The sequence below is a fragment of the Crocuta crocuta genome, unplaced genomic scaffold (assembly GCF_008692635.1).
Source record: "Crocuta crocuta isolate KB4526 unplaced genomic scaffold, BGI_CrCroc_1.0 scaffold28, whole genome shotgun sequence".
NCBI lineage: Eukaryota > Metazoa > Chordata > Mammalia > Carnivora > Hyaenidae > Crocuta > Crocuta crocuta.
In genome coordinates, this window is record NW_027533256.1 from 10770270 (window position 1) to 10841505 (window position 71236).

Sequence of the window (71236 nt, forward strand, 5' to 3'; positions counted from 1 at the left end):
AATTATTTGATTTTTTGTTCTGTCTGTTTTTGTTTCTCTCTTCCTCTTTTTCTGCTTTCTTTTAAATTATTTATATATTTTCACAATACCATTTTAAGTCCTCTCTCGGTTTTTCACTATACTTTCTTACATTATTTTTAGTGGTTGCTCTAGGGATGATAATCTACCTACTTAAAATTTCACAAACTACTCAGAATTAATATTGTACCATTTGATGTAAGATGTAGAAGCCATGTGCCTGAAAAAGTCCATTAATACCCATTGCCTTTTATGCTATTTTCATATTGTGCTTACATGCATTATAAATGTCACATGACAATGTTATATAACATTTGTTTTAAATAATCATATATTTCAAAAGAAGAGGGGGGAAAGTCTCTTATGTTTACCACTTACCATATCCGATACTCTCCAGTCCTTCCTGAGGATCTGAGTTTCCATGAGAGCATTTCTTATAGCGTAGATCTGCTGGCAGTAGATTCTCTTTATTTTACTTGAAAATTTCTTTATTTCATTTTCATACTTGAGGAATATTTTTGCTGGTTACAGAATTCTGTGTTGGTGATTGCTTTCTTTCAATGCCTTACAGTTTTTTGAAGTTTATTTTGAGAGTGAGAGCATGAGTAGGGTAGGGGCAGAGAGGGGACAGAGAGAATCCCAAGCATGCTTTGCATTGTCCGTACAGAGTCTCATATACGGCTTGAATTCACAAACCACGAGATCATGATCTGAGTCATAACCAAGAGTTAGTTGCTTAACTGACTGAGTCACCCAGGTGCCCCCTTTCAGTGCTTAAAATGTTGTCTCTGGGGCACCGGGATGGTTTGGTCAGTTAAGCGTCTGACTCTTGATTTCAGCTCAGGTCTTGATCTCACAGTTGTGAGTTCGAGTCCTGCCTTGGTCTCTGCACTGGACATGGAATCTACTTTTAAAAAATGTTGGTTTGTTGTCTTCCAGCCCCCATAATTTCTACAAAAAAATTTTTAAAGTTTTTTAATGTTTATTCATTTTTTGAGAGAGAGAGAGAGAGAGAGTTTGAGTGGGGGAGGGGCAGAGAAAGAGAGAGACACAGAATCTGAAGCAGGCTCCAGTCTCTGAGCTGTCAGCACAGAGCCTGACATGGGGCTCAAACCCATGAACCATGAGATCATGACCTAAGCTCAAGTTGGATGCTTAGCTGACTGAGTCACCCAGGCACCCCTGGCCCCCACAGTTTCTGATGAAAAGTCATCTTTAATTTAAATCATTGTTTTATTGTATGTCATCTGTTACTGCTTTCAGGGTATTCTCTGTAACTCCCCTTTTGAGGAGTTTGACTCCTCAAGTATGGGTTTCTTTGTATTTATTCTGGTTGGGTTTGACTGAGCTTCTTCGAGCTATAAATTGTTCTGTCACCAAACGGGAGATTTTTGGCTGTTATTTCTTCAAATATTCTGCCCCATTTTCTTTCACCTTCCGACTCTAATTACATGTATGTTAAACCTTTTGATATTGTCCCATAGATCTCTGCAGATCTGTTCATGTAAACAAATTCTCTTTTTGCTTCACTTGGGTCATTTCTATTGATCTGTCTTCAAGTTCACTGTCTCTTTGCTCTGTTATCTCTGTTCTGCTGTATTAGTTATTTTTTCCAGATTTTTTTTAGTTACATAAGTTCCATCTGATGATTCTTTTTCTTCCTCTTCCCCTCCTCCACCACCTCCTCCTCCTTCTCGTTTACAATGTGTGGTTCTCTGCTGAGATTTCCTAGCCTTTCATGAATTGGTAACAGATTTCCTTTAACCCACAGAGCACAGGTATAAAAGCTTCATTGAAATTATTATCTGTTAATTCCAACATCTGTGTCGTTATATGACGGTTTCCGTTGGTTGTCTTTTCCCTTGAAAGTAGATCACATTTTCCTAATTCTTTGTATGTTGAGTAATTTTGGATTGTGCTCTGGCTAATATGAATGTTCTTTTTTAGAGATTCTGAGTTCTCTTATATTATTCTAAAAAGGATTTTTTAAAGCAAGCAGTTAACTTGAGCTAAACATGAAAACTGTTTAAGAGCCCAAATCTTTGGGTGCCTGGGTGGCTCAGTCAGTTAACTGACCAACTCTTGTTTTGGCTCAGGTCATGATCTCACGGTTTGTGGGTTCAAGTCCTGCATCAGGCTCTGTACTGTGGAAGCACAGAGCCTACTTGGAAATCTCCCTCTCTCATGTGCCCCTACCCCACATGCACGTGTGCTTTCTCTCTCTCTCCCTCTCTCAAAATAAATAAACTTAAAAAATTTAAAAGCCCAAATCTCACTTTAGTTGTTTCATCCTCAGTTGAGCTGTTTGCAGTCTGCCCCATGCATGCTTGGCTTAGGGGTCAGCCAGCGGATTGCATAGAAGTGGGGCTTTCCCTCCCCGTAGCAACTCTGGGGTGGTTCTTGCTGCAGGGAAACTGGCAGGGCCAGGTGCACGGAACATCTTTCACTGCCAGCTCCAGCTGCCACACCTTTGGATCTATTGTGACATTCATTCGTGCCAAGGCCATTTTCGTCGTTCCTGCCTGATGCAAGATTTCTATAGTGCACCACTTTTGTTTGAGGACACTGCATTAGCTGGCGTGAGGCTTTCATGGAGGTGCCCTGCAATCTGGAGCCCATTTACCCAGTCCTTCCTTCCCTCTCCCTTTCCCCCTGCAGTGTCGGACCTGCATCACCCTTCCTTTTCCTTCCTTTACTCATGTGGCCTTGCCAGTTGTACAGGTTCATACACTGGCCCTCACAGGGACATGGAGCTGAGTGAGTGCCTTTACCACAACCATAGGTCTATGAAGTCCATCACCAAAGTCACTCAGTGTGGACAGTTCTCAGAGGGATGGAAGGGAGTTCAGGCCAGTAAGTGTCGGAGCCTCACTTTAGTACCCATCCCAATGGTCAAGTTTCTTTAAAGGGTCATGTGGTTTCAGTAGCACGTGCATGCCTTCTCCTGTGCTATATTGGCTCTGGTGGAAGCCTTTTACCTAGACATTGAGCTTGTGGCCCAGCAAATGAGTATACTTTCCAGAAACTCTGGAGACCCTGCTGATGATTCTGAAGCCAGGGGCTGGGGGTTATAGGTCGGGTCTGTGTGTAGGAGGAGGACACAGTGGGTCAGCCCCACACTCGGGGCTGTTCTGCTTCTTGGGTGTGGGGAAAAATACATTTTATTTTATATTTTATTTTTAAATTTTATTTTAATTTTTTCTTTAATTTTTTTAAGTTTATTTCTTTATTTTGAGAGAGAGAGAGGATCCCAAGCAGGCTCTGCACTCTCAATCTCCCCAACTGTGAGATCATGACCTGAGCCAAAATCAGGCACCAGACATTTAACTAACTGAGCCACCCAGGTGCCCCAAGAAAGGCATTTTAAAAGTCATTTTGAATCCTCTCTCATTGGAGAAAACATTCCCCAGCTTCCAAGACAGTGCCTAGAACCTGTCAGGTGCTTGTAGGAGGACAGTGAGGAAGCAGCAGGCTGGTACCTTGTGCCAGCCCTGGGCCACACAGGAAGGTGGGTGAGGTCCTGGTCCTCCAGGGGCTCTGGGTCCAAGCGAGAGACCGTGTGGGAGGATAACAACAGAGGTTCGGACAAAGGCCTGGGAGACAGATGAGCTCTAGGCGATCAAAGATGCCTCTGGGATGTGTTCTGAAGCAAAAGTAGGAGTTTCTGGGAAAAGAAGAGGGAAAACCACCCTCTATCCAGATGGGGTTTGAGGGGAAGGCTCTTACTTAGATGGAACCACAGTGATTACGGCTTTTCTGTGGGGAGAGGGGATGTGAGCTGTTTGGGGGTGATTGGAACATGATATGTGGAAGGAGACCTATTTTAAATGCACTCCTTTATTTTTATGACAACCAATTCTTAATTCATTCCACAAGGATTTGGGTACTTAATATATGCAAGAAATTGGACCAAGCATAAATAGAACAGAAAATAATCATTTCCATGTCTCCCAGTAAGAACAAGCATCTACCAGTCGTCCTGACTTGCTGAGTGGTGCGGAAGCACTGAGCTAGGCGTAGGCAGGAAGCTTCACAGTCCTGCTCTGTGTAGGAGGCATCCCGCGGCGTATCCACATTGATCAAAGTATAGGATTCACTAAAGACTGAGGAACAAACTGGAAAATACACCGAAGCTTAAGCTGAATGTGGCCCAACCTGGGCAGCCTTTGGTTTGAAGCCAGTCAGCCTGGGGCCTGAGGGTGGAAGTGCCAGGAATCCTGGCACCCTCGGAGGAGCTGGCAGGTCTGCCCCAGGGCCGCCCGGTGTACCTGCCCACCTGGGCAGGCTGGAATCTGACTGCCGAGCCCAGTCGCAGGCAGCTGGCCACCTACAAGTGAGACTGGCTCAGGTGGTCACTTAGATGGCCACACTATTGGGAATCCGGTCTGGGGACAAGTAGTAATATGGCAGCTTCTTGTTTTTGTTGCGCTCGGCAATCACGCTGACAATGGTGTCGAGGTTCTTGCGGAATCGGGCCATAGCCTCTTTTACAGGCTTCTCGATGAAGTGCTCTTCTGGGTACATGCCCAGGAATAGCTAAGGGCCCAGACACAGATGGACAGACAGGTTAATCTTGGACAAGGGGATGTAAACTGACAGGCCTTGCTTGTCTCACCCCCATAGACCATCCCTTGTTAAGTGAGCAAGGGAGCATGTGCCTATCTCCCCCTCACCACCCCCTGCCTCCTGCTGAAAGTACCCCAAGAATGTTCCTGGGCTGGGGTCTTCAAAGGAATGGGCAAAATAACTGCCGTGCTATGGGGTGGCCACAACGGTGTGTAATGGTGCAGTGAATGCAGACGCTGTCGGTGGCCTTAGCTGTGCTGGGCATGTGGCCATGCAGTCCTGCTCGGCCGTGTCCTCTGTAGCATCCCTGCCTTTGCATCTGGGCTCCAGGCAGCAGGGGCACAGGGCTGGCGTCTCCAGCCCAGGACAGCCATGGTCACGCCCCATTGGGATGCTGTGCTCATTTGTACACTCACACCATGGCTACAAACTAAAACTAGACATANGGAAGTTTGGGCTTAGTCTGTGGAGGGCAGATCAATCTCAACATTCTTTGACCCAGAAATTCCTCTACCAGGAACACATCCTCTGGCCCCACTGAATGCGTGTGCAAAGACACATATACAAAGAAAGATGTTAGTGAGGGACCAACATATTTGCAAAGTCCCCAGAGCAACCTAAATGTCCCCTAAAATGCCCACATGTTTGGGGATGATTGAACTGGTAGTCATTCTGTGCACTACTGACCAAATGCCATGGGGTTGTGGCTGAGATATGGATATACCCAGCTTTGACATTAGGTTAAATAAGGTGTGTATGTGCATGGGAATGTCTGGAAGGATACCCAGGAACTTCTTAGTCGCTACCTCCAGGGAGTCACCAGTAGAGCAGAGTGCCTGTGCTCTCCTGTCCCTTCCCCGTCCTGAGTTCCATCCAGTTGCAGACCCCAGAACCTCCTGGGCACCCCCAGCCCTGAAGTCAGGATTCCCAGAGAACAGGCATCCAGCCTCAGCCCTTAATCCCAAAGCCCAGAGATGGAGAAATGGGCTAAATCCGGGTGACCTGCCCCTAGAAAGGGCAGAATGGTGTCCAGTGCTCACCTCATTGTCTTGGAACTGGCTTAGGGCCCACACTGCGCCCAGATGCCAGCAGGAGCGGCCACGGTCTGGCAGTGTATCCACGATCTGCTCGATTGTCACCACACCCTTGGCTGTTGGCGGTGGGGCCCGCATGGTTGGGGGGGCATTGGGGATCCAGGAGCACCAGTCATACTGCAGGACACATGACACATGTGGGTGCCTCCTCAGCCAGCTGTCACCCATATGCGGCTGGACATGCCCCTACCTGCCCCACAGAGCAACTGCTGGTGCCTCCCACCCTCCTTCTCCCTCTCTGTGCTCCAGCAGGACCGGGCCACAGTTCTCCACTCTGTGGCTGGCACCCTTGGCTTAGTGGACAGAATACACTCAGGGAACATGTAGTTTCTGGCCCCGAGGCTGCTGGAGATCAGCCCCAGAAGACTAGGAAGAGGAGTGGCCCTCCCTGGGCCCATCAGGAGCGGTCAAGGTGACTCTGGCAATTTCCTGCCCAGAGGACTCATCCTGCCTTTGCCTACCTGGCCAAAGTTCACGGCTGCATGCTGGGCTGAGGCTGTGAAGATCACTACTGTCAGGTACTCCGAAAGTTTCTCTCTGGTCTTGATGGACTTGGGGAAGCCTAAGGCAGAGTCAGAGGCTGGCTGGGGATGGCCTGATAACCCACAGGCACCCTCTTCCCAACCCTAGCCCAGGCCTTGAGCACCCCCACACATGGGCTTGGGGGGGCCCAGGCATGGTCAAGACACTGAAAGGGTTGGCCCAGTGTTCCTGATGTTTCTGACCCTGATGTTTCAATAGCTGCAGAAAGCCCCTGAGATGTCCCCCAAAGACATTGGTGGGCAGGGCTCCCGTGGGGGCTCTGGGCCCAGCACCAGGTGCTAAGGTGGATGCCATGGGTCAGCATTGCCTGAGGAAAGTCAGAGGTGAGGAAAGAGCAGAAGAGACAGCCAGGAGGAGAGCTGGGGCGGTCTGTACCTGAGGTCTTCTTGCCCCGCATGCCATACACATAAACGTCCTTCACAAAGTCCTGCAGCTCCTGGTCCTCTGCCACCACCTGGTCACTCTTGTAGTAGATGCCTACCACCTCGGCCGTGAACCTGGCTCAGGAGGAGGGGCCCAGCTCGGAGTGGGTGACTTGGCCAGGGTTTGCAGAGCTGGGTTCCTGAGCTCAGGGTAAGGGCACCACTGGTGACCCTGTGACTTATTCCTTAATATCCAGGCTCAGGTCACTCGCCCCCACCCCCACCCACATACCTTCCTTCCTCTATCACTACCCTCACAATGGAGTCATCCACTGGCCCACTGAGTCAGTTGTCAATGCCTCCTGCAGGACCCCTGCTCATTCTGCACAGAGCGGGTCCCATAGCCCCAGCATGTACTCACGTCTTGATGGCCTCCCACACCAGGAGCCCGTCATCCCGGTAGAAGTAGTAGGGAATGTCCTCTGTGCTGTCCATACCCCGAGCTTTGATGGCCTCAGGGAAGCACAGGGAGGTATAGGTCAGGTCCTGCATGGCCTTCTGCACCATCTGCACGTGTCCACCACCCCCTGTGGCATTGGCCTTGAGTGGGAGGGGACAGAGCACCGTGAGCTGAGGTCAGTTGCCCCTTTCCCTTCTTGCCCAGACCTCACCATGAGAAACCATGAGAGGGTACTGGGAGACCAGGCACATGGAGGGGCAAGCCCACATCCTGTGGGTTTAGGAGGTGGGGTAGGAGGGATGTTTAGTTCTGAGAATGCCAAGGGCAGCCCAAAGAGGTGGCTCCAGAGAGGCATGTCTGCCTGATCTCATGTAAGGCCCTGCAGTGGAGGGGAGTGTGCCAGGGAGGGGGGGAGAGCAGCTGTGGGAGGGCGGGGCCTGCTCTGCCTCTGAGCACAGACTGCCCTGGGTGGAGAGAGGAGCAGATACCAGCTGCCAGGACCCACACAGCTCTTTCAAGGGCCTGTTGTGTGCTTAGGTGAGGGCTGGAGAGAGGCCCAAGGAGGGATCCCGGTCCTCATCCCAGGTGCTGAGATGTAGGCACTCATGGTGGCTGAGCAGTCGGGCCCCAGAAGCTTCAAGGAGGACTTGGGTACTGGGGTGCCACACAGGGGGCCACAGGTCACTTGACCTAAGCCGGATTGATCAGAGTGGCTCCCTGGACTATATGGATGGGGGAGGATGGTCACCACATGGGAACATGGGCCTGGAGCTCCCCGTAATGAGGTCCCATTCCCCCGCCCATGTCTGTCTACAGAGCCTGGCTGGGAGAAAGACCAACACAGTTTTTAAAGACTGGAAGAGTGCCAGCCAGTGTGCTTGTCCCCTGGGGCCATTATTTGAGTCCCTGGGTCCATTTTGGGAGGGGTTGGAAACTCCCTCACCTCACTTATGTGCAGGGTTTTAAGATAATACACTTCTTTTCCAGCTTCAGCTGCTGTGACTTGGGTTTTGTCATTTGCAACCCAAACGATGGCTGAGGCTTACTGGTGACCTGGCTGCCTCACTAACGGGAGATGGGAGAGGAGGAAGGGCAGTGGTGAAGGCTGCCGGGAGGGTCCAGGCTTGGTAAGGCCACAGGGGTCAGAATGGGCCAGGTGCCGCCCAGGAGAACATGAGCGATGGGAAGGAGGGGTGGGAGGCAGGGTCTACACCTACAAGCTAGAAGATGAAGGAGGAGCAGGAAGAGGAAAGAGGGCCAAACCGGCCAGGCAGGGGAAGAAGTGGTGAGACTCGGGCAGTACATTCCAGAGAGGAGGGGTCCCTGGTATGGAAGGCGCCAGAAGCTGGCCAGAGGACCTGGGGCGTCTTCCCTCTGAGTGCCTCCTCCAGCCTCCCACCCTTCCCAGCCATCCACCACCACTGTGGTGCCTAGGGGCCTGTCTCCTGAGAGGCATGGAGGTGTGGGCGTGGAGGTGTGGAGAAGTGGGGCCCTGCAGGGGGTGGGTAGGAGGTGCTCACCTTGTCGAAGAGGCCGTACTCGCAGATGAGCTGCTCGCGGGCCTTGGTGTTGATGGCAATGGTGAACCGCACGTGCGCCACCAGCAGCTGGGGGAGCGGAGAGCAAGGAGAAGGCCTCAGAGAAGGCCAGGCCAGGCCTCCTGACCAGGTCTGCACCTCCCAGTTGCCCCCAGAGACCCCTCCGGGTCCCACACCCCAGTCCACTGAGGAGGAGGGGTGATGCTAGGGCCGAGGGAGGAAGTGAGGGTCGCCATGCTGAACTTCACTGCTGAGTAGCTTTCGGAGGCCTGGGGATGCAGCTTCCATGTTTCAGCTCATAGTGACATGAGAATGATAAAATGGTAATAGTGAATACTCGGACAGAGCTTAACTATGTATGAGGCACTGTTTTAAGCTCCCTGAAGTTGTTAACTATTTTGATTCTGACAATAATCCCATGAGGCAGCTGTATTATTTGCTCTGCTTTACAGATGGGGAAACAGGCCCAGAGGGGCCTTTAGAGCCTACATCACCCCAGCAGTCAGTGCCAGCAGGATTCAGAAAGAGAGAAGGGCTGTACTACCACCTAGGAGCAGACAGGGGTTACACTGACCTCATTTGCCTCTTCAAACTCTGCTCCCAGGCCAGCCCCAGGCTCCATGTCCTCAGGAACCCGTGGGCTCAGAGCTGTAGCACTGCCTCCAGGGGCCGGTCTCCACTGGCGACTCCCAGCCACAGTCATGTGGGGGTGCCAGTGCCCACCTCCCTCCCTCTGTCCACCTCCATATCCCAATGCCCTCCTCCACCGCGTGAGGCCGTAGCTTGCTGTACCTTGAAAATGGGGTGCACAGCGGGCAGCTGGCGGTACATGGCAATGCCAAAAACTTCAGACACCAGATGCGTGCGCAGAAGGTGGGTGATGGTCTGGTGGACGTGGAAGTCACTGGAGCGCACCCAGATTTTGGCCAAAAGCCAGTCATATTTTGCATCCGAAGGCAGAAAAATCGGGTTTTTATCTCCTGGGACTTGGTTGAGCTGATACATTAGAGAAAGAAAGTACATGGCAACATTTTGTTCTATATAGCTATAGGAGAGCGCTTCTCAGGAAATCCCGGAAGAATCCAAGGGTCTTAAAACAGTGGTCTTTGAGTCCTGAGAGGCTCCTGGAAGAGGGCAGAGGCTCCTGGAAGAGGGCAGAGGCTCCGGGGTTTGCATTTCCCACCCCAGCGACATGACTAACTACCTATAGGATGCCGGACACCTGACTGAGCCTCTCCGAGCTCCGGCTCCTCCATCTTTGACACTACCTACCTCCCAGAGTTACGGCACGTGAATATTGTGGATGAAAACACCAGCAAGGAGCAAGTTGGCGTTTCTACTCTGGCCCCCATCCCTCAACTTCCTTGCCCGCTCGCTCCCTCCTGGTTTCTGCCCACTGCTCTGACTGCTGCTTTTCCGTGGCCCACACTTTCCTCTGTTCTTCCCTTAAATGCTGCTGTTCCCCAACTCTGGATAGTGCTCCTGACTTCCCTCCTTGCCCTCGATGAGCGCCTCCAGTTCCTGGGGCTCTCAGGCGCTCAGGATCCAGTGGCCTAGGTCACAGCCTCTTGAGCCCAGACCTGCAGCTAGTTGCCTCCTATAGGAGAGACCAGGCTTGCCTTCCCCTTTCCAGTTTCACCTCCTAGGTGAGGCCAAAGTGACTTTTTGCCTTTGTTTATGGTATATTTTACCATTTGATTTTTAAAACATTACATAATCAGGGCACTGGTTATGCTTAACTGGTTGTCTCCGTTAAGCATCCAGCTTTGGCTGAGGTCACAATCTTATGGTTCGTGGGTTCGAGCCCCGCATTGGGCTCACTGCTGTCAGTGCAGAGCCCACTTTGGACCCTCTGTCTCACTCTCTCTCTGCCCCTCCCCAGCTTTCACGCTCTATCTCAAAAATGAATAAACATTTTTTTAAAAGTTACATGATTAAATATGCTTATCTTTTCCTTTATAACTTCCAGGTTTCCTGTTTTTACTTTAAAGAGTCTCCTTAGCATCCATATTATACACTGTTCTCCTAAATTCTCTTACTTTTTTCCATTTTAAACTGCTTCATCTCAAATTTCTTTCTGTAAATAGTATGACATATGAGTCAAATTTAATCTTTGCCTTACGAGAAGACAGTTGTGATAGTACCATTGAAATTCTATCCCTTTTTACTGAGTTGAGAAACCACCATTGTCATACTTTAAATTCTTATGTATTGGGCTTCTTTCTGGCCTCTTTATATACACCGTCCCCCCACCCCCCATCTGTCTGTTATGCATAGCACCTGCCTTCAATAGTGACCTTATGGTATTTCCTACCATGGAGCAAGGAAAGCCTTCCTTGTTTTTTTCTTTTTCAAAGAACTTTTGGCTATCCTTGGACACTTTTTTTTCCATATGACTCTTTAGTTTCTTTTATTTGGTTTTTGTATTTCCCCCTCACCCTCTGCCAGAAAGAGAGAGAGAGAGAGAGAGAGAGAGAGAAGGAAGGAAGGAAGGAAGGAAGGAAGGAAAAAGAAAGCCCGATTGAAAATTTAATTTTCAGTGCATTAGATTTTAATATGATTAAATTTGGTAGGGCTGACATTTTTATGATATCCACTTTTCTTGTTCAATATGAAAGAAAGCACTTGTTAAGATTTCATTTTACACCCTTTAAAATGATATTATGGTTTTTCTTTATATGGTATTATATCATATTGTTAGCATGCAGAAACACAACATTGGTGCATTTTAGGAGTCTATCCAGATGCATTGCTAAATCCATGTATTCATTCTCAAAGCTTTTTGACAAATGAGTCTTAGGTTTTCTTGGTCCACCATCACATCATTACCAAAAGATAATTTTCTCTGCTTTTTTTCTCACATGTTGATTATTTTCTTCTTTCTTGCAGATGCCAGGACCCCCAGGACAGTGTTGAGTGACAGTGGTGGCATCAGTATTCTTACTTATGACTTTAACAGAAATGGCTTCAGGGTTGCCATTTTTGAATGAGATTTCCTGCCTCTGTCACAGGGAAATAGATTCCTTCCATCACATTTTAATAGTTACTAGTTGGGGCTGCTAAATGCTATTAAGTTTCCTGTTGGAGTCAGTTGATACAATCAGAAGCCTTATTGTGTCATGAATCACGTTGGACGTTTTCTTGCTATTGAAACTTCTGGGAATAAACCTTGCTTGGTTATGACCCATTCGTCACTCATGACACTGCTATATTCACTTCGCTAATGTCATGGTTGGATTTCCTTTAAAATCTGTCTTTGTAACTTGGACTGGTCTTCTGTTCAGCTTTTTTGGAGCCTGCCTGTGTCGGGTTTCAGCAGGAAGGTTATGTATGCCAGCTTCAAAGAATGAAGTCAGGCACCCTGGAAATGTGTGCTGTTTACAGGCTAGCTGGAGCTCAGCTGCTCACCACATGGGCCTTTCACCAGTCTAGACATTTGGTCAGCTTCCCAACTGCGTACACGGATATTGGCCTATTTTCTACAATTTCTTCTAATAATTTATCCTTTGCCAGGTTTTTACCCATCTCTTTCAGCTTTCTCATATGTGTTGCCATGCTATTACTCTTTTAAAAAAAAGCACTCTTGTGATTATGTATTCTTATTCCAAATCTTGTAATATTTTGCTCTCTTTTTCCCCTTTCATTAGCTTCATGACAGGGTTATTTATTTTCTTGGACCTTTCAAAGAACCAGATTTTGGATTCACTTGGTTTCATTTGCATGGCTCTTTATAGTTTGCAAAGGTTGCATTTTCAGTAGAGGGAAGAGACTCAGGAACCCTATGACCTCCCCAAGGCCCCACAGCTGCTATCAAGTGGCAGAGCTGGGAGTGAAGCCAGACCCCTGACTCCAGGCCTCTCTAAGAAGTCTCTAGAGCACAGGCTGCTCCCAGATGCCGCCAGTGGTCCATGGCTCCTCTCCTTGGATCTCTGAGCTCCGTTTGCTTCTCTTGCATTGCCCATCTCTCTACCTTTTGATTTTGCTTCAGTTTCTTAAGCACATTGCTTCTCTCTGTAGGCTGGGAATTCCTCTGGGGGACGGTGTGCCCAAGACCAGATGACAGGGGAGTGCGAACTCCGGAGCCGGGCAGACTGGCATGAATCCCGGCTGTGCAGACTGTGAGCACCTGGGTCTGTGTTCTCATCTGCAGACTGTGATCCACATCAGTGATCCCCGCTCTTGGAGGGTTGTGATGATGATTACGTGAATCAAGGCAGGTCCTGGTCTGAAACCCTGATGGCCAAGTGTTTCAGAATCCAGAAGTTTTTTAGATCTTGGCAGTGCATATACTTCATTATGTGACACCTCTCTCCCCTGCCCTGTAATATTTTACAATCAAGCACACATCAGTATTTCTGTAGTGATACACGTGCATGTCACATCGAATGAGGCAAAGCTTCTAAGCAGTCTCTCCTTTGGGTTCGGAGCAAGTTTTGCTGCCAATGAATCTGCTGCAGAGTTTTGAAAAACCTAGCAGTCTGAGAACTTTTTAGATCTCAGAATTGAGGGAAAAGGATTGTGGACCGTGCAGGCTAACCATCGGGACAGTCTTGTCACGTGGTGAGCGCCCAGCAAAACCAGCTGCTGTTATGCCCATGGCACTCACTGCCTGGTTCACCGCTGGCTCAAAGTAAAGTTTGCTGAACGCCTGTCCGCCTGTTCCCCACAGGGGCCCCTGGGCAGCAGCCCCTTTCACAGACCTACACCTGGTGTTCTTTCCTGCTGTCTGAAGACCAGTGGCCACAATGTGCTTGGTGCTCTGAGCAAGCAGAGTGCAGCCAGGAATGGGAGAGTTGAGGCTCTGCCCCTGCCTCCTCTCCCCAAACCACTTCTTTCTCCTTCTCCATCCTCCTTGGTAGAGACAACCCGTGGACACTAGAAGGCAGCACTGGGCTGGGTCCTGAACCCAGCCTCCATGATGCCCCCTTGTGGCCTCAGTCTCCAGCGCATCCTGCAGTCTCACGGCCTGGCCCCTTTGCGTGTTTGAACTTGGGGCCAAGGTCAGGATGCTGGGAGCGGGGAGGCGGGTACTATGTTATTCCAGGGCAGGTCCTCAGCAGAGCGGCTGGCTCTGTGGGAATCTGTCCAGTGTATCTCAGGGAGGGGAGCCCTTTGTGCTCCTCATGGACAGCCCTCCCCACGGCTGGCAGGAAGCCCCAAGTTCTTTTTTTTTTTTTTTAAATGTTTTATTTATTTCTGAGAGAGAGAAGAGAGAGAGAGTGTATGAGCAGGGAAGGGTCAGAGAGAGGGAGATACAGAATCTGAAGCAGGCTCCAAGCTCTGAGCTAGCTGTCAGCACAAAGCCCAACGCAGGGCTTGAACCCACGAACCGTGAGATCATGACCTGAGCCGAAGTCGGATGCTTAACCGACTGAGCCACCCAGGAGCCCCAGGAAGCCCCAAGTTCTTGCTTCTCTTGTCCACCCGGCAGAGCCTTCAGCTTTCAGCACCCTCCTAGGAGATGTGAAGCAGAGAGGCCTCCTCCTCCAGGAGGTTCTAGTGGGGATGCCAGAAATTCCTCCCCAAGCCCTGGCTGCCCAGGGCAGAGCCGTCTGGAAAGGAGCATGGTGGGCTGCCTACCTGGATAGCGATGGGGACAATCTTGTTGGCCAGATTCTTGTACAGCAAGCAGATGGGCGCTGCAAGGAACTGCAGAGTGCAGGGGTCAGTTTTGTTGGCATCGATGCCATCCAGCAGCTCAAAGTCCACGATGAAAATGTTCCCTTGCTGTGGGAGCAAGAGGAAGTATAACCACATCAGTCTCAGCCAGAGACGGAGCCAAGAATCAGGCCTACAGGAGGGAGAAGCGGCTTTCGAGTGGAGTTCAGAACGGATAGTTTTGGCCCCTGACTCAAGGCCAATTCACATCAAGAGTTTTTCAGAGGTCGCAGTGGTTTTCCACGATGTGAAGGAATGGCAGTGGCCGATTCTGCCTTTGTTGTACCTGGAAGCTGCTTGACCTCCCGTGAAAGATGATGAAAGACCACCAGAGCGGCAGGTTAATAAGAAAGCAGAGAGAGTGCAGATAAAATAGACAAGAGAACATAAATTCCAGAGTGACGCTGCCGGACTCCATTCACATGGTGTTCACAACTGGGCAAACGTGAGCTTCCGGAGGAGAGACGGGCAGGTCTGCAGGGGCAGGGTGTACAGGGGCAGAGGTGTGCAGGGGTGGGGTGTGCAGGGGCAGAGGTCTGCAGGGGTCTGCAGGGATAGGATCTGCAGGGCAGGGGTCTGCAGGGTCCAAGGAGGTCTTCAGGGTTTGGAGGAGGGTAGGCTCTTCAGGGTCAGGGGCAGGAGTGGGTCTGTGTTCCTGGGTAGTGTGTTCTGTCCGGGTCTGAGGCTGGTGGCATGCTGGGGTCACCTGGTGAAAATGCATTATGCTTGCTGATACTCCTCATTTTTACTCCTTTCTGTGGTTATTTAAAAATTTTTTAAAGTTCATTTTGAGAGAGAGAGTGCAAATGGGGAAGGAACAGAGAGAGAGAGAGAGAAGACCCCAGGCAGGCTCCTCACCATCAGTTCAGAGGCTGATGTGGGGCTCAAGCTCATGAACTATGAGATCATGACCAGAGCTTAAGTCGGATGCTTGACCAACTGAACCACCCAGGTGCCCCTCTTTTCTGTGGTTATTATACTTCAAAAAAAAAAAAAAACCCTGAATATGTCTGGGATTTGGGGAAGGGAGAAAACCACCCTTTGAAGAATACACTTGAGTTTTCTAGAGGGAGCCCAACCTGAGTGCTGTGAGGGTTCCTTTCACAAAGTTAGGGCCCTCTCAGTCAAGAGCTTGAAGAATTTGGGTAGAGGACGGGTGGCACGTCTTCTAAAGCCTTTCTTATTTTAAGTAATGGATACAGCTGGGAAGGGGGAAGGGCCTTCGATGTTGGAGGGTCGAGTCCACAAGGGCTCAGGTGATGCGTGTGTCCACAACCCTGCCAGCTGGGCCACCGAGCACGTGTTTCAGGAATCCCGCTGAGGGGGACCAAAGATCAGACAGGAGCTGAGGGGCTGGCCGCCATCTTCCTCCTTAAGGACCATGGCAGTCACCTGACACCAGTGATGAGCTCTGAGCAGTCTGTCTGCGATGCACGTGGGTCAGGGGTGGGGAGGATGGGTTGAGAACCCTCATAAGTACTGCACAGAAGGAGTGGCTGCCAATCACATCTTGAGAAGACTCAGGTTAGTTAAGGTGATGAATGCCAGGCTAACAGGAGGCCCCGGGAACCCAGGCCAAGGAACCACGAGGCCTGGGATTTGGGCCTGTGCCTGGGGCACTTCTCTGTTATTTTTCCCACCTCCTCTCTCTGGTCCTCAGTTTCCTCCTTCTGAAAAGTGAGGGGAACATCCTCTTAGTTTGATGTTCTGGGATTCTGTAGTAGACATTGATGTTTTGCCTGTCTGGCGTCCCTGTCCTCCCTTTTTGGTCCTCGTCTTCCATTTTCCTGGCCCTAACAACTGACTCAGGAAATGAGGATTTGTGCCACAGATATGTGTGTAAGAGATGGAATAGTGTGTGTGTAACAGAGGGCAGGGGTGTGTGAATGAGATGGATGGTGTATAAGATCCTAGTCAGTGGTGGCTATCAGAATATTGCTTCATGACCAAAACCACAACTACGCCTCAAGATCATCAGTCACAGGAAGGATGACCATTGTGACAAAGATATCNAAGCTGCTTCCTGCCAGAGGGCTACTAAATCCCTTCTAGATCTAGGATTCTGTGGCTTTCAAGGTTCTATGATTCTCTGATTTGAAGTGTGAAACCTACAGCCACTGACTCAATATAAATCTATTCAGAAGTTAAGTCTGCAAAGGAATACTGCTCCGTGTGTGTGCCTGTGTGAGTATGTGCTGGTGTGGGGGCATGTTGTCCTTGTCAGCTGTCCACGTGACCAGGTGGTGTCCTGGGGCCCCGGCAGGGTCAGGGTGAGGGGGTTGGGACCGCCTGCCATGGGGCAGGGGACTCTCCAAGGGATGTCAGCGGGCTGGTGGCCCTTGAGTCAGGTAGGCAGGACATGGGGCCAGCAGGTCTGTCCACAGATGGCACAGACCAGCCCCCTTTAGCTGGCCCCCAAGGCAGGCTGAGCAAATAAGACATGGTGACCAGAAACAGAAGGCCACCTAGACACGTGGGGGACAAGTGTCGGGAGGCCCCACTGTCCTGGATGTGGTGAAAGAGGCCAAGTGACTGGAGAGCAAGGGCCATTCCTGTCCCTTAAGTCCCTGCAGGTGAGCCTGGAGGAGGGCTGGGGAGAGGGTGAGGGCAGAACCAGAAGACACTAACATTTCTAATTTGAAAGTTAAAAATTCCATCCATTTTTCCCTTTTTTTTTTTTTCCTGTTCTGAACAAAGCTTGCTTCTATCTCCAGTTTCCTCGCCTTTGCAAGGTGGGTGACAATTTGATGACCATGTGTGTAAAGCATCTCTCACAAAGCCTGCCCACAAGTGACCTCCTGCTCAGAGGGAGTTCTTTCAATTAGTGATACTGATATTGAAAATGTGGATATGTTCCCTGCCCTGAGTGTGGAGAAATATCACCCTCAATTCCTCCTCCTACATTAGTCAAAACAGTTCCCATAAATGCCCAGGGAAAGGCAGAGATCACTTCCTCGAGGGCAGCTCATCTCATCATCGGCCTGCCAGATGAGCCTGGAGACAGTGGCCTGTGGGCTGGTGAGCACTGGCCAGCAGAAAGTGGATTCGGCTTGCCGGAGTGTGACCTGGTCACTTGAGTTGGCTTCAGCCAGCATCATCAGACAGCTGGGTCCTACCTCCATCTCCTGCTCCAAGGTGAGCTCCCGCTCCAGGCTGCACTCCACCATCTCTGTGGTCACAGGGAACTTCTTGGGCAGCTTTGTGCAGCGCTGGATCAACACCGGGTTGCAGCCATTCAGGAACTGGTAGCCAAACATGAGGTCTTCCTGCCAGTGCTTCATGACTCGCTCTGTGGGGGAGAAGATCATGGCCCTGCTTGAGCTCTGAGTGGGGGCAGCCCGGGCTGTGGCCCTCCCGACCTTGGTGGAGGGCCAGAGTCCCTGCTGGGTCCCTTCTCCCAGGTGTTTGCCAGACAGTTGGTCAACCTGGCACTCTGCTTGCTGTGCCCAACTGCTTGACCATTGGGGCAGGCCATGGCACTGCCTTGTCTTCCCTGAGCTGCCCTTGGTGGTGCAGAAGGATCCAGAGGAATCCCCTTCTCAAGAACAAAACCAAAAATAGACAAATAGGATCACATTAAGTTAAAAACCTGCACAGCAAAGAGAACGGTCAACAGAGTGAAAAAACAACCTGCAGAATACAAGACATTTGGAAACTGCACATCTGATAAAGAATAATCTCCAAAATAGATAACTCCTACAACTTCATACCAGCAAAACCCACTAATAACCTGATTAACAAATGGGCAAAGGACTTGAACAGACATTCTCCATAGAAGACATACAAATAAATGGCAGGTATATGAAGAAATGCTCAGTACCACTAAGCATCAGGGAAATGCAAATCAGAACAATGAGATATTGCTCACACCCGACAGGACGGCTATTATAAAAACAAAAGACAAAAGGTGTTGGTGAGGACATGGAGAACCCAGAACCCTTGTGCATGGGTTGGTGGGAATGCAAAATACTTGGCCGATGTGGCAAACAGTAGGGTGGCTTCACAAAAAAATTAAAAATAGAACTACCATAGGAGTCAACGAGCCTGCTTCTGAGTATTTGTCCCAAAGAATTAAAACGAGGATCTAGAAGCAATATCTGCACTCCCATGGTCACTGCAGCACACTTCATTAATAGCCAAGATATGAAAACAGCCTAAGTGTCCACTTACAGAGGAAAAGATAAAGGAAGTGTGCTGTATACATCTAATGGGATACCATTCAGCCTTAAAAAAAAAAAAGGATATTTTGCAATATGTGATGAACGTCGTGGATGAACGTGGAGGACTTTATGCTAAGTGAAATCAGGAAGACAAATACGGCACGATCCCATGTACATGTGCTATGTCACACAGCCAAGCTCATAAAATCAAGGAGTGGGATGGTGGCTACTGGGGGAGGGGAAATGGGGAGATGCTGATCAGTGAGCGTAACGTTTTAGTTAAGCAAGATGGATATGTTCTAGAGATCTGCTGTACAACATTGTGCCTATGGGGGGGGCGGAGAAGGGACTCACCTCCTTCTGCCCAGGATGGAGGGAGGAGGGGGAAGGAGGGGAGCAGAAGGGGGATCTTGGGGAAGAGTCTTCAAAGGCAGTTTTCACCTGGTGCTTACTTCAATACCCATTCCTCACCCATCATTCCCGTTTCCCTGTCTTTCTGTTGCCATGTTTTCCTTCTTGTGCCACGCCTGGCGAGTACGATGCTGTTGTTCCACCAAACACATCCTAGTCCAAGGGCGCCCAATGTCGCTTTTATGTAAATCCTTAAAACACAAGCTACATTCTGCCTTTACTCTGCTCAGAAGTGTCACAAATGGCCGATTCATGTAAGCACAAAGCTCTGATATTTCTGAGACTTGATGATGAAATGAGGGTGAGGGTGTTCAGCCTTGAATGTCCAAGGAGGAGAAACCTCTGGGCGTGAAGGTGAAGGCCAGGGAACAGCGGGGCCTGGGGCAGGGGTGCCCAGCCTGTCGAGCCAGCCGCTGGGCCAGAGTGGAGCGGGACAGCCCTTTCAGTTCCCAGGGAAGTCTTCCCAGCCCCACAAGCGACCCCAAAGGCACACTCACCTGAAATAGTGTTGCTGATCTTGACGAAGATTTTCTCGAAGTCAGCGAAGTCGCTCCAGGAAGACTGGAACATGTGCATGAAGCGGTTGATGAACAGGTTCTCCATCCTGCAGACCAGGAGACAACGTCCCTGCTCACGCTGCTCTGGCCCTGCCCCTTCTGCAAAGCCCTCATACTGTGGTCTCATGAGGCCTCCAGACACCTCCAGGGCCGCAAGGAACTGAGCCCGGGGTAGCTCTGAGGGGGCAGCTTGTGGAACCAGGACAGAGATGGTTACCTACACCTGCATCTCCCCTGTGAAAGAGACCGGCCGCTGCCCTTGAGAACAGTCTACAGCACCCCCAATCCCATCCACGCCTGCTTTCGTCCATGCCTTCATTCATTCATTCATCAAACTTCTGCTGCCCCCACTCGGTGAGAAGCTTCCAGGCACAGAGCGCTACTATCTCCTGTGCAGCTGCTCTACCTAGTCTCCTGAGGTCTTAGGGGATGAGCGAGTCCATTGAATGTATCCCTCATTTACTCTCTGCTGAACTCTGGCTCTGTGCCTTGTCCTCAGGGACACAGTTTTCCAAATGTTCATGACACAGGATAGCAAAATAAACCAGGACAGGATAGGAGCTTGATGAATTCAAAATGCAGGCTGCAGACACTCAAGAGTGAGATCTGAGTGGCCTGAGCAATCCTAGGGGCTGGCTGGAGGAGGCGACTGTGGGATGGGCCTGGGAAGGGTAGGGGAGAGTGAGAGAGGTGTCCCAGACTTCCCTACTAACTCAAGCAAGATGGAGGACAGAGGCTAGGGAATTGTGACCAGCGCTCATGGTACCCACTCTGCCTCATTTCTCTGGCACACCCACTGCTGAGGATACCAGGCAGTTATGTTTCCTCCCCACTGTCAAGGCTCACTGTCCACTCCTCCAGAGTCCGAGCCTCCTACCTGTGCCGCCTTTTGTACGTCCTCGCTTGGGGCCTTTGCCTGTGCTGTTCCCTACACCTGGAATGCCCAGTGCCCCTTTTGTCACCTCCTGAGCCTACGGGGTGAGTGTGTCTGGAGGGCTCGCCTGGAGTGCACCCCACTCCTCCTTTGATTTCAGGTAAGCCGCCCCTACCCCAGACCCCCGGGGCACCTGTGATGCTGTGTCTGCGGTGCTGACGGCAGATTTCCAGATTTCGTACAGTAAACACAATACCTGCCTCTACCTCAGTCACCTGGAGGGCAAGGGCGTGTCTGCATTGCTCCCTGCTGAGCCTTGACCTCTAGGAGCTCCAGTGGCTCAGGCAGCAGGGGTCCCTGAGCAGGGTGGTGCAAATACCTGGGGCAGGGAACCAAGCTGGCTGGTGCTCCTCCAGGGAACTCCCCTTTCTACCCACCCACCTCCCAAGCATGACCAGCAGAGCCCCGCCCGTCCCAGAAGCGGCAGCCCTAACCCTAACTCCTTGGACTCACTACTTGGGGGATGAGGGGGGCGGGGGAGGTGCTGGCTGAGGCCTGAGTGCTGTCACAGAACGGTTCAGGAGTTCCAAAGCCACCTCACAACTTTGCCAGCAGAATCAAAGGACTGCGGTTTGGGTGTTTTGTCCGGAGTGAACCTGGCTCATGGGGACAGAGGGCTGTCCCATTGCAGGTGAGGCAGCAGGGAGCACGCACGAGGGCAGAAAGTCTGAGTGACTGAATGCAGGAACTGGGCAGATGAGCAGGAAACTCCAGGGCCCCTCCCGGCCCTGCCAGACATGGAAAAGGCACCGGAGGCAGAACATGACACGCCTTTAGGACTCCCCTTCGGACCCTCCCTCAGTCTAGCAAATGCCACCCTGGGACCCCTAGGAGCCCACACTGCTCAGGAGTGAGCCGAGGGGCCACAAGCCTGGTAACCTCTGTGGGCCTTGACTTCTCCTCTGTGAGTTGGATGACCCAGCTGCCTGAGGCTACTGAGTGGCTGCAGTCCCTGGAAGGTGCTGGAGTGCAGCCTGGGCAGTGTGGCAGACACAGCAGGTGCTCGGCACCTCGGGCTGGAGAATGACACTGGAATCTTCTCTGGGCTGGTATCTTCCACCCTTCTATCCCAGCCCCTCCCCAGGAAGGAGGACCTGTTACATACATGCTTTGTTTTTTGTTTTTGTTCCTCACCCCCCACCCCACGTTTATTTTACACACTTGCTTTCGTGCCTCACCACTGCCAGGCAGCCCCCCAGCAAAGCTTCTTTCAGCCTTGTTACCCCTTCCTCCTCTATCTCCCCTGTCAGCTGAGCCTCCTGGGACAGGAGCCACTGTTAAACTAGAGGAGTAAATTTCCTTGTGACACCCACTGGCAGATGGAAAATAACTCATTTCTGAGGGAGGAGAGCCCTTCCCAGGCCTCTACAATCCTGGCAGCCCCAGCACCGCTCAGTACTAGATGGTGCCCAGGAAAGTGGTCTGCGGCCCTGGGAGATCTTGTGAGGAACCGGGGGTGAGTCATAGCCCCACATGGCTCATGGTCTCCTCAGCTGGGTCTCTTTGACTTCAAAACAGAAGGTTGGCACTGAAAACAGGGTGGGGTGTGGCACTGCTCGGAGGAAGCCACAGACTCAGAAAGAAGTGGAATTAGGAGGAAAATATTTGCATGTCATCTGCAGGCAAAATATTTCCACCTGCTCATACACAATGGGAATGCTGGGGCTTCAAAGTTCTGTTACTGCACAGAGGAACTGCCCAAAAGAGGGCTCTTGGCTCATTCAAGGTCACACAGCCAGGCGGAACTGTGCTTGCTCTGCGCCAAGACAGGTGAGAGCTTGTTTCCTCTGCTTCCCCTGCCCCTTTCCTTCTACGGCTCCTCCATTTTTCCACCTCACAGTTTTACTGTTTGGAGTTGGGAGCAAGGCTTACTGAGGAGGGCCGGCCACATTCCAGTCAGAGCAGGTGGCCTGGAGGAAACAAGTCACCAGAGTTACCCAGAAGTGGCACGGAAACGACTGCCCAGAGCTGGAAGTTCAGTGAGGAGGGTGTCTCTGATGACCTCAGCCACAAGTTTGTTTTCCGCAGGCCAGACTGGGTTTAACCACGGGCAGAGCGGCACGCTATGGCGTGGGCTATGGGGACACTGGCTAACTAGGCTCTGGGTCTGTGGTTTCTATCAGGAACTGTCCATGCACAGAGGACTGCCAGACACTGGTTGGGGTTCTGAGACCCCCTGACCCAAGTGCTAGGGTTTGGACACAAATCTGCATGAGGCTGGGAGTCCCTGACAGGTGGCAGCTGAGATGGTGGCGTCAGCACAGGATGTTAAGGGTCTGGCCTAAGATACCAGCCCCATCATTTCCCAGCCATGTGGCCCTGGGCAAGTCCCTAATCTTGGCTGTGGCTTGGTTTTCTCACCTATGAAATGGGCACATGGCTGCCCCCGCCTCACAGGGCTGACAATGTACAGAAAACACTGGTACATAAAAAGAGTTCCACAAACATTAGCAAGTAGTGCCATAATTATCACTCACTGTTAATATTAAAGGCTGCAGCCTTAGGCACTGGCATTCTGGGGGACCAGCAGACAAGTTCAAAATCCTGTCTGCAGCTCAGCACTTTACCCTCTTCCTTTTTTTTTTTTTTACACAAATAGTTTATTGTCAAGTTGGTTTCCATATAACACCCAGTGCTCATCCCCACAAGTGCCCTCCTGCATGCCCATCCCCCTGTACCCCCCACATCCATCAGTCCTCAGTTTGTTCTCAGCATTTACCCTCTTACTTCTGCTGGGTCTTCCTATCTAATCCACTCATCTTTCTTCCTTCACACCCAATTCATAGAAGAATTTTTACCTCCTTCCTGGTCTTTTCTTCCTGTCCTCTTTGTCCCCTGAAAGTGCTCTCATCCAGGGCAGTGGTAACTTCCTAGTGGAGGCCCTACAGCCCTAACCATCCCAGTCTCTTTAGTACATCTGACAACCAGCTCCTTTCTTCTTGACATTACAATGCTGAGACTCTTGGATCACCACGGTCCTGTCCCCCTCACCCCCCTACTCAGGTAAAGGCTAGATTCCTTGCCCACCTTCTGACCTTGATAGCCTCAGCCCCATATCCCCATGCAGGCCTCTACTCTGGTCCCCCTGTCTCACCAGAATTCTCACTGCCTAAAATGCCATCCCCTCTACTCTTCCAATCAGCATAGTAAACTCCTATGCATCCTTTAAAACCCAGGTTGGGCATCTCTCTTGGAAAGCATTTTTCTAATGCAGTACCCCCAGGGTTACTTCCTCCCCTGCCTCAAGCTTCCCCAGCACTCCTTTCCTAAGGAATAGCTACATGCTATTATGATGAACTATCCACAACTTGGTCCCCACTAGACTGTGAGCTTCTCGGAGCTGGACCAAAAGGCCACTTTTGATTCATCTCCAGCCCCACCCCCCAGGAGCTCAATAAGCATTTGTCAAAGAGGAGCAGCAGTGGCTCCTCCAGCCCTGCTCCCATGGGGGTAGAAGAAGCCCAGAAGAGCTAGCAAATGGGCAGTGACAGTGCCTGAGAAGGCAGCTCCCCGGCTGGGCTCCTTCCTTGGGCTCAGGAATGAGGAGAAAGTCCTCCTTAGCACCCAGAATGGAGACACTAGAGGGAATTCACCTATGGTGTGCCAGACACCACCATGGGGGCACTGCATACATGAGTTCATTTAAATCTCGTAATTCTAGCAGCTCAGCATCACCAGCCTCATATTATAGAGAGGAAAGCGAAATAACTCTCCCAAGATGACACAGCTAGAGTGTGAATCAACCCTGGCTGCCAGGCTCTAAATAAGCCCACCTTTTGCTTTAAAGGGTACCAGGTGATGGGTTGATACTTGTTACTGTAATTTTAATAGATGAATAGATTTTTTTCCCCCAGGAAAGCAAAGTACAACCACTTGCTACTCTGAGTTTGGTTGAGGGACCAGCATGAGTGCTTGCTGGGAATGCAGACTCTCTCCCCACTCGGACTCCCTGATCAGAACCTGTGTTTACCGATGTCCCACGCAGATCTGCATGCATGAGAATGCATGAGAGAGGGTATTTGGACTCCTGTTCCCTTACTGGGAAGCCTGGCTGTTTGTCCTTACCACCTTAAGCAAGGATGGCTGGGTTCAGCTGCCCAGTGTCCAGGAGGAGCCCAGCTACTGTAAAATGAGCCTTGCAAAAACAGCCACATTAAGTTAAAACTGCACCTTCCTTTACTGAGTTTGTTTCGTGGCAGGAATTGACATTTTCTTTTTCTAGTCCTGGGGCAGGCTTGAGGTAGACGTGGGGGAGGGGCACAGGAAAAGAAAGGACAGGGACTATGGGTACCGAGAACAGTTCCCGGGTCCAGGCATACAGTAGGTACTCCATATATGTGAGTGGAGCTAAAGCGAAGAGCCAAGAAGGACACAGGGGAGTGAGGAAGCGAGAAGGGGTGCTCACTTCGGCAGCACATATACTAAAATTGGAGGAAACGAGAAGGGGAAATGGTCCTCCCTCCTAGGCCCTGTGGGACACCTGCTCTGGAGGGTGTCCCACCCAGAAAGACAAGCCAGTCTGAGCAGTTGGGAGAGCACGGGGCCCATAAACAGATTTCCTCACACCAGGATTTCTCATGGCCTTACAGTCCTGGAGAGCAGGGGTTCTCAGGGTGGCCCCCAGACCTGCAGCATCAGCACCCATGGGACCTTGTTAAAAATGCAGATTCTCAGGCCCTGCCTCAGAACCCCTGAATCAGAAACACTGGAGGTTGGGTCCAGAAATCCAGATTTTTAAAAAAAACCCACCGCCAAGAATCCTGTTGCAAGCTGTGGTTTGAGAACCACTGCTAAAGAGGTCACAAGGTTTTCCAAAGTAATCTGGCTGTAGAACAAGCCCTTTTTTAGGAAAACCATACTTTATGCCTTCTGTTATGTCTTCTTTTATGATCCTTTAAAAATATTTTTTTTAATTTATTTTTTAGAGAGTGTAAGCTGGGGGAGGGGCAGACAGAGAGGGACAGAGGATCCAAAGCAGGCTCTGCAGTGGCAGCAGAGAGCCCAGTATGGGGCTTGAACTCATGAACTGCGAGATCATGACCTGAGCCAAAGTCAGACACTTAACCGGCTGAGCCACCCAGGAACCCCTTTTATGATCCATTTTTAATAACAACAACAACAACAACAAATGCTACTTTAGCTAATATAATTAAAACTTCCCAGGTCTGTCTACCTTAAAAACATTTTTTTAATGTTTATTTATTATTGAGAGACAGAGAGAGACAGAGCATGAGCATGGGAGGGTCAGAGAGAGGGAGACACAGAATCTGAAGCAGGCTCCAGGCTCTGAGCTGTCAGCACAAAGCCTGACATGGGGCTCGAACTCACAAACCACGAGATCATGACCTGAGCCGAAGTCAGATGCTTAACAGACTGAGCCACCCAGGTGACCCAGGTCTGTTTACTTTTTAGGTGGGAGTTTCCCCACTACATTTCCCCAACGTATTTCTCCTCCAATGGAATACATGTCTGACTGTCTAACAAAATTTGATAGAGGTAAACAGGGTTGATACATAGACATACAGACACAAGTTAGAAGGAGGAAATTTCTTTTAAATTTTCCAAGATCAGGGGCTTTTGGGTAGCATTTATGAAGTTAATGGGAAGAACACTATTTTCTATGAGGGCTTTGGTCACATGGAGCCGACTTGTTTCTGAGCTGGTGACACTAAGAGGGTGTGGGGTCTTCTTCCTACACAGAACTCATGGCTTTGGTTTCTGGAGAAACAAACAGCTCCACTCCAGACCTCACCCTGCTTCCCCTCTTCCCTCCTGTGTGGAACTCTGCCCCATCCACCCTTACCCCCTCTCCCCTCTAGGCTCCTGGTCTTCTTCATCTCAGACACCTGATCCCTCTTTCTTTTCACATCAACTCCCTTCAAGGAGCTGCTATACATGTGATTTTTGACTGGTCTCCAAACAAGCAGCAGAGATTTGCTTAGGGGGCCGGGGAAAGGGGTCATGGGTTATGGCCATCAGACCACACTCCCCTACCCCTCCCCGGCACAGAGCCTCTGGCCCTTGGCCCTGAGCCTGGACGGCACCTCCAGAGGCTGCACAGGGCTTTCACCCTCAGCAGTGCCCCCAAGTTGAACTCATCTACCCCCTGCTTCTTCCCCACCTTCCTTTTTTTTTTTAAGTTTATTTATTTATTTTGAGAGAGAAAGAAAGCACAAGTAGGGGAGGGACAGAGAGAGAGAGAAGAGAGAGAAGAAGCCCAAGCAGGCTCTGCACAGCCTAACATGGGGCTCAACTTCACGAACTGTGAGATCATGACCTGAGCTGAAGTCGGTTGCTCAACCCACTGAGCCACCCAGGTGCCCCCACCCCCTCATCAGCTTCCCTTTGTAGGGGGTGTGGGGAAGGGAAAATGATCACTCCATTTTCCCAGCAAGCCAGATGCACAAGTCAGGGATGCCTTGTGTTTCACCCTCAGTCTCTCCCCATTTTGACCTGAATTCCAACTGGATCCTGGGTCCATCCGCACCACATCCTCCATTCTTCCCTACTCTCCCACTCCCTGTCTTCAGTCAGCCCCTCCCCCACCTCTGGGCTCTCTTGTCTGACCCTCAAAGGCTGCCGAGCCAAGCAGTGCTGCCCCCACCCCAGGAAGATGTGGTTACAGTGAAGTGCCCCTGGGACTTCGGGGAGAAGGACGGTCCTTCAAGGAGCTGCCTTCACCTGACGTCATCTGATAGGAAATACACGGTGGGTAAGGGTCAAGCCCCTTGGCACGCGGCTGGTCACCTCTTCCAGAACTCAGTCATATTTCTGCACTGTTCTACCTTACTAGGAAGGAAGCTCTCTTTCTCAATTTCCTTGAAAGACATTCCCTTATCAGCCTGCCGACCTCCTGCAATTGAGTTCCAGGCCGCAAACAGTGAGTAAACAACCAAGCTGCTCCTGCTTTGATGCCCCCAGGAAATGTCACAACTCACTTGGTTCTGTGAGCAGGCCAGCCGCAGCTGACCTTTGCCCATGGCAGCCTGCCACGGTGTCCCTGTCCCACCCCTCCTGGCCCCCGCCTATGTGTGCCTGGCCAGCAGCAAGGCCAGGTCAGATGCCCTTCTACTGTGAAGCCTTCCTGGACTCCATAATAAGGTAGCACCAGACAGAGCGATGGTCCATCTATGAGTCCTTGATGGTAGAGGGCAATCTGAGAGCAGGTGCTCAGCAGGTGTGTGATGATGAAGTGGGTCCTGGCTGGCCTGACCCCACTGCTAAATGTGGATGGGAATCAATGCTGTTTTTAGGGAGAAACTTCTCTGTGCAGGGTTGACACATGTGGCCCCATTATATTCTCACAATGACCCCAAGTAGGAGCCGTGGTCTCATTCTTCAGATGAGACCCTGAGGCTCAGAGAAGTTAGCTTCCCTAACATCACCTTCCACTGGCTTAGGGCCCTCTCCATGTGCCCCTCATCTCCCTGGGGTGGAGGGGTGCTTTGAGCAGCCTCCTTAAGTTCTAGTCCCCTTGGCTCAGGCTGTGCTCTCCTCAAATGCAGGGAGCACATCTCTTATCTCCTTCTTAGAACCTCGTGGTCCTTAGCCAGCAGGAGTGAGGCTTGGCTGATGTGCCCAGCTGAGCTGTACCAGGAGGGGCTGAGGGCCTGTCTCAAGATTTCTTAGCTATGTTCCTGCCAAGTCCATAGCTCAAGGGGCCAAGTTACATGGCAGATGTGGAGAAAGGTGGGTTGAGGTGTCATTGAGAAGTGGTGGTTTGTGTGGCCAGGACTGGGGAGCACAAGGAGGAGATCTCACTCAGGCCTAGGAGCTTCTTGGAGGAGGGTCACTTCATGCAGGTCCTAAAAATGATGAGTTGGATTTCTCAGGCCAAGAAAGGAAGGGTGGTATTTGAGGTGGAGGAAAAAGCTCATGCAAAGACCAGGGCATGAGGATACCCTGCCAACTAGCACTGGGTGCACACGGCTAACACATCCTGAGCACCTGTGGACAAGAGAGAGGGCAGGGGGGCTGGGTAGAGGTGCCTGGGCTCTCGCCTGTAGTTGGGGCAATCACTCAAGGATTTTAGAGGGCGGAGTGAAATAATTATTTTTGCCTTTATAGAAAGAGCCTCCAAAAAACTGTATGTGTGCTTGAGAATGAACTTCCAATTGTTGTGAGGGATGGGTCCTGGGGAAGCAGGTAGAAGGATGTTCCTGAATGTCCAAGGGGAGATGACAGAGCTGGGAGGGAAGGAGATGCACTCTGACACCCCAGACATGTGACCCCATGTGCAACTAAGTGGAGCATGAGGCCAAGGGAGGCACTGAGGCCAGTAGTTTCAACACTGACTGCCAGCTGGATCGCCCTGGGAGCTTTTAAAATATGGGCAGAAGTGGGCTACAGGTGCTGGTCTAACAGCCCGGGCAGGGCAGGCTGGGCCAAGGCAGCGTGGGATATAATAATAAACATATATCTAGGGTGCTGTTAGCCATGACGGGGACACGTGAGAGAAGAAAGGTGTGTGTGTGTGTGTGTGTGTGTGTGTGTGTGTGTGTGTGTGTGTCAGAGGGAAAGAGAGAGAGAGAGAGGCAGAGGCAGAGGCAGAAGCAGGCAGGCAGAGAGAGTGAGAGAGAGACAGAGACAGAAAGACAGAGACAGAGAAAGAAAGAGAGGATGAGAGAGAGAGAGAAGTGAGGGCCCATGAGGTGATAACAAAGGCCCCTGACAGGCCAGTGGGGTCAGACCCAATTCATTTCGACAGAGTTTACTGAGCACGTATTCTGTGGCAGCTGCTGTGCTAGGCTCTGGAGGTACAAAGATGACAGTCCATTCTGGGAACACTGAGCAGATATAAGAAAGGCACAGCCTGGCTTTCACTCCACCATCCATCCACCCACTCACCACCCATCCATCCACCATCCACTGTCCACATATTCCTCCATCATCCGCCCTTCCTCCCTCCCTCCTTCCCTCTTTCCATCCACCCCTCCACCCACCATTCATCCATCCGTCCATCCCTCTACTATCCATCCACCCACCATCCCTCTGCCATCCCTACCTTCACCATCACTAAGCAGAGGTGGCATGATTCCCCAAAGCAGGATCTTCTCTGACCTGGCTGTCTCTCCATAATTATCATTTTCTCTGTAAACTGCCCCTCTCAGAAGGGGTTTCTGCCCTGCTTGCACCATCCTGGTCAGGGCTCTCTCTACCAGAGCCACATGCCTTTGGGGATCCCTGGGTGGGAAATGAGATGTTTAATTGCCCCGATGTTTCTAGGGAGCCAGGTGTTGGGTTACTGCATTACTAATCCAGATGTTTGGTTTTGATTTTTCTCTCCAGGTGATCCCAGTTGTAGCAGGGGAAAAATCCCCAGCTTTGGATCCAAAGAGATCTGAATGCAAACTCAGGCTTGGGCGATTTCTTTCTGAATGACCTTAGGCAAATTTCTTGACCTGGTCCCAGGTGATTTACCTGGAAATATTCAAGAACAGTATCTACCTCCCAGGGTGGCTGTGAAAGTCAAAATAGATGATTCTAGTAGAAAATGCCCACACCTATGAGCGTGGCCCTTGGCAGAGGCTTGATAAGTATTGGGCCCCTACTACTTGCTCTCTCTCAGGCGGCCTGAAGGAAACCAATGCATACGGCCTTGCCAATGTGAGGAGATTCCCTATGGAGACTAATTGTGAGGCTGTGTGTGTGTGTGTATAGAGTTCTTCCAAAATGTCCAGAGGAGGAAGTCCTTGGCACAGGCCTGAGTATGTGGTCTCTTGTGCTTTCCTTTCAGAAGTCTGACCAGAAGGTGCCCTTCTCAAGGGGAGCAGCTAGGCTCCCACTGAGCAAATGTGGTCCCAGGATATGGCTACCTGAGGCCAGGGCCTTGCCCCGGGAGACACTCATCCTGGCTGTGGGGTTGGCCTGGCACCAAGAGGTGCTGAAGCTCCACAGGACGTTCTAAGATGCATCAGGTGGCAGAGCCATGGACGTAGAGTTTTCTAGATTTGTATGATTGTGGGAACTCCCCAGAGTGTCAAAGTACAGATTCAAAGGCTCCTCCCCTAGCCCTGGGATGGGGCTAGGGCTCCCTATTTTTAACAAGCACCCAAGAGGTTTCAGGGTTCAGCACGCTTTATAAGCCCTGCAGTAATTCAGTTGCAAAGAAGGAACACAGAACATGAATCTCTGCCATTCATTATCAGGGGCCGTTGGATAAGGTACGTGACTTCCTTGTTCCTCAGATTCTTCAACTGCAAAGTGGGGATAATTGTACCTCCCTCATGGGGTTGTTGTGATAGACAACCCAGGGATGGGTGTCAGCAATCAGCACAGGTGTGGTGGCCACTGTTACTGCGGAGCCCAGCTATGCAGGGGACAACGTGAACCCTTTCCAACCTTGAACCGGCTATGGGGGGATGAGATGTGGGTGTGGATGGGCACTCCAGGTAAAGACCTCTACCTTGGGCTGACAACAGAGCTACATTTGGTGTCTGGAGCCATCCAGGTTATAACTGTTTAGATATAGGCTGCCCTGTGGTTGCACATTGGAGATCCACTGTGGCCAAAATACAATCAAGTGATTTGGGAAGACCAGCTGAGCTGCTCCCCAGCCCAAAGCTCCACTAAAAGGAGTGAGGGTTCCACCCACAGCCCCGGCCCCTGAAGGGGCTTCCAGCATCCTTAGGTTCTTGGAAACTCACGCTTTGGAGTAGTTCAGAACGAAGTCCACACCCTTCTCACTATCAAACTGGATGTCTCGGGGTAAATCCTTGTGGTATTTGGCATCAATACTCAAAGGGAAGCCAGGGTTCCACTCCATCCATCTGAGCATGAATAAAAAGAAGAAAGCTGTGTTAAGTGCCTGGCTTTTGGGTTGGCCCCTCAGATTAAAGGCTGTCTCTGTGGTCTGAGGATGTGCCCTCCATCAGGCCAATAAGATGACTGTGCATCCCGTGATGAACTGGGACCCCTCCCGGGGTCTGGCGGGAGCCCGCACTGCTGTGCCCTGAGCTCCAGAGCAGAAGTCTGAGGTCTTCTGAACCTGAGACTGGGCTCACAGAAGAGGAGTAGCGAGTGAATGGTAGATGTGCACCACTGCATAAAAGGAAGTTGAAAAGGAAGCATCAGAAGATCTCATTGATTTGATGGGACGTTCAACCGCCTATCTCCCCTGGCACAGAGTTGCCTTGTCAATCACTGGAGGTAGAAGCGGTTGAGGCTACTCCATTTCTAGGCCAACTGGACAGCCAGTGTCCTACCAGCTCAGTCAACACGTCCCTGTGTGTGTGTGTGTGTGTGTGTGTGGGTGTGTGTGTGTGTTTGTGGCGGCTGGGGAAAAGGGACAGTGGGTATGCCTTCCAAGTAGGGTGACCGGGGCCGCCCGGTGGTTGGATGAGGAACTTCAGAAACAGACAGCTGCCAGGTAGCAGGTTAGTGACTCTTATAATCAAAGTAGCTTCCCCCCAAGATAGGACATGCGTTGTATTCAGCCCACATTTTCAGATACTGGTGTCCTTGAAACTTACCCTGCAGCATTGGGCACTTACACTTTGTTTTTTAAATTTTGCTGGTTTTTTTCCCTTTAATTACTGCAAAACCAAAAACAATAGAAACTGTCTCTTCCTTTAGGGCAGGGAGAATGATCTCGTATTTATTTAAAAATCAAAATTTACATTCTGGGTTAACAGCTTTTTCACTTGTATTCCTAATTCTCCTTTTCTTTTTTTCCTTTTTAAAAATTTTTTAAAATGCTTTTTATTTATTTCTGAGAGAGAGAGAGAGAAAGAGAGAGCGAGTGAGCAGGGGAGGGTCAGAGAGAGAGAGGGAGGTACAGAATCTGAAACAGGCTCCAGGCTCTGAGCTGTCAGCATAGAGCCCGACGTGGGGCTTGAACCCATAAACTGTGAGATCATGACCTGAGCCGAAGTCAGATGCTTAACCGACCGAGCCACCCAGGCACCCCAAATTCTCTTTTTCTAAAATCTTTCTTACAAGGGGAAAGTAAAGCACTGAGAGTTGAGGTCATGAAGAAGTCTGGAGTCCCTTGAATATCATCTTGTGCTATTACTGTCACAAAAATCCCCGTTTTTTTGTGCTGTCCTGTTGGTCCAGTAAGACTCCCATTGGGACCACAAGAGGCGAACAGGAACTGGATATGGTCACCCAGAGCAAATGCATTTTGAAAACCACTTTCTGTTGTGTAGCACTGTCCTTTCTCACTGTCGGTTTACTTACAGTATTCCATTTTCCTGGACTTTAAGAAAATCTTCTATATTTGTTATTTGTATTAATGCCAATGCTGATAAAATGTAGACAAGTGTACAATGTCAACTAATCTACTGATTTTTCCCCCTTTGTTTTAGAAAATTGGTTTTTTTGGAATGTCTTGCCCCACAGCTCTTCCCCCCCCCCACCTCCTGAAGGTGGCAGCACTAACAGATGGAACTTCCCAGCTTCCGTGGTCCGGAGACTATAGCCTCTCAGTGTCTGGAGACTGTCCAGTTTGCCAGCTCTCCACCAGATGTCCATGTCCCTTTCACTGCAGGTCACTGCTGCCTGAGACAGCTGACAGGCTGACCTGCACAGGGGCCAAAGATCTTTGTGCCCGTAATAAATAGGCAAAGGGGCGCCTGGGTGGCTTAGTCGGTTAAGCGTCCGACTTTTGCTTAGGTCATGATCTCGTGGTTCGTGGGTTCGAGCCCCGCGTCGGGCTCTGTGCTGACTGCCAGCTCAGAGCCTGGAGCCTGTTTCAGAGTCTGTATCTCCCTCTCTCTCTGACCCTCCCCTGCTCACACTGTCTCTCTCTCTCTCCTAGAAATAAATAAAAAATATTTTAAAAAAATAGGCAAAGAAAAAAATTGCACTCCATAGGGAGTTGAACACGCCAGGCAGAAGAAACAAAGAAGCAAAAAAGACATTTAATTTCTTTGTTTTTAAGACATTTAATTTCTTAAAAAAAGAGAAGTGTTAATGAGATACAAGTATAATGTAAAAAGACCTTTTTTTGGTCCTTTTTCTTTTCTCTTTTTAAAGTAGGCTCCACGCCCAATGTGGGTCTTGAACTCACAATCCTGAGATCAAGAGTCAGATGGTCTACTGACTGAGCCAGCCAGGTGCCCCTGAAAAGACTTTCTGCAGCCACAAAACATGATTTCTGAATTGAAAATTCAACAGAGAAATGGGAAAAGAGAACAGTCACTGTGAGATCTAATTTGTTTCCTGCACAAAATGTATTCATTCAATAACTAATTACTGAGCATGTCACGTGCCAGGCACTGCTCTGTACAAAATGGAAGAAAATGTAACACAAATACAGAGCAAAACCACAAGGAAATGGAAGCCATGGTGGGGATTAAAGAGGGCACTTGCTGGGATGAGCCCTGGGTGTTGTATGCAAGTGATGAATACTGCATACCTAAAATGAGTATGACACTGTATGTAACTAACTGGAATTAAAATAAAAACTTAAAAAGAAAACACAAGAGCCATGAAAGGCAGACACAGAAGATTTAATATGCAGAACTAAGAAGTCCAAAAGGAGAGAAAGGAATATATGGAGAGGTAAAAATCAAGAAACGAGAAAAATTTTGAGTTGAAAAGACCTCAATTTTCTGAGTAAGTCCTAGGTAGAAAAAAAAAAAGGGAAAAGGGCATGTATAGATATATACTCATTAAATGTTAAAATGTCAAAGAGAGAGAAGTCTGTGCAGGTAGGGGGAGAAAGAGAGGAGGGAGAAAGAGAGAGGGAGGGAGACAGAGAAAGTGGGGAGAGGGGCTGGAGAAGGGAGGGGGGAGGAAAGGAAGAGGAAATGAAAAAGAAAAGAGAGGGGGAGAGGGGAGGGAGGGAAGAGGAAGGGGAAGAGAGAGGCAGGGGAAGGGAGAGTGGGGAGGGAGGAGGAGGGGGAGGGAGGGAGAGGAGGAAAGAGGCACCCAGAGACAAAACAACTTTCAGAGGACATGGAGTCAGTGGGAGCAGAGCTTGGAAACTGGCTTCAGAGCCCATGCACAAGCCAGCAGGCTGTGCCAGCATGTGTGCCGCGGGCATCTTCCCCGGGGAAGGAGGAAGGAGTGTGTTAGGTAGTAAGTGATACTGGGGCTGTTTGACTCCCACTTCACATCATGTATAAAAATGCATGGCAGGTGAATTAAAAGCCTAATGTTAAAAACTAAATTGTAAAGGTTAGACAAAAATATAGGTATATTTATGTAACACTGGGGTGGGGAGGACCTTCTTACGTAAAGCAGGAAACCCAAAGGTTGTAAAGGAAAACCAATACATATAGTTAAGAAAATAAAGAACTAAAATCTGTGACACAAGCAACAGTAGACAAATGACATATACCATACCTATAACGAAAAGGTGCTATCCTAACACACAAAGAGCTCCTTTAGGTTAATAATAACAAGGACACATAAAAATAAAGTATATAAATAGGCAATTCAAAGAAGAGGCAATGCACAGAGGCTCAACTCGCTAGTGGTCAGGGGAATGCAGATTAAAACAACAATGGGGTCCAATTTAGGGGGTTTTTGACTGTCAAAAATATAAAAGATTGACATGATCAGGTATGTCATATATATACATACACAACTGGAAAACTGCACCGAAAATTACTATAACATTGTGGGAAAGGGTTTTTGTTAGTATTTTTTTTTTTTAATTAAACTGCTAATTTGACCCAGCAACAGGAGTTCTGGAAATTAATCTGAGAGCAATGAATCACCAGGACATTGTGCTTCTTGCCGTACCATTGGAAATGCCAAATACAAACACACAGACAGGAAACAAACAACAGCGGAATGGTTGAATTCACCACACAGTGAGAAATATGTGGCAATTTAAGAATGAGGAAATCAGAGAGATACGATTTCAGACACATCAGACCGATACCAATGAGAATGTCTCAAGATGCAAAGTGTGTCAAAGATGTAGGGAAACTGCAACCCTGAGAAGCAGCTGCTGGGGTGCACACTGGCAGAACCCCTTTGGAAACCATTGGCAATATCTAGAAAACTCATAATGTGGTCTATCCTGCAGGTCTACTTCTAGGAATATTCCCTGGAGAAGCTCTTCCATGAGAGCACCAGGACACAGGTGAGAAAGCTCACTCTGGTGTGGCTTGTGACAGCCAGAAATTAAAGAAGGTCCACATGTCCATCAGCTAGAGAATGGGTGAGCCTGGCGGTTTGTTCATACAATGGTGTGCTACCCGGAAGCTAAGTGAACACTCGACACCTGTCTGTGCTAACTGGCTGCCCTTCAAAACAGAATGAAGAGTGAAACAAAGCAAGTCGCAAAATGATCAAATACTGTGGGTTACAAACCGCAACACTGTACGCAGCCCTGTGTGTGTGCGCACCAGCCAGGTGCACACAGTCACGGTGAGAACACACGGTGGTGCGTTATGACCCACGTGGGCTTCTCCACTTCCCTACCAGGCTGACTGAGGGATGAGGGCCAGCTGGGCCTGCAGCTTCCTGACAGATTAGAGACTATTCTTTACTTCCAAACTCTCATCTGGAAGCCTGCGAGTTCATGTGAAAGAGGAACTCCTAGATTATGCAGACAGTGCAAATTTCAGTGTTTCCTGAACGGAAGCAGAGGAGGGCGTCTGAAGAGGACAGATGAGTGGAAGGAGGAAGAAACAATGACGATTAGATCTAAGAAGGGGGGACAACTGTTTCACTGGAAAAGCCCTTGGCCCCATCTCCCTAGGCCCTGTCAAAGCCCTGCCCCTGTGAAACAAACACACCACTGAATCACTGCTCCCTTGTAAAAGGGTATTTTCCAAAGGGCACCACAGAGTACTTGTTCTGTGAGACGTTAAGAATTGTACATCCAATTCTCTTGGGAAACACTGAAAAAAAAAATTAACCATAGCCCACTACCATAGAACTTCTCAGAATTCTCAGTGCTTATGTGCATTGGGAACCTCCAGGAAGAAGATGTGATAAACAGTTTCCCAAACTTGCCTTACCACAGGGAGAAAGTTATGGGACCACTGCTCCAGGACACACTTTGGAAAATACGGTGTTAAGACAACATGGCTCCAAGAGTAATTTATCAGCCATTAACATCTTAGTCTGAATTAGAGTGGAACTGATAAAACTTCCTGTCCACTCATCTAACAGGACATAAACTAGCCGAAGTCTCTGAAAGCTGTTTAATGTCACTGCAAACTAGGATTCCTTCTTTCCACAAGGCCAAGAGCACATGGAATGCTTTGACACAGATGGCTGAAGTGGGGAAGAAAGCTGAGGAAGGAGCTCAGAAATAACAATGCTTTAAGATGAGAATGGTGGTGCAGAGCTCTGGAACAATGCCTTGTGCACCATACCAAACACAAAAGTCCCAGAATTTATCATATGGTGTCTGAGCTGAGAGGCTTACACACAAAAGTTTTAAAATTAGCCACAAATTCATAAATTTTTAACATTACTCAAGCATAATCAGGTTACCCTCCTTCATCGGATATAAAGACATAAAATTTTTATTTAAAAGTTTATTATGAAATCAAATATATAATTACATGTATGTATGTGTGGACATGTATATGTATGCACACACATGGAGAAAAATGCACAAAACATCTGTATAACCAACATCCAGATCAAGAATCAGAATGTTACCAGTACCCCATACTGCACCTGCTTCCCGCTCAACCTCCCCTGATCACCATTCTCCCTTTTATGAGAATCATTTCCTTGCTATTGTCAATTGTTTCACTGCTGTGTAACCCCTAAACAACAGACTTCCAAATTCTATGGACCGGCCAACACGTGCCTGGCTTCCGGTATCCAATGCTGTACTTGTGAGGTTTGTCTATGTTGCTCTGCATAGTAGCAGGTCATTGATTACCCTTCTTTTGCTTTATTGGATTAAAAAAAGCCTTACATACAGCATATTCTTTGCAGGAAGTTACCCTATAGAGAAATACGTGGAAAGGCATCATGGTCATCACTCCCCAAGAGCCTCTCCACAGCCCAGATAACCATGCTGACTGTTTAGCATGATTCCATCCATTCCTCTTCCTTGGAAGGAGTCACAAACTCAAATGTCTCCAACGGCCAAAGTAGGACATGAAAGATGCCTTTAGAGTGCTGATGCATAGGGGCACATGTACCCCAATGTTCATAGCAGCACTCTCAACAATAGCCAAATCATGGAAAGAGCCTAAGTGTCCATCAACAGACGAATGGATCAAGAAGATGTGGCTTATCTATACAATGGAATACTACATGGCAATGAGAAAGAATGAAATCTGGCCATTTGTAGCAACATGGATGGAACTTGAGGGTGTTACGCTGAGCAAAATAAGTCAGGCAGAGAAGGACAGATACCATATGTTTTCACGTATAGGTGGATTAGGAGGAACTTAATGGAGGACCATGGGGAGGCGAAGGGGAAAAAATAGTTGGGGAGAAGGAGGGAGGCAATGAGAGACTCTTGAATGCTGAGAACAAACTGAGGGCTGGGGGGGTGGGGGAGAGGGGTAGGGAGGTGATGGGCATGGAGGAGGGCACTTGTTGGGATGAGCACTGGGTGCTATATGGAAACCAACTTGACAAACTACTTAAGGAGAAAAAAAGAAAGATGCCTTGATACAGACAACAGATAAGTGTTGGACTGAGGAAACTTAGGGGAATAAAATCCCTGTTTACTCAGAACTCCACAATGACCATGAAACAAATTTACAGGCTGGATACGGCCCACTGACCATCGTTTTCCAGAGGAGCATTCTAGATCATGTGTTATTTCTAAAACCAACTATACTGAGATGTAATTTACATACAAAAATACACCCCTTAAAAGTATCCAATTTAAAGGTTTTTAGTATATTTATAGAATTGTGCAAGCTTCACCAAAATCTAATTTTGGGATATTTTTGCCCCAAAAAGAAACCTTGTGTCTATTAATAGTCACTCTCCATGCCTCATCCCCAACTTCCAGTCCTGGGCAACCAATAATCTACTAATCTGTGTCCATAGACTTGCCTGTTCTAGACATTTCATAAAATAAAATCATACAATTGTGGTCTTTTGTGAATGACTTTTCTATTTAGCATAACGTTTTTGAGGTTCATCCATGGTTTAGTATGTATCCATAGTTCACTCCTTTTTAATGCGAAATAACATTCCATCATATGAATATACCACATTTTGTTTATCCATTCATCAGGTAATGGAATTTAGATTGTTTCCACTTTGGGCTATTATAATGTTGCTATGAATATTTATGTACAAGTTTCTGTGTGTATGTGTGTGTATGTGTGTGTGTATAGAGACATCTATTTTCATTACTCTTGTGTAGGCATCATGCACAAAAAGAAAAAGGGATAGAACTGCTAGTAGAAGTCTAAGATCTGAGGAGTTGTAGGGCAACTCCTGGGTGGCTCATTTGGCTCAGGTCATGGGATTGAGTGCCATGTCGGGCTCTGTGCTGAGTGTGGAGCCTGCTTAAGATTCTTTGTCTCTCTCTTCGCCCCACCCCCTGGCTTCCCCCTCTGTCTCTAAAAAATAAAAGACAATTAAAAAAAGATGTGAGAAGCTGCTAAACTGTTTTTCAAGGTGGCTGTACCATTTTGTATTTTACCAGCAATGTTTGAGGGCTCCAGTTTCTCCATATCCTTGGTAGCACTAGTTATTACCTGTCTTTTTGATTCTAGTCATCCTAGTGGGTGTGATGTGGTATCTCACTGTGATTTTGATTTGCACTTTCCTGATGATTAATGATGTTAAACACCCTTTAAGTAATTATCGGCCATATATTTTCTCTGGAGAAGTGTTCATTCATTTATTTATGGCCAAAATATATTTCATGTATAGACATACCATATTTTATTTACAGATTCATCAATTAATGGACATTTGGGTTGTATTCACCTTTGGTTATTATGGATAATGTAAACCTTCATATACAAGTTTGTGTGTGGACATATATTTTCATTTTTTTAGGTATATGCCTAGATGTGGAATTGCTAGATTATATGGTGACTCTTAATTTAACAAATTGAGTAACTACTAGACTGTTTTCCAAAGCAGTTGCACCAATTTATGTTCCTACCAGGAGTATATGAAGGTTCCGATTTCTCCACATCCTCACAACTCTTATTATTATCTGACTTCCATAGGAAGTGGTGGTGATATGCATTTCCCTAATGAATAATGATGTCAAGCATCTTTTCATATACTAATTCCTTGGAAAAATGTCTAGTCAGATCTTTCTCCATTTTTAAATTGGATTATTTGTCTTTATTATTGATTTGTAAGAGCTCTTTATATATTCTGGATACAAGTCCCTTATGAGATTCATGATTTACAAATATTTTATCCATTCTGTGAGTTGTCTTTTCACTTTCTTGATGGTATCCTTTGAAGCATGAAAGTTAAAATTTGATAACATCAGTTTATCTACTTCTCCTTTGTAGCTTAGGCCTTTGTTGTCATATCTATAAGTACTTTGCCAATCCATGGTCATGAAGGTTTACCCCTGCCTTTTTCAGTGTTTTAGTTTTAGCTCTTACATTTAAGTATTTGATCCACTTTAAGTTAATTTTTGTATGTGGTGTAAGGGTCCAATTTCTTCTTTTGCATGTAGCTTGTCAGTTGTCCCAACACCATTTGTTAAAAAGACTATTCTTTCTCCATTGAATTGTCTTGCTGCTTCTGTTGAAAAATAACTGACCATAAATTCAAGGGCTTACTTCTGGACTCAATTCTATTTAATTGCTCTATATATCTAAACTTATGCCAATACCACTACTGTCTTAATTACTACAGCAGTGTAGTAATTCTGATATTGGCAAGTGTGAGTTCCCCAACTTCTTTTTTCAAGACTGTTTTGACTATTCTGGGTTCCTCACATTTCTTTATGATTTTTAGGATTATGTTGTCAATTTCTGCAAAAAAGTTAGCTGGGACTTTGATAGGGATCATGTTAAATATGTACATTGCTTTGGGGATTATTGCCATTTTTATAATATTAAGTCCTCTGGTCCATGAATTTAAGATGTCTTTCATCTTATTTAGGTCTTCTTTCTTTCTTTCTTTCTTTCTTTTACAAATAGTTTATTGTCAAGTTGGTNTATTTAGGTCTTCTTTAATTACTTTCAACATTTTGTAGTTTTCATTGTATACGTCTTGGGCTGCTTTTGCTAAATTTATTCATAAGAATTTTATTCCTTTTGATGTGATTACATGGAACTGTTTTGTTATTTTTGTTTTCAGATTGTTGATTATTAGTATACATAAACACAACTGAATTGTGTATATTGGTCTTATATGCTGCAACCTTGCTGGGTTATTAGTTCCAATATTATTGGGGAATTTCTTAGGATTTTCTACATGCGAGATCATTTCATCTGTGAATGGCAGTGGTTTTACTTACTGCTCTTTAATGTGGGTGCCCTTTCTCTCCTCTTGCCTAATTGCCCTGGGTAGCACCTCCAGTACAATGTTACACAGAAGTGGCAAAAGCTGACATACTTCTCTTGTTCCTGGATCTTAAGAGGAAATTAAGAATGATACTAACTGGGGGCATCTGGGTGGCTCAGGCAGTTGAGCTTCTGACTTTGGCTCAGGTCACCACCTCACATTTTGTGAGTTCAAGCCATGTGTCAGACTCTGTGCAGACAACTCAGAGCCTGGAGCCTGCTTTGGATTCTGTGTCTCCCTTTCTCTCTGCCCCTCTCCTACTCACACTCTCTCTCTCTCTCTCTCTCAAAAAGAAAGAAACATTAAAAAGAATGATATTAACTGTAAGGTTTTTTATAGGTGCCCTTTACCAGGTTGAGAAATTTCTATTTAATTCCTAATTTTTTTTAGTGTTTTTTCAGTCATGAAAAGATGTTGGATTTTGTCAAATGCACTCTTGTATGTGTTTTGAGATGATCATGTGTTTCTTTGTTCTTTATTGATATGGTGCATTACATTAATTGATTTTTGGATATAAAACCAACCTTGCATACTTGGGATAAATCCCACCTGGTTATGTGTATCATACCTTTTACATGCTGTTGCACCCAGTATGCTAATATTTTGTTGAAAATATTTACATCTACATCCATAAGAGATATTGTATGTAGTTTTCTTATGATGTCTTTGTTTGATTTTGGTATAATACTGATCTCATTCAATGCATTGAGATGCGGTTCTATTTTCTAGAAGAGCTTATGCAGGATTGGTACTAATTCTTTAAGCATTTGATAGAATTAATCAGTGAGGTCATCTGGGTGTAGGCTACTCTTTGTGGGAAGTTTCAAAATTACTACCTCAATCTTTTGGTTTGTGGTTGTTTTATTCAGATTATTTATTCTTAAGTCAGTCTTGGCCATTCCTGTCTTTCTAGGATTTCTCCATTTCACCCAAGTTATCTAATTTGTTGGTATACAGCTGTCCATAGTATTCCCTTTTATGCATTTTAATTTGTGTGAGGTGGGTACTGATGCTCCCTCTCTCCTACTTTTAAAATTTTGAGTTCTGTCACTCCTTTTTCTTGGTCTGTTTGCTAAAGATTTGTCAAATTTTTTTTGGAGACTATGTATCACCTTTATAATAGAATTGTTACCAGAAGACATAAAAAGTGAGGGAGTAATCTCTACAATGGGAGGTGAAAGAACATTAAGATACATCCAAGCTTTTGCTGCCCCATTCTGCCTAAATGCTGATACAGTTTTCCCAAAGTTTTTTCCCTAATACACTTTACTATCTCTGCCTGGACAGTGGTGGTCAGGTGGAGCCTGGGGATTGAGGAGCACTACAGGGCACTGGTGGTTTGGCCATCACTTACCAGCAGTGGTCAGCCATATGCTGTGGGCAGAGTTTATTTAGGGCTGTTTGGTCTGATGTCATAACTCACCGATACTGTTTTTGCCGTGTTTCCAGCTCTTTACGTCTGTGCTGCTTGAGAATGTGAATTTGGTCATCGCAGGCCAGCTTTGCTGTGAGGAAAGGACAGGTGTGAGAAGAGCCACAGGAAGAAGGGTAACAACATCCAGCATTCAGGTTTCCCTCACACACATGCCCACGCCTCATCTTTACATGCATCATCTCATTTAAGCCTCCAAACACTCCCCCAGTTCATATGGAGGAAACCAGGGTTTAGGGAGGTTGAATAGCTTTGCCTTTGAACTTTGTCCAAGGTCACACACCTGATTAGTGGATTTTCAACAAAAGACTTATATCCATGGTCTTAGCCACTGCTGTTAGAAAAGACCCATCCAGATGCCCTTCTTCCTGTCTGCTTATTCAGCAAGCTGGGAGCCCTGCACATTGGAGCTCTGAGAATCATGTCCAGATACATGACCCAGGCTTGGGTATCATCAGGCTTTATGAGGGTGGCCAATGATTCTCTCCCTCTCTCTGGAAGGCACAGTGTATGTAGTAAGTTGCCTTAGATTCCCCACATGCAAAATGGGGATAATAATGCCAATTTTAGGGTTATAGTAGAAACTTAGTGAGCCCTTCACACAGTGCTTGGCACCCAGTTAGTAGGAACAATAACTAACATTATTGTCCTTACAATCATGATGGACCTGGGCTTCCTCTTCCTCCTCCTAAGCCCAGATTCAAAGATATTTTGTCTCTCATTTCAGGAGTGGGGCAAGTGGCTAAGGGCAAGGGCAAGCTGTTCAGGGCCTTTAGAGCAGGAGAGGCCAACTCATGATTACCCTTTATATTGTTATTTAGGTTAACACCAGTGAACACAGTGGGAGCCCAGACTAAGAAGACTCCAGAGCACCTCCAAAAAAGGGGGCCTATAATAGTGCTTTTCCAGCTCTCTGTGGGTTTAAAATTCTCCATTTAATCACAGACTGATATTTTTATAAATTGTAATAAAAATTAACTAGAAAAATGAAATAAAAAAACAAACCAAGGACATTCAAAACATAAGCCCTGCTTTCATTAGAAGATGCAGCAGTCATAGAAGAATTCTTGCAAGTTGCTATAAAAGTTTGTAAATGTCTACTCTCAGTCTCAGTACCCAGCTCATTACAGACCAACAGCCAACAGTTCCTAGCCCACACTCAGAGCACCTGCTGGCTGAGGCAGCTCCAGTCCAGGGCTTGGAACTGGGGCCCAGAGAGGAAGATCAATGGAGAACTTTGTTCTCCAGTGGGGATGTTAGGCCATCCAGTGGTGGTGCAGGGAAGGGGCTTGAGGCCACTGAAGGCAAGCTGAGTATTAGCTAACAACAGCTGCCATTGGCTGTAGGAGACACTGTTGTAGGCACTCGACATTCATCATCTCTAATCCACCTCAAAGAATTAGCTTATTTCTCAGGCTCAGGCACCTGGCTCTGAGGAATTGAGTCTCTTCAATTTCAGTCGTGTGAATAAGTCAGAACATGTGCAACTGCACATACCAAGCCTCAAAAGCTGTAGGTTCCATTTCTCTTGGCCCCTAGGGAGCTGGACATCTACCCCAGTGACTGATGGAACTTTTGGGAACATAGCAAGTGACAAAGCTTAGACTGAATGCCCCAGAGTTCTGGAGAGGCAGGTAGATTCCAAAAGACTGAAATTACTGCCTTAATGAAGCTGTCTTCACATAGGTGCTCTTGATCCCTGGGACCACAATGACAGCACTCTGACATTTATGTTCACCCCAGGTGCAGGGGTGGAGCATTAGATTGCAGAGGTTACCATGTTGCTTACGCGTGGGGCTCCCTCATTTCAAGATTGTCCAAAGGATTGGCTGTTGTGCTATGTGGTGGATTAAAGATGGCCATAAGTTCTCTGACATTCTTTCCATTGAGCGGTGCTGTCTATGTCCCCTTTGAGTCTGGGTGGGCTCTGTGACCGCTTGGACCAACAGAATAAGGTAGAAATTACCCTCTGCCAGTTTCCAGGCCCAAACATGAAGAGACTAGCAGCTTCCGCTTTATGGCTCTTGGAATGCTTGCTCTTGGAAGCCAGCCACCATGTAAGAAGTGCCACTACCCTGTGATGGCCAAGCTGTGAGAAGCCCAGCTCCATGGAGAAGGCTTCTAGAATGAGATTCCAGGTGGAGAAAGAGACCAAGGAGCCCTGAGGTACTAGACATGTGAGAGAGGAACCGTCTTCAAAGTGAGCCTTCTAGCCCTTCCCCCACAGGTGATGCTTCATGGCTCACAGACAAACCACCCAGCTGAACCTTTCCCAAATTTCCATCCCATAAGATCATAAAAAAAATGAAATGGCTGTTTAAATCCACTAAGATTGTTACACAGCAATTGATAAATGGAACATGCTGATGGATAGCTTCCATGTGCCCCTCCACATCTACCCTTCACCTCATCCTGTCCCTGGAGGTCCCTGATCTTGTCCTCAGCTGGAATGAATTGCATCAATGGGCTCCATGTTGGATCAGCCACCAGAGAGAGGAGGGCATTGGAGAGTGAGGAGAGGACATTTATTCCCCAGGTCCTCTCTTAGCATCTCCCTGCTGTCTGCATCTTTACTGGGGGCCACACCTACTCCTACAGGGGCTCTGTCTCTAGGACACTCCCCATCTGGATTATTCTGGCATTCTTTCCCTCCCCCCACCCCACTAGAACTGGCAGTGCTAATGATCTGCACACTGGTCTACACCCTTCTTTCTTTGTTTTTTCTTGTGATGAGAACTTCTAAAATTTTATTTTAATTCCAGTTAACAGTGTTATATTAGTTGCAGGTGTACAATACAGTGATTCAACACTTCCATACATCACCCTGTGCTCATCACACCAAGTGCACTCCTTAATGCCCATCTCCTATTTCACCCATCTGCCTGCCCACCTCCTTTGATGAGAAATTTTAAGATCTGTTCTCTTAGCAATTTTCAAATATATAGTATGGTATTATTAACTATAGTCACCATCTAGGAAGTCTTAATGCAATCAATTTTAATAACAGGTCCCAAACCCATAAATTTTAAATATTAAAAAAAAATTCAGCATACATTTTTTGAACCAGTTTGAACGACTTTGTGGTAACTTATTACAGAAATCCTGGAAACGAACACACAGAGTAAACCAAGTTTGGCCTACTCTTTTTTTTTTTTTTTAAGTTTATTTATTTATTTTGAGAGAGAAAGAGAGCAAGAGCACAAGCATGGTCAGGGGAGGGGGAGAGAGAGAATTCCAAGCAGTCTCTGTACTATCAGCACAGAGCCTGATGTGAGGGCTGGAACCCATGAACTGTGAGATCATGACCTGAGCCGAAATCAAGAGCCAGATGCTTAACCGACTGAGCCACCCAGGCCCCATGGCCTATACCTTTCTGAACATCCTCATTTGAATGTGCCATATGCTTTTTGCTGGAAAGAGATGCAGGGTCTGTGGGGAGAAGGACTGTACAACCTAGACCCCAGGTGGGAGGATTGGGGGGAGACCTGGAGCTAGTGTTTTTCCAACACTAGAGAAAGAGAAGTGCCCTGTCCACCACTGTCCACATTCTGGCCACCATAACAGAGTGAACTGTGTGATCTTTTATTTGTTTGTTTGATGTTTGTTTGTTTGTTTGTTGTGAGGCCAGGGAACAAAAGTCCTCTAGCTCCAATCATTCAGTTCACAAATATTTTTGGAAATTGTTTTTTTAAATTTTTTAAAACTTTCATTTATTTTTGAGAGAGAGAGACAAAGTGCAAGCAAGGGAGGAGCAGAGAGAGAGGGAGACACAGAATCCATAGTGGGATCTGAGCTGTCAGTACGGAGCCTGACGCGGGGCTCGAACTCACAAACTATGAGATCATGACCTGAGCTGGAGTTGGATGTTCAACCGACTGAGCCACCCAGGCGCCCCTGGAAACTGGTTTCTTAAATTCCATGTCAGAAACAATGGGAGGGAGTGCCTGGGTGGCTCAGTTGGTTAAGCGTCTGGCTCTTGATTTCAGCTGAGGTCATGATCCCAGGATTGTGGGATAGAGCCCTGTGTTGGGCTCCACATTGAGCATGGAGCCTATTTAAGATGCTCTCACTCTCTCTCCCCCTCTCCCTCTCCCACTGCCCTCCTATCCTGCTCACTCTCTTTCGAAAGAAAGGAAGGAAGGAAGGAAGGAAGGAAGGAAGGAAGGAAGGAAGAGAAAAGAAAGGAACAATGGGACATGGCCTGGCAGTTTAAGAACACTAGGTAGAGAACTTTTTCCTCCTCTGTCTTGGTTTTCTTAGCTAAAAAATGGGGGTAATATCACTTCCATTTGGCCTACACTGCTGGACCTCTGTGAAGAAAGAATTATCTAGTGACAGAATGTGCTGTCAACAAGGAAGTGACTGCATCTGTCCTCCCCTCATTTTTCTAGTGGTGCACGGCTTTGGAGACTTCTCGTCCTGGGTTTAAAGTGTGAAGAAACTGAAGGGCCACAGCTTGAAGTCAGAATTTTGCCAAGACATGGATTTGACTTCTACATGGTTACAGGCTAGTGAAAATGGGGAGTCATTCAGAGGCACAGAGTGACGTCAGCTGACCTCTGCCATCTGTTCCTCTCTCTGTCCCTCCATACCAGGCCAGGCCAGCTGCCCGTCTCTTCCTGACGTGCCAGATTGGCATGTTTGAGGGTCTTGCTTAAGAGGCCAGATTTTAGGAACGTTTCTCTTTTAATCAAAATGTGGGACTCTAGGTTTAACAACTGGTAACTATGACCACTAGGCCTGGCCATGCCCCTTCTAGGCTGGCACTCAGGGCACTCCTGGTCGACCTTTTCCCTTCCCAGGCCTGTGCGTGTTGCCCTGGAGCCCAAGCCCCACTGTGACATCACAGAGAGGAGGACTGGGGAACTCATGTGGAGAGCAGCCCCACTAGGGGGGCGTCCACAGGTATTTGCTATTAGGGACTTCAGTTACCCTCTGACAAAAAGAAGGTCATAAGCTTGCCCCTGAAGGGCTGTAGCACAGAGAGGGGACACAGAGAAACGTGAGGCCAGAGACCTCTCACTGCACCCTCTGAGCGTGGGACTTATTAGTACCCCGAGGAAGGTCCCACCTCCTCAGGTACACGCAGGCACACAGCAGTGGTATTATTATTCCTCTGAATATAGTTCTTGGAGGAAGGAGTTCTTGGGAAGCTCAGGGAGTGGAAGGGGTTGGGGCCACTCACCGCATCCATCTCTCAGGACAATCTCGCCCTCCCCGGTGATCCAGCGGTAGCAAGGGAACTCGATGTAATCCCCATAGGGTGTCTTCAGCGTGATGTACTTCAGGTACCAGTCATCGTGGATCCAGTACTTGCGCTTCTCGATTTTGACCAGCTGGATGTCACCCAGTTCTTCATCCACTGTCACATCATAAGAATCCACCTGAGGGGAAAAAAGGGGGCAAATGAGGTTTTCTGAGGTTCCTGAGCCTTTGTATCACCCCTTAGTTCATGCAGCCAAGATGCCTGCCGAATGCCTGCCCTCAGTAAGGCTCCGTGCTGCACCCTGGAAGACAGAGACGGACCAGTCCTGGGTTCTGCCTTTATGGAGATGGAGGTCTAGTGAGTAATGGAAGGACAGCGCTGCTCAGAGAAGGACGTTCTGCTGTCTGCACGTGGCTCAGAGGAGACGGAGACTCCAGGCAGGGTGCCCTCTGTTGGGCCGTGCTGGGTGAGGGTCTTCTTCAGCTGCCCAGCTCATGAGGAGGGCGGGGGGCTGCTAGCCTTTCCACCCTACAGGGCTGGAGGGGGCACACTGGCCCTTGCGTGCAGGACAGCCCTCTACAACTTGCAAAAGGCTTGCTGACAATTGCTACAGACGCCCATAACGATGTCAGGATGAGGGCAGTCATGACTGTGTCACAGATGAAGATACTGAGGCTTACTAAGTCCCACGCCAGCTATTCATTGTCAGAGATGGAATTCTAATCTAGACCTTTCCTGCACAGCCACTCCATGTCTCTCTTGTTCTCTGGGGAGCAAATAACTGAGTGAAAATGGGGAGGCTCACTTGCAAGTGAAGTTGCATAGATGCATGTCATCCTAGGGCATTGGCTGGTCACTGAGCCACAGCAACTGGAGATTCCACTGTTCCCTTCCTCAGAGATGCTGCTCCATCTCTTCCTCAGCTACCACCCCCAGCTGGACATCTAGCCCTCCGTCAGAGAATCACACAGTCCTGGAGAGCCTTCTTGGGCCCCAACTCCCTTCCGTTTTCATTCCAAGGTGCTTGTCTTGTCCCTCCCAAGAGAATGTCTGCCTCAGGTGTTCATGATGCCTCTTTAGAATGGCGGTCCTCTCCCTGCTAGCCTTGCCATCAATACCACAGATACTGTCAGCCCCCTCCAGCCCCTTGGAGCCACAGAGAAGCCACTTCCCTGGAGCAGCTGTCCAGGCCCAGACTTCACCACATGCTGACTTCCCTTTTCTTGGTCTGCAGTGCCAGCAACAAAAATGCCTCACGGCCCCCTCTCTACCCTCAGGAATTCCACCCAGGTTTTGAGCCTAGAGGCGTGAGCTTCTTCCTCCCACATTACTTCTGGCTACTCGATTTGCTCTGTGTAGTCAGGGATGGACTGCAGTGAAGGGGCCCATGCTAGCTCACACCTGCTTGCAGGCAGTGACCCCAGGAGTCTGGGAGGGAGGATCTGTTGGCTCTGATGCATACAGCAGCCAGCTGCCTGTACCCTTGGGGAAAGGAGCACCCTCAGGCATCATGTCATTTGTATTTCTCAATGGTCCTGCAAGCTAGGCATTATCTGCCCTTGCTGGGCGAAGGCACAGAGCTTCAGGGACTAAAGCACTTTGCTGAGGCCCATGGTCGGTCACTTTGGAGCTAGACTGTGACCTCAAGACTGAGGCTGACTGAGCTTCCCTGTCACATGGGCTCACCTTGCTCTCTGCCCACTCCCAGTCGTTGGTGAGAACCTCTGTCTCAGCCCCATGGGAGAGCTGAGGTCTCTGTCGATCTTCCTGGCAGGTGGGGCCTGGAGTAGGGATGGGCCCTGTAGATGTGCAGCTGTGGGCCACCCAGTGCCAACTGTGCTTCTCCAAACAAGAGGCACGGGGCCTCTTGTCCCACCAGAACCTTCCTGCTAGCCCACTCATGCCTCAGCTCAGGGGTCTCCATTCTCTCCCACCCCCAGAAGTCACCCCAAAAGAGCTGTGTCCTTTGTTTCCTCTCCTCCCAGCTCCTCAGACCATCCAGCCCAAGTGGGACTCCTCTCCCAACCCTACACCCCAGGGCCTCCTGGCTCCTTCACAGGGATCAGCACACTGCAGGACAGACAGGCTGCCTGCCTGAGGTCCCACAGGCCTGGGGCTCAATGCTCAATGCTCTCTGGGACCTTGCCTGAGGATTCTGCTCTCCCACAAGACACACTGTGCGGTCGAAGGGTTCTTTCACCCTGAAGGATGGTGATTTCTGGCAGCACAGATGAGCCTACACACCTGTTATGGACCAAGACGTGTCATCCCAGCACAGAGGCCTGGCCCAGGCCGCAGGGAACAGGGAGGAGGCTTCCGCTTTCTAACCATAAGTGTCTGGCATCTTTGGTAACCACAATATGTGAGCTGCTCACTGTATTCAGAGCCATGAGGCTTGCTGAAAATATCCAACTTCCCATTCCTCTTAGGAAGTCCTCTCTGGTGTTCCTCTGGCAGTTTGGTAGGAGGAGGATGGAAATAAAGATGCATGGGGTCACATGCAGGATGAACACCTTTCCCCTCCATTGACTTCACTATCACATGGAGAACTCTAGATTCTACCACCAAGGGAAAAGGTCAAGGGTTGGTGAAATCTGGCTTAGAAAGTACCTTGGGAGGCACTGAGTCCAGGGCTTCCCAAACCTGCGGCCTGTAGAACACCCAATGCACTGCTTGAACTCTCCTCCTTCCTTGTCCTCTGTCATCAAGGGCCACAGATAAACAGAGCACCCCAAAAGGCATGGAAGGGTTGCCCAGCATGGCCACTGTGCCTGCCCATCTCCTGGTATCAGAAGCCTGGCAGTATGGAGCACTGAGCTGCTCCATCCCGGGGAGCTAGCGGGGGGCAGTCTGCACACGGCCTGCAATGGCACCTTCTAGCAGCAAGACCAGCCTCAACCTACCGCTGTGCCACAAACATAGTGGGAACTGCTTGTCTGATTTTCTTGGCATCGCTGTGGCTCAGTGACCAGCAGATGCTGTGGGATGGCGTGCATCTGTGCAGCCTGACTTGCAAGTGAGCCTCCTCGTTTTCACTCAGATCTTTGCTCCCCAGAGAACAAGAGAGACAGGGAGTGGCAGCCAATCTCTGGGCTGTTTGGGTCTGTGGTGTGGGCCTTCCCAAGCAGGCAGTGGGGAGCCACTGAGGGTGTGACTATTTACAGGAGGATGTCCCCTTTGGAGTGTATCAATTCCCAGTCCTGACCTGAATCAGTATGTAGAACTCTGATGAGAGTAACTGGGAATCTGCAACTCAATTCACTGAGGAAAAAAAAAATCAGTCCTATCATTTGACTGAATTGTGCCTAGAGGAGTGTGGGAGTTCACCTGCCAAAGACCTGGAAAGGACTGAATCCACTGCCTTTATTGTTGTTGTTGTTAACCTTAATGATTGGAACAATTTTCAAGTAAAATGGGACGGCCAATTCTTCTCAGCAAGTATTTTCTCTTAGGTTTATCACCTTTACCCAACAGGGACAGCCTATCCTTAAAGAGACACTGGCTGGCTGGAGAATGAGGAAGTAGCTCTGGACTGTGCAAGAAAGTGTGGAGTAATTTTGCATCAACAGGAACTTTCTCAAAACTGGTTTTTTTTTTTTTTTTTTCAAAGAGCCTTTAGGAACCAGCAGATTCTACCTGCAGCACAGCAGCCCCTCCTGGCTTGCCCTTTCTCACCCAGATGGAAATGGGACATGCAAACCTCTCCTGAAATTTGCTTCTGGGACTCTCACTGAGGTGTTTAGTCATAGTGTCATTTGAATGAATTCCCAAGGTGGGGAGATAGTGAACAGAACAGTGCTTTCACTCCTCTTCCAATGACCCTGTTCTGGCCACACCATAGTGTTTCCTCCTGGGAGAAGCCACATTTGGGGTGCCCTGTGCTGCAGGGCTGTGTGTGTGTATGTGTATGTGTGTGTGTGTGTGTGTTTGTGTGTGTGCACGCAAGCATGTGTGTAGAGGAGAATGGGGCCCACTGCTTATTAAGGGGAAGTAGTCTGTACTCTATCTTCCTCCCTGAGATGTTGGGAGAATCCATGAAATAATGGAAATAAATGAAGGTGCTTCAGAAATGGCAGCTGTCATCTTTCCAAATGGATATCTCATTAGGCCTCCTGTACCACTGTCCCCAGGGCCAGTTCTCTAATGGGGGAAGCCAAACAAGAGACGGTTGTTTTCATACTCAGCACCTAACTTTTCCTGACGGGTGCATGAGCCAGGCTAACATGCTGAATGTGGCTAAGTGTCAAGTTGGCTTATAGCAAGGCTCTGAAGCTCCTGCATAGGAATCAAGCCCACTTTGAGTTTGGAGTTGGGAAGAGGAGTGGAATATTACTTACTTTAGCTCTATAGGCCTAAAACCTAATTCATGAATTTTATCCAAGAAGTATTTAGTTGAACCATATGAAATTCCCAGTTTTGTCTACCCAAAATTGTCAACTATGAACACTTTTATATGGTTCAACTAAGTGGTAAAAAAGACAACTTTATGAAGTCTGAATCTTTTTGGTCTAGTTCTGGCACTGGGGGTTGATGGAAGGGAACATTCCTTGGGTACCTACTTGCAGTGGGTTGGGACTGTTACAATTATCATACAATGAGCATTTACTATGCACTTGGCAGTGGACTGGGCAAGTCACTAAATGCTTGGTAAGGACTATGACCTGCTATGCTCACGGAGAAAGCCACAGGGCTGCAATTCATGCCCAGGTCACCGTCAAGAGCTGGCTTCTAAATGGAGCCTTATATAGAACTCAGTACCACAGACACGAGGTACAGTAAACACTGGCTCCCTTTGCTCATGGACTCCCCACAGCTCCAGGATATCTAGTGAGAAGGGGAGAGGAGAAGCCCTCCTTCCTCTACCTGCTCCACTGAGTCCTCACATTTGGCTTAGAAGTGTTCCCTAGTGTATGCTCTGTTGGGAGTCAGATGATCTCCAGGTTGCAAAAGTTTTTTTGTTCCTTCTTTCTAATTTCCTCTGGTGATCTGCCCTGAGGATGTGAGCTACCCAGGTGTGAAGACATCTGCTAGTATCACTCTGGGCCACCAGCTGGGCTTGGGCTCACCCAGATTCCTAGACCAGCCTGAAAGTCATCCCTTCCATTTTACATTTGGGGAAACTGAGGCCCAGTGAGGGCGCAGAGTGAGCTAGCAGTCAGGCTCAGATTCAACCCAGCCTCTGACCCCCCAGACCTGCGCTTTCTCACCACGGCTTGAGGCTGCTCCGAGGAGCCATCTGTGCATCACGGCTGGGCAAGGACCTGCACGACCCTCCACTCCCACCCCACGACCTGTGGAAGGAGCCCTACAAAGTGGGGCACAAGTCATTCAGCCCACAGTATTGGCCCAGTTAAGAAACCTCTCAGAGGCTCGGGGTCCCTGTTTGTGAGACGGAGAGCAGACCTCGCACCTTCTCCTGCTCCCAGAGGAGAAGTGCGGCGCCCTGTAGACCTCACTCTGCAAGCCTCTGCCCCGCCCCCGAACTTGGGTTGTCCCGACGGGGTCCTGGACACTCCCCTAGCCCGGCCCCTACTGCCCCGAAGAGTCCCGGGCGCCCTCCCCGAAGGGTCCAGGGTGTCCCCAGCCCGGTCCCAGCCACGCTTCCTCACCGCGCCGCGCTCGAAGTCGTTGTAGAAGGGCTTGTCCAGCAGGTGCTTCTCGCTGCAACCCGCGGAGCCCACGAGGCTGAGGTAGATGTAGTCGTCGGTGCCAGCGAACCACTGGCTGCCGGTGGCCACGGTGACCGTGTAGGAGGGCATGGCGGAGGGCTGCGAGCGCCAAGAGCCACGGTCCGCGCGCCGCTGTCCACGCGCGTCAGCACCTCGCCCGGACCCGCGCACGGGCCTCTTCCCCCTCCCGGCCCCGCCCCCTGCACGCGCCGACCCCACAGCCCGGCCCCGCCCCTGACGCGCGGCGCCTCGGGACCCGCCGCGGACGTGGTAGGGGTCGCCCGTTCTTGCTTCTCCCCGGATTGGCTTGGGGCCGGTTTAGCAGTCTGGGGCACCGGGCAGCCTCAGCTGCCGTCCCCTCCCCCAGGCATCCGTGCATTCACTGACTCAGTGTCCCATTCCCTGTTTTCACTCTTCACGCTTCCCTCCTCCCTCAGCTTGCCTCCGCCACAGGCTCCCGGAAGACCCTAGAAGAGGAGACTCCGTCTCTGCTCTCACCAAGGTCCCAGCGTGGCTCGGGCGACTACCCGTATTCCGTGGTTTCTTAGACCAGGGGTGCTCCGGGAATCTACACCGGGAAGGGGACTCACCTGGGGAGTCAGGCAGGCTTCTTGGAGGAAGCCACACCTGAGCCGACACTGAGGGTGGAATCTGGAACGCAGAGACTTCAGTCAGCTCTGGCTTCTTCCACAGTCTTGGCTGAATGTCACTCCGGGCAAGGAGCAGGTGGACACCGAGGTGAGTCAGATGCCAGCCGCTCTCAGGCCCAGAGTTGTCCATGTACAGTGGGACATGGAGGGCACTGTCCAAGGGCAAGAAAACACAAATCTGAACACCTAGGGGTTGTCTGGAGGAGGTCAGGAGGCTTGGGGAGAAACTCGGCGGCTGGGAGGCTGGGGTGTGGCGGGGAAGGAATGAGACTTGCTTGGAGACGGCTCATAGGACTGGACCACTGGCTGGAAGTGCTAGGGAGAAGGAGAAAGATGCGGTCTCCACAGCAAGAATGTTCCAGGGGTGAGGGCCGGCACCTGGGGAGCGGGCTGCCTGGTGGAGTACATTGGTCGACTTTCTAGTTGGCGGTGAGCAGAGGCCTGAAAGACATGTTAGTAGAAGGCTTTGTGTTCTAGAGGGAAGCTTCCCATGGGTGGTCAGCTTTCCTACTGCTGTGACCTGATAAATGTCTTAGGTATTCGCCTTCCCCTCATCTCATGCCCACCACCCTGCCCCCCACTATCCCCGCCCCGCCAACTTCAATGGTGCACATTCAATACTGGGCTGAGCCAAATTAAAATTTAAGTTCATTCCATGTGAGGTGGTGGGTGCGTCAGGTCCGCTGCTTGGTACACTCACTGTTGGGGACTTGCAAAGACGCAGCCTCTCCATTTCTGGGAACCGGGGCTCCACCTGGTGGCCGATCCTGCCACCTGCCACCTGGCCTGACGCCATTCTGAGCGGAGAGAGGGTACCTGCCAGTCCACTTTCTACAGGAGGGCAGATTTCAGTGGGGCTGGCTTTATTCATGGAAAGGCCCTGGAGGGATTCTCGGGGAACCAAATAGTAGGACACGAAAGAAAGGGCACGGCTGAGATGAGCAGATGGAAATAGCACCGGGATAGAAGTGGGATCCAACCCTCGCCAGGCAAGAGACAGGCTCCAGGAAACCCAAGACTCAGGGGGAAGGACGGCCCTTGAATTGCACTTCAAACCTAAGAATAAAATGGCTATTTTTTTTTTGAAAAGTACATACAGGGACGCCTCGGTGACTCAGTCGGTTAGGCGTCCGTCTTCGGCTCAGGTCATGGTCTCACGGTTCGTGGGTTCGAGCCCCGCGTCGGGCTCTGTGCTGACTGCCAGCTCAGAGCCTGGAGCCTGCTTCTGATACTGTGTCTCCCTCTCTCTCTGACCCTCCCCTGCTCACGCTGTCTGTCTCTCTCTCTCTCAGAAATAAATAAAACAAAGAAAAGAAAAGTACATACAATATCTTTATATCAGACAAAAGTAATATATTGTAGAAATTAGAGAAAAGATTGATATAGAAATAGAATTCATAATGTGTAGAAAAAGTAGTTAGTAAATATTCATTACATTGGACCTTTTTACACCATCAGGACCACACCATTGTGTGGAATTTGTGTATTTGCATTTTCCTTGATATTATAACATGTATTTTCCTATGTAATTTTACTTTTTAAATATTTTAATGACTGCATAATATTCAATTATATACCACTATTTCTTTTAAGTACTCTGCTATTATTGGGCATTTAGGCTGATTTCCCTCATTACGCTTATTAATCGTATAGTACATATTTGGTGCTTAAAACATTTTAAAAAGTTTTTCTTAAGATAGGGATTTAGAAATGGACCAAAGTATATGAACATTTTGAGAACTTTGTAACATGTTATTAAGCTACTTTCCTTCCCATGGACTAAAGAAATTTATACTCATGCCATTTACTGTCATGCAAAACATGGAATATTGGTTTCATAGAAACTTTGCCATTGTGGGGTAGTTTCCAGAATATCCCTACGTTTTCACTCTCTCTGCCCAAGTTTAGGCTTTCAGCATCTCCTACACAGATCATAACAACATCTTCCTACTTCATCTCTTTACCTCTAGCCTAATTGCCCTGCTCCCCCAATTCTTTAGCCAGAGTTATTTCCCTGTAGCATAGATGAGATAATCTCACTGCCTTATTTAAAGTCCATCATTTCCTTCCTTCCTTATCTCCTTCCAGCTTTATAGTATATTTTAGTATACTATGCAGTTTACTCATTTAATGTCTACAGTTTAGTGGTGTTTAGTAATATTCAGGGAGTTGTGAGACCATTACTACAATCAGTTTTAGAACATTTCTGTCACCTCTTAGCAGTCATTTCCCATTATGCCCCTCATCTTTCCAGCCAGGGCAAACACTAATCTATATTCTGTCCATAGATCGGCTTATTCTGGGCATTTCGTGTGAATGGAATCATACAATATGTGACCTTTCATGACTGTCCTCCTGGTATCCTCTTAATTGCTTACCACAAAAATCTCCCATATTGAGAGCCATGCATGTTGCAGCATGCATCAGCACTTTATTCCTTTTTGTTGCTAAATAATATTCCATTTCATGGGTATGCCATATTGTGTTCATCCATTCATCAGATGATAGAAATTTGAGTTTTTTCCACTTTGGGCTATTGTGAATAATAATGCTGTGAATATTCATGTATAAATTTTTTGTGTAGACATGTGTTTTCATTTCTCTTGGGGAGATAACTAGGAGTGAAATTGGTGGATCATATGGTAACTTAATTTTGAGAAAATGCAGATCGCTTTCTAAAGTGGCTGCACCACTTACCATCTGTAACCATATTGCTTACAGAAAGCAATCTGTAAGGTTCCATTTTGTCTACATCCTCTTCAGCACAGTATATTCTCCGTGAAGTGGTATCTTACTGTGGTTTTTATTTGGATTTCCCTAATGGCTAATGATGTTATGCAACATTTGTTGCCAATTTGTGTATCTCTTTTAAAGAAATGTATATTAAGATCTCTGACACATTTTGAAATTAGTTTTCTTATTGAGTTACAAGTGTTCATACATACTGGAAAGAAGTCTTTTGTCAACTATCTTATTTACACATGTTTTGTTGCATCTATAGATTGTCTTTTCACTTTTTTGGTGGTTCTATTTGAAGCAGAAAAGTTTTTAATTTTGAGTAAACCTAATTATTATATTTTAGGTTTATATATATATTTGTATATATTAGGTTTATATATATATATTGTTGGTTGTGGTTTTAGTACCATATCTAGCAGATGGTTGCTTATATTAAGGTCACAAAAATTTGTTCCTGTGTTTCCTTCATAGAATTTTATACTTTTAGTTCTTCATTTAGATCTATGATCCATTTTGCCAATTTTTATGTGTGATGTGGTAAAGGGATCCAAATGTAGTCCTTTGCACTTGACTATCCTGTTGTGGCATCATTTGTTGAAAACATGATTCTTCATTGAATTGTCTTTATTCCTTAGTAAAAAACATTTAATTCAGCATATCTATAGGGATTTATTTCTGGACTTTCACTTTGGAACCAGTGACCAAAATGTGTATCATATGTCAGTGCCACACTATCTTGATTACTGTAACCTCATAGTAAGCTTTGAAATTGGGAAGTGTGGATTCATCCTTGTTCATTTTTCAAGAATTCTTTGGCTATTTTATGTCCATTGCATTTTCTTATAAATTATAGGATCAAGTTCTCAATTTCTGCAAAAAATAAAAAAAAGAAAAAGAAAAAAAGCAAGGTGTGATTTTGATAGGGATCATATTGAAGCTATAGATCAATTTGGGAAGTATTGCTTTTTTTTAATGTTTATTTTTGAAGGAGAGAGACAGAGCATGAGCAGAAGAGGGGCAGAGGGGAGACACAGAATATGAAGCAGGGTCAGGCTCCTTGCTATCAAGCACAGAGCCCAATGTGGGGCTCGAACTCACAAATCGTGAGATCATGACCTGAGCCAAAGTTGGACACCCAACTGACTGAGCCACCCAGGTGCGCCAAAGTATTGCTGTCTTAATACTAAGTCTTCTAACCAGGAACATGGGATATGTTTCAATTTATTTAAATCTTTTCTGATTTCTTTCAATAATGTTTCATAGTTTTCAGTGTACTTTTTTCATGGGATTAAATTTATTCCTGAATATTTTACTTCTTTTTGAAGGAAAGCTATTTGTTTGTTTGTTTATTTATGTGCCTCCCTGTTCCCTAGCTTTATTAGGGTATAATTGACAAATAAAAATTGTATACATTTAAGGTATACAATGCGAGGTTTTGATATATGGATACACTGTGACATGATTACTACAATGAAGCCATTAAGGTATCCATTACCTCACAATTTTTGTGTGTGTGTGTGTGTGGTGAGATCACTTAAGATCTATTCTATTAGCAAATGTTAAGTATACAGTACAATGTTATTGACTATAGTCACCATGCTGTACATTAGACATCCAGAACTTATTTATCTTATAACTGGAAGTTTGTACCCTTTGACCAATGTCTCCCCATCTTCAACCCCTGAGAACCGTTGCTCTACTCTCTGGTTCTGGTTCTGAGTTTGACTTTTTTAGATTCTACTCATAAGTGAGATCATACAGTATTTGCTTTCTGTGTTTGGCTTATTTCATTGAGCATAATGTCTTCCATGTTTTTGCAAATGGCAAGATTTCCTTTTTTTTTTAAATTTTTTTAAATGTTTTATTTATTTCTAGGGGAGAGAGAGAGAGATAGCATGAGCAGGGGAGGGTCAGAGAGAGAGGGAGTCACAGACTGAAACAGGCTCCAGGCTCTGAGCTGGCAGTCAGCACAGAGCCCAACGCGAGGCTCGAACCCACGAACCGTGAGATCATGACCTAAGCAAAAGTTGGACGCTTAACCGACTAAGCCACCCAGGCGCCCCAAGATTTCCTTTTTTTAATAGATGAATAATATTCCACATATTTTCTTCATGTATTCATCCATCCATGGACACTTAGGTTGTGTCCAAATCTTAGTCATTGTGAATAATGCAGTAATAAACAGGGGAATGCAGATATCTCTTTGAGACGCTGATTTCATTTTCTTTGGATATATACCCAGAAGTGGGATTGTTGGATCATATGGTAGTTCTATTTTTGATTTTTTGAGGAGCCTTCATACAGTTTTCCATAGTTGCTGCACCAATTTACATTACCACCAACAGTGCACAAGGGTTCCCTTTTCTCCACACCATGGCCAACACTTGTTATCTCTTGTCTTTTTGATAACAGCCATCCTAACAGTGTGAGGTGTTATCTCATCGAGGTTTTGATTTGCATTTCCCTGTTGATTAATGATGTTCAGTACCTTTTCATGCACCGGTTGGCCATTTGTATGTCTTTGAAAATATGGCTATTCACCTCACCTGACCATTTTTAATTGGCTTGTTTATTTCATTGCAATTGAGTTGTATGAGTCCCTCATATATTTTGGAGATTAAATTCTTATCAGATATATGGTTTGCACATATTTTCTCCCATCGATTGGTTGTTGTTTCATTTTGTTCATTGTTTCATTTCCTGTGCAGCTGAGTTTTAGTTTGACGTAGGCTCACTTGTTTATTTTTGCTTTTGTTGCAAAAAATTTTTGCTTTTGTGTTTTTGGTATCATATTCAAATATAATTTCCAAGACCAGTGTCAAAGAGCTTCTTCCTTATGTTTTCTTATAGGAGTGTTATCATTTCAGGCCTTATATTTAAATCTTTAATCCATTTTGAGTTTATTATATATATGGTGTAAGGTAAGGGTCCAGTTTCAATCTTTTGCTTGGGAATATCCGCTTTCCCCTGCATCGTTTATTGAAGAGATTATTTTTCCCTGTTGTGTATTCTTGGCACACTTGTTATAGATTAATTGACAGTATATATGGATTTATTTCTAGACTCTCTATTCTGTTCATTTGGTTTATGTATCTGTTGCTGTCATTTGATTGTTTATTTTTTATTGACTTGACCGGTCTGTAGAGTGAAGTCTATTTCCTCTGCTGTCACTCCTTGGGTCACAGCCTTGGGCATGTGTATTCTCAAGCTGGGATGACAAAGTTTTTAGCAGTTTTCTCTTTGTGTCTCCCTTATCTGCTAAGTTTTCTGCCTCTTTTGGCACCACATCTTAATATTTGCCTCCACTAAGTGCTGGCTGATTGCCATTGATTTTGACAGTTCCCTGGGACATAAATTGCTTCACAGTCAGATTCATATAAATTCGGACTGTTTATAGCAGTAGTCTCTGAGTCCTGTCTTTGAAGTTTGTTTTAACCTAGGAAGGCTTTTCCTAGCTGTCTCCTTTCTTGGTTTCTATTGTACACGTCTTGGTGGTTTATAGTTTAACTTACTGCTCTTTTTAAGCTACCATCCTCCTCTTACTTGCTTGCCACCAAAATCTCCATCTTTTTAATTTTTTTGACAGCACCTTTGAACTTTCCATGCTGTCTTCCAAATAATGTCAGTCCCCTTAGGGGGACCTTTGGGGCTCTCTCCCTGGACAGGACCTCTATGCCACTGCTCAGGAGCTGTGTTGGAAACGGTGGCATGCTTTTTTCAGATGACTTCTCTTCTTTATGAGTGGGGCAGTGAGTGGGACAGTAGCCTCTGTTTTTCTGCCTCTTGTGGCATAGAGTCTCCTCTCTTGGCATGGGATTCCCACATTATGAGTGACTTGGGGTGAGGGCATTCAGGGCACAGTATTCTTGGCCTGTTGTGCCTTGGACAGAGCTTGTGCCCTAAGAGTAGAGACTGAGAGGAAGAAAAGAGCTTTGGAGCTCTGGGCCAAACTTGCCTAGGATAGAACTTCTGCAACATAGAGCCAGATGAAATGAAAAATGGTAGTGGTCTTCCCCTCCTGGGGTGAAACTATAGTCATAAACTGGGCTGGGGGACAAAGCATCCTATCTTCTCCACTGCACATCCCCAGAGTAGAGTTTCCATTTTACAGGGCTGTGTGGGAGGGAAGGGAGGGCATGGGTCAAGGCTTAAATGCCACAGACTCTCAGTACCCTTACTGAGGTTAGGAGATTTTCTTGAATAAATCTTTCTTCATTTGCTGTATGCCTTTAGGACAATTTTCTCTGTCTTTAATATTTTTTTGTTTTGTTTTGTTCTTGATTTTCACCAGTTATGGTGGTTTCACTCTGAAGAATGTCTGCCAAGCTCCTCACGCCATCATTCTGGAAATGCTTCTTGTGTCATTGCTTCCCAACCTGAAAGAAAAGCAAATCCTTTCCTTCAAATGAAATCCTACAAGGAAGCAGGTAAAAGCAGAGATGCTCTGATTGAACATAAAGTGAACTATACAGGGTCTAGAGGTGCTGAATTATTGGCTTGTCACCTCCCTCACCCTTACCCTCCAAACCCTTGATACAAGTGGGAACATTTTTGAGAATCATTTGCCTTTAAGATAAAGCACTCACTCTGTGCACTGGGCTTTCACAGTCTTGTCCCTCCTGCCCTCCACTCATTCCTCCATCCTTCCCTTGTATTTTGGTCAGGCTTCCATTAGAGACACAGAGCCAGAAGCATATGAAGAGCTTTATTGCAAGGATTGGCTTCTGTGACTGTGGGAGCTGATTTCAAGTCTGAAATCAGGGTATCAGGAATGGCAGGTTGGAAACTCTCAGGCAGCAGCTGATGCTGCTGTCCACAGGAGGAAGTTCTTCTTCAGGGAAAACTCAGTTCTCTTCTTAAAGCCTTTCAACTGATTGGATCAGGCCCACCCAGATAATCCAAGATAATCTCTTTTACATAAAGTCAACTGATTATAGGTATTAATCACATCTACAAAATATCTTTCTGTACAGCAACACCTAGGTCAGTGTTTTTTTTTTAATTTTTATGTTTATTTATTTATTTTTATTTTATTACAAATAGTTTATTATCAGGTTGGTTTCCATATAACACCCAGTGCTCATCCCCACAAGTGCCCTCCTCCATGGCCATCTCCCCCCCACACACACACTCATCAGTCCTCAGTTTGTTCTCAGCATTCAAGAGTCTCTCATGGTTTGCCTCCCTCCTTCTCCCCAACTATTTTTTTCCCCTTCTTCTCCCCCATGGTCCCCCCTTAATTCCTCCTAATTCTCCTATATTTGCAAACATACGGTATTTGTCCTTCTCTGCCTGACTATTTCGCTCAGCCTAACACCCTCAAGTTCTATCCATGTTGCTACACACGGCCAGATTTCATTCTTTCTCATTGCCATGTAGTATTCCATCGTATAGATAAACCTTATTTTTGAAAAAGAGAGAGTGAGGGAGAGGCAGAGAGAGAGGGAGATACAGAATCTGAAGCAGGCTCCAAGCTGTCAGCACAGAGCCAACGCGGGGCTCAAACCCACCAATGGTGACATCATGACCTGAGCTGAAGTCAGCACTTAACTGACTGAGCCACCCAGGTGCCCCCCTCCCAGGTCAGTGTTTAATTGACCTTTAATTTAATAACTGGGTACTGTAGCCTAGCCATGTTGACCCATACAGCTGACCTCATGTTGTGTTTCAACTACTGTGCTCTTTCCTGAACATTCCCTCTCATCCCCATGAAATCTTGGCATATTTCCTTCCCTGTCTGGAATACTCCTGTTTTCCTTCTCTGTCTCCTGGTTTCCTTCTCCAAGAAAGTACACCAGTGTTGCTTCTTCCATGGAGCCCTTCTGGACAGAGTTATATGTGCATCTTCTGAGCTCCCTCAACTTTTGCTGATGTTCATATTTTGGCATGTTGCCCCTCTGTCCCATCAGCACTTGCTTCTGTCTCCATCTCCCCCAACATATTCTGGAGACTGTGAGGGCAGGGATTGTATCTTATTCATCTTTTGGTCTCCAGCATGATGTCAGGCAAAAAGAAGCTGTAAGTAGATCCTAGGTAGGTTGAATTATTAGAGAGTCTGAAACTTTAGAGAGTCTGAAACTTGCTAAGAAAGTCTGGTTTTTGCGGTGGGCAAAGCAGACTGGCAGCCCGAGCCTAAGCTTGAGAGAACAGTTCTAACTTCCCCTCCAGCCGGTCGCATGATCCCCTGACTCATGGAGTGACCCTTGTGGCATGTCTACAGGAAGCCCTACAGCCACTGCACTTAGAGCTGCAGCAGGACAGTGTGGCCCTGTGCCCTGGCTGGCCAGGGAAGTACCTGGTTGCAGGTCCTTCTGAACAGTCCTTTTCCTTTGGAGGGTGTTTTGTGGAGTCAGACCTTTTTTCCCTCTCTCTTTAAATATTTTAGGGGCGCCTGGGTGGCTTAGTCGGTTAAGTGTCCGACTTTCGCTTAGGTCATGATCTCGTGGTTCGTGGATTCGAGCCCTGCGTCGGGCTCTGTGCTGACTGCCAGCTCAGAGCCTGGAGCCTGTTTCAGAGTCTGTGACTCCTTCTCTCTCTGACCCTCTCCTGCTCACGCTGTCTCTCTCTCTCTCTCTCTCTCCTAGAATAGATAAAACATTAAAAAAAAATTTAAATATTTTAAATGGAAGTATAATTGACATATGGTATTATATTAGTTTCAGGTATACTATATAGTGATTTGATATTCAGATACATTACAAAATGCTCACTGCATCGATACATCTATCCGTCTATCACTATCTATCCATCTGTCACCTGGACTATACCTTTTATTGGTGAGTTCCAAACATTTATAGCTCATTTCAGTTTCTCCTGGTTCATTTGCATAGTTAATCAGAATGAAGGACAGACTACCACTGAGCACTAGAAAGAAATGCCCCTTCACTGGGAATTTAGAAAAAGAAAGAAAAAGAAAAAAATTGCACAGAACCTCCCCACCCCCACCCCTGCGCTTAGATAGATGACCTCCTAGTCCTGGATGATTTCCCCTCAGGGGAAGAAGAAGAAGAAGACTAGGTTGTAAGAGTGCATTTTTGTAAGGATCTTGCTGAAAGGATAATGATGAATGCTGGTTGCACCTTCTCCAGCCTGTGATCAGAGCTCAGACACTTTTGGATGAAGGCCTCCCCTTTCTCCCTCTTTGTGGCTTTCAGAACAAGACCAGACTTTTGCTAGTTGGTCCCTCTTGCATCCCTCAAGGCTGTTATATAAGAAGTGGGGTGGGGCACCCTGTACTACTTTACCTTGGTTTATACTCTCCTACAATCCAGGTATGTTTACTATCTGTGGCTCAGTTCATTTGTTCTACTTAGCAAGACAAAGCTAATGAACATTCTTCCCTTTGGAACTTCACTGAGTACAGAGATACTTTTTGATCCATGAAGGACAAGATTCAAACAAACTTGTTACATTTGTGATGGGTATGTTTTTTCAAAAGGAAGAAGAGTTCTCATACGCAGGCTGAGTATGTGATAGTTTTCATCCCAACATTCGACAATCTCAAGAGATTTTCTCTAAGATAACTGAACCAACACAAGACAACTAATTCGCTCCAAGGGGTTTAAGCACCATAATCTCTCTCCAAAGAAGCCTGCCCTAACCCCCTGTCTGAAAAGGCCACTCCTTTCAAGCCATGTGAACTTTTTTCATGGTGTTACTGAACCAGTATGGGTCTGCTCCTTGGTGAGTCACAGACAGAGGCTACACCAGGTGCAGTTGCCTCATGATGTCATTTTTATTTGCAGCAAATAAGGAGATGATGGGAAATCATTTCAGAGCCATGATTCCCCAAACAGGTTAGGCGGCTTCCTTTTATTAGGGTTTGTGATGAAAATTCAGAAGGGGAGGTCCCATTATTGCATGTAATGGGCAGGCATAAAGTTGGGTATGCCCACTCAGAAGACATATCTATACATATAACATATGTTATGTTGATGAATCCTATGTCCCTCCTAGGGTGCGGATTTTAGCAGTATAACGAAGCCGTGTAACTGTTGGATACTTTAACTTCATCTGCCTAGGCATCGCCTTGAGGGTCACACTCAAAATTTCTTTTCCTGTTACAGCAATCAGTTAGTTTCTAAAAGATAAAATTGATAGCTAGGCAGAAGCTTTTAGGAGTTTCTGGAGTTTAGGGGCTCTCACTGGTGATGATTGCACTTACTGCTGCCTGAGATTGTGTTAGGTCTTTCCTTGTTTATTGTCTATGTCTCCCACTAGAGGCTGAGAACCATGAGCTCTTGCCAGTTCTGTTCACTTTCAGTGTGTGATTCCCAGAACAACAATTTGTGGCCACACGTAGGTGGGGAGAAAGGGAACTAGTAATGTTTTAGACACTGTGTGCTAAGAAATTTTACATACTCTATCTCATTTATTCTCACAACACCCCTGGGAAGTAAATACCATTACTCAGTTTTGCAGAGAAGGAAGCCCAAGTTCAAATATCTCCCGAATGGCATGGTGTGTGTGTGTGTGTGTGTGTGTGTGTGTGTGTTTAAATGTCTCAAGTATGTGAGGATTGTAATCAGTATACAAGAAAGTCCCACTTAAAGTGAAAATTCTTAGAGAAGGAAAATGGTCTCATGTGATTAAAACCCAGGACCCAAAAATGTCAATTGTGTGTGTGATGTTAGCTAACCTCTATCAGGGGCTTCATACTGCCAGGAACTGTGCCTGAATCTTACTTACTTGGGCAGGTACCATTCTTACCCTCATTTTACAAATGGGGAAACTGTGGTAAAGGGGGACCAAGTAACATTTCTGAGGCTGCATACGCAGTAAGTGGTGGACCTGGGATTTGAATCTTGGCCATCTAACTTTAGGGTCCCAGCTTTTAACCAAAGATGTGGGGAGAAGGGAGGCATGATCTGTAGAATGAATTTTAAAACTCTACCTTTTAGAATTTCAGCCTTTTTGATCCATGAGACTAAAGATAATAATATCAGCTAGCATTTGCATAGCACCTGGCACATTACAAAGCATTTACCTATGTGGGATGTCATTGTGCTTTTCATGACAGCTCTGAGAGGCAGGAGAGGTGAGCATTAGTGGTTACTCTCAGCTGACAGTTGGGGAAGAGAAGCTCAGAAACGTGAAGTGACTTATCCAGTAAGTCTATTTCGTGACGTGGCCATAATACCCCTTGGTCATCTTTTCACCTATCTGGGACTGGATGCTGGTGGGATTTGTACCAGATGCCAGTTCCCCGGGGCCAAGTCTAGGGGTTCTCCTTTGGAGAGTGGAAGAGGGAAGCCTGATGTGGGAGCCAGTGGATAAGGAAGGGCACACCCTTCTCCTTACCCAGCTTTGGGAACAGATACTTTATATCTTCCATCTTGGAAGGGCCCTACAGAGCTGGGCTGGTGGCAAAGTTCAGCATTGCTCCTGAATGAGTTTGGTGGAGTGGCAGAATTTGGGAGACTAATCCTTCTGGCTTTCATCTCAGTAGTATGCCCCCAAGCAGTGGCAGCAAAAGGGACAGAGCATGGTGAGTGCAATTAGGATACAATTAGGGCCACAGGGTATCCTCACCCAGATCCCTCTTAGAGGTTCAGAAATGTCTTTGAGGCATCCTGCCTTTTGAGAAGAAGCCGACTGTATCACCCAGCACTGTATTTTTGTATCCTTTGGGTAAACGCCTACTAGTGCAGTTGCTGGATCATCGGGTAGTTCTATTTTTAATTTTTTGAGGAAGCTTCATAAACAGGTTGCACCTGTTTGTATTCCCACCAATAGCGTAAGAGAGTTCCCTTTTCTCCTCTTCCTCATCAACACCTGTTGTTTCCTGTGTTGTTAATTTTAGCCATTCTGACAGGTGTGAGGTGGTATCTTATTGTGGTCTTGATTTGTATTTCCCTGATGATAAGTGATGTTGAGCATCTTTTCATGTGTCTGTTAGCCATCTAGATGACTTCTTTGGAAGAAATGTCTATTCATGACTTCTGCCCATTTCTTAACTAGGTCATTTGTTTTTTGGGTGTTGAGTTTGGTAAGTTCTTTATATATTTTGAATACTAACCCTTTATCAGGTATGACATTTGCAAATATCCTCTCTAATTCTGGAGGTTTCCTTTTAGGTTTTGTTTTTTTTAACTTTTTTCTGTTGCTGTGCAGAAGCTTTTTATGTTGATGAAGTCCCAGTAGTTCATTTTTGTTTTGTTTCTCTTGCCTGTGGAGATGTGTCTAGTAAGAAATTGCTATGGCTGATGTCAAAGAGGTGGCTGGCTATATGCTCCCATAGGATTTTGATGGTTTCCTGTCTCATATTTAGGTCTTTCATCCATTTTGAATTTATTTCTGTATATGCTGTAAGAAAGTGGTCCAGTTTAATTCTTCTACATGTTGCTGTTCAGTTTTCTCAAAACCATTTATTGAAGAAATCATTGGATATTCTTTCCTTCTTTGTTGAACTTGAGTTGACCATGTAGTTGTGGGTCCATTTCTGGGTTTTCTATTCTGTTCCATTGATGTATGGTCTGCTTTTGTGCCAAGTACCATACTGTCTTGACAACTACAACTTTGTAATATGAAGTATGAAGTATGTAATATGGAGTCTGGAATTGTGATGACTCTTGCTTTTCTTTTCTTTTTCAAGATTGCTTTGTCTATTCAGGGTCTTTGTGGTTCTACCTTGTTGAACCTTTATTATGTTGAGGTATATTTCCACTTTCTCTATTTTGTTGAGGGTTTTTTTTTATCAGGAAAGGTGGTTGTATTTTGTCAAATGCTTTTTTTTGAGTCTATTGAGAGGATCATATGGTTCTTTTCCTTTCTTGTATTAATGTGGTGTATTACATTGATTGACTTGTGAATATTGAACCACTCTTGCAGCCCAGGAATAAATCCCACTTGATCATGGTGAATGATTATTTTAATGTACTATGGGATTTGAATTGTTAGTATCTTATTGAGAAGTTTTGCATCCATGTTCATTAGGGATATTAGCTTGTAATTTTCCTTTTTAGTGGGGTCTTTGTCTGGTTTTGAAATCAAGGTAATGCTGGCCTTATAGAATGAGTTGGGAAGTTTTCCTTCAATTTCCATTTTTTGGAACAGTTTACAAAGAACAGGCATTAATTCTTCTTTAAATGTCTGGTAGAATTCTCTGGGGAAGTCATCTGGCCCTGGACTTTTGTTTTTTGGGAGATTTTTTATTACTAATTCAGTTTCCTTGATGGTTATGGGCCTGTTCAAATTATCTATTTTTTCCCGTTTCAGTTTTGGTCATTTACATATCTAGGAATTTATCTGCTTCTTCCAGATTGCCCAAATTGTTGACACATAATTTTTCATAGTCTTCTCTTATCATTACTTGTATTTCTTTGGTGTTGGTTCTGATCTCTCCTTTCTCATTTATGATTTTATTTATTTGGATCCTTCCTCTTTTCTTTTTGATAAGTTTGGCTAATGATTTATCAATTTTATCAATTCCTTCAAAGAACCAGCTCCTAGTTTCATTAATCTATTCTACTGTGTGTGTGTGTGTGTGTGTGTGTGTGTGTGTGTGTTTGTGTGTGTGTGTTTTGGTATCATTTATTTCTGCTCTAATATTTATTATTTCCCTTCTTTTACTGGCTTTATACTTCATTTGCTGTTCATTTTCTAGTTCCTTTTGGTGTAAGGTTAGGTTTTTTTCCTTTTGGTGTAAGGTTAGGTTTTTTTTTTATTTGAGATTTTTCTTGCTTTTTGAGGTAGCCCTGTGTTGCTATATATCTCCCTCTTGTGACTGCTTTTGCTGCATCCCAAAGGTTTTGACTATTGTGTTTTCATTTTCATTTGTTTCCATTACATTAGTTTCAGTTGTATTATATAGTTATTCAACACTTCCATGTATCACCTAGTGCTCATCACAACAAGTACACTCCTTAACCTCCATTACTATTTCACTAAGCTCCCAACCCCTTTCCCTATAGTAACCATCAGTTTGTTCTCTACAGTTAGGAGTCTTTTTATTACTTGTTTTGTGGTGGGTTTTGAAGAATTTCTCTGGGCCTTCTTGTCTTTCTTTCTTTCATGGTTTGCTGATTTTCTTTAGTGATATATTTGGATTACTTTCTCTTTATTTTTTGCATGTTTATGTTTTTGATTTGTGGTTACCGTTAGGTTAGTATATAACATCTTTTGTATATAGCAGTCTATATTAACTTGATGGTCATTTAAGTTTCAATCCATTCTTTACCTCTTTTTTTTAAATTTTTAACATTTATTCATTTTTGAGAGACAGAGAGAGAGAGAGGACATGAGCCAGGGAGGGGCAGAGAGAGAGGGCGACACAGAATCTGAAGCGGGCTCCAGGTTCTGAGCTATCAGCACAGAACCCGACATGGGCCTTGAACCCACAAACTGCAAGATCATGACCTGACCCGAAGTTGGATGCTTAACCGACAGAGCCACCAAAGTGCCCCTCTTTTCCCTGTTCTTTAGATTCATTGTATAATATTTTACATCCTTTTCTTTTGTGAGTTCCTTGGTGGCTATTTTACAAAAATATTAATTTTTATTGCTTTTGTGTTTCCTACCTTCATACTGTCACTTTTGACATTTTCTTTCTACTCAAAGTCTTCCCTTTAATGTTTCTTGCACCACTGATTTAGTGGTCATGAACTCCTTTAGTTTTTGTTTGCCTGGGAAACTCTTTATCTCTCTTTCTATTCTAATAGTAGCTTTGCTGGATAGAGTATTATTGGCTGCAAATTTTTCCCATTCAGCACTTTGAATATATCATGGTATTCTCTTCTGCTTGGAAAGTTTCTGCTGAAAATCCCCTGATAGTCTTATGAGGTTTTCCCTGTATGCAAGTATCTTTTGTATTGCTGCTTTAAAATTTTTTTCTTTATCATCATATTTTGCCATTTTAATTATAATATGCCTTGGTGTGGATCTGCTTTTGTAGATTTTGTTGGGAGTCTCTGTGTCTCCTGGATTTGGATATCTGTTTCCTTTGCCAGATTAGGGAAGTTTTTAGCTATTTTCTCCTCAAATAAATTTGCTGCCTCCTTTTCTCTCCTTCTGGGATTTCTATAATGAGAATGTTATATTTGATGGAGTCACTGAGTTCCCTAAGTCTATTCTTGTTTTGCATAATTCTTTTTTCTCTCTTGTTCAACCTCATTACTTTCTGTGCTTTCTATTACTTTGTCTTCTAGGTCACTAGAAGCAGCCTGCTGCTCATTTGAACTAGTGTTTCTCATTTCATTTATTGAGCCCTTTATCTCTGCTATGTTATTCCTTATCTCTGTGTTAACGATCTCACTGATGTCTTCCACTCTTTTCTCAAGTCTAGTGAGGATCTTTGTGATCTCTATCAGGCATATTACTTTACTTATATCCGTGTCACTTAGATCTCTGGCCATGGCTTTGTCCTGTTCTTTCATTTGGGACAAATTCTGCTGTCTTCTCATTTTTTCTAAGTCTCTGTGCCTGCTTCTCTGTGTTAGGAGAGTCATCTACTGTTCCTATTCTTGAGGGAAATGGAGCGTTCCAGTAATGCTCTGAAGTGTAGTGTCCCCTGTTCCCAAGGGCCTGGCATTTCCAGCAATGTCTCCAGTGTGTGTTGTATGTGTTCTGCTGTTGTGTTCTGGCTATTTTATCCTTCAGGCAAGTCATCTGTGAAAGCTCTATTTACCTGTTATGGGGAGTGTTTTTCTCTGCCTGAATGTTTTAACAGATGTGCTCTGGTCTGCTTGTGAAATAAGACCTGTTGCCACCGCTATCTGAACCAAGGCTCTGCAAAACTCATGGCTTAGGAGACATGATATGGGCAGGGGTTTGGGTTGGTCTTCTGGGGGATGATCCACCATGCTGGTACTGAGGCATGTGTGACTGGGAAGGGTGGTTCCATCTGAGCTGGAGGGGGCAAGGCTTGGTGAAAGCAAGTTAGGTAGCAGGTGTCAGTGCTGTGCTGCTTCCTACAGGTCGTTCTGTGTTTATGTTGAGGGGCAAGGGAGGGAAATGACGCTTGCCAGTTCCTTTGTTCCTGGAGGATCTCTCTGTGAATGCTGCCTCTCTCTCTGAGGCACACTCTGAGATAAGCAAATAACCTCCCCACTGTGTGCCCCAGGAATTCTTCTGATCGCTGTTACCATACTATATGTCCATGGGCTGTTTGCCCTGCCTTCTCTCTGAAAGCAGCCCCAAAGCCTCTGGGCTTTCCCTCAGCCAAGCCTGCTGACTTTTAAAACTCCAGGGTTTAAGCCCTGCTGGTTGCAAGAACTCATGCAATTCAGCTCCTCTCTATTCCCATGCCAGTTGCTATGGGGATTTGTTTTCCCCATGCCCCCTCCTGTGTGCTAGTCTCTCTCTCACCCTTCTCTGCGACTGTGGCTCCCTCCCCACCACAGAAGCCATGATCCATTTCCCTTCTAAACCGCATTTCTGCTCTTCCTACCTACTTCCATGTGATCTCTTCTCTACCTTTAGTTGTGGAGTTTGTTCTGCTAGTCTTTAGGTAAATTTCTGAGGTATTTAGGATGATTTGATAGTTACCTAGTTGTATTTGTAGGACAGGTGAACTTAAGGTTTTCCTACTCGTATGCCATCTTCCCCTCCAAGTCCAGTCTGTTTCTACTTGAGTCAGTATTGGTAGTTGTGACTTTCGGGGAACTTGTCTACTTCATACGGATTATTCAATTTGTTGGTGTATAGTTGTGTATAGTATTCTTTCATAAACCTTTTTATTTTTGAAGGTCAGTAGTAATGGCCCGTCTTTCATTTTAGGTTCTATAATTTGACTCTTCTCTCTCTCTTTTTTCCTTGTTGAAACTAGATAAAGCTTTGTTAATTTTGTTGACTTTTTAAAATAATCAGCTTTTGGATTCATTGATTTACATATTGTTTTTATTCTTTCTTTCATTAATTTCTG

The 71236-nt window shown here is 46.8% G+C and overlaps 1 protein-coding gene across 2 annotated transcripts; it reads right to left on the reverse strand.

The window, feature by feature from the left end:
- Positions 1-3839: 3839 nt before the first annotated feature.
- Positions 3840-53156, reverse strand: ALOX5 (arachidonate 5-lipoxygenase). 2 transcript variants are annotated; one of them, XM_077746422.1, is made up of 14 exons: positions 52928-53156; positions 47298-47496; positions 42104-42185; positions 30948-31070; positions 19308-19414; positions 17356-17528; positions 14162-14308; positions 9374-9577; positions 8564-8650; positions 7005-7096; positions 6597-6718; positions 6140-6240; positions 5625-5795; positions 3840-4554 (listed from the first exon to the last, which is right to left on the reverse strand). In XM_077746422.1, exons 1-14 carry the CDS (start codon positions 53075-53077, stop codon positions 4375-4377), a joined length of 1938 nt encoding a protein of 645 aa, XP_077602548.1. In that variant the 5' UTR covers positions 53078-53156; the 3' UTR covers positions 3840-4374. The 2 variants fall into 2 exon arrangements, with proteins under 2 accessions (XP_077602548.1, XP_077602547.1); XM_077746421.1 differs by having other exon boundaries at positions 7005-7183.
- Between the last annotated feature and the right edge of the window lie 18080 nt (positions 53157-71236).

Coding starts and splice junctions, on each gene's coding strand:
- ALOX5 (XM_077746421.1), bottom strand. CDS start 53,077: ATGCCCTCCTACACGGTCACCGTGGCCACCGGCAGCCAGTGGTTCGCT. Junction 42,186..47,297: donor TGTCCTGAGAGATGGATGCG/GTGAGTGGCCCC, acceptor CTTTCCTCACAG/CAAAGCTGGCCTGCGATGAC. Junction 6,719..7,004: donor GTGTGGGAGGCCATCAAGAC/GTGAGTACATGC, acceptor CTCCTGAGCCAG/GTTCACGGCCGAGGTGGTAG.